The 72,089-nt window shown below is 26.2% G+C and overlaps 4 protein-coding genes and 2 long non-coding RNA genes across 11 annotated transcripts in view; 3 read left to right on the forward strand and 3 right to left on the reverse strand.

The window, feature by feature from the left end:
* Positions 1-8,344: 8,344 nt before the first annotated feature.
* Positions 8,345-11,070, reverse strand: LOC146872686 (putative glutamate receptor). Its single transcript, XM_085660211.1, has 8 exons — positions 10,878-11,070; positions 10,329-10,816; positions 9,923-10,252; positions 9,673-9,838; positions 9,383-9,591; positions 9,193-9,282; positions 8,784-8,944; positions 8,345-8,669 (listed from the first exon to the last, which is right to left on the reverse strand). The coding sequence occupies exons 1-8, from the start codon at positions 11,041-11,043 to the stop codon at positions 8,345-8,347; spliced, it is 1,935 nt and encodes a 644-aa protein (XP_085516337.1). The 5' UTR covers positions 11,044-11,070.
* A 13,438-nt stretch (positions 11,071-24,508) lies between these two features.
* On the forward strand, positions 24,509-26,226 carry LOC118449140 (large ribosomal subunit protein eL6-like). Its single transcript, XM_035883355.2, has 4 exons — positions 24,509-24,610; positions 24,868-25,062; positions 25,128-25,401; positions 25,813-26,226. The coding sequence occupies exons 2-4, from the start codon at positions 24,868-24,870 to the stop codon at positions 26,157-26,159; spliced, it is 816 nt and encodes a 271-aa protein (XP_035739248.1). The 5' UTR covers positions 24,509-24,610; the 3' UTR covers positions 26,160-26,226.
* Positions 26,227-27,167: 941 nt separating this feature from the next.
* On the reverse strand, positions 27,168-29,002 carry LOC118449078 (uncharacterized). Of its 3 annotated transcripts, none has more exons than XR_014982714.1 (6): positions 28,852-29,002; positions 28,573-28,713; positions 28,395-28,497; positions 28,236-28,293; positions 27,798-27,969; positions 27,181-27,612 (listed from the first exon to the last, which is right to left on the reverse strand). It is a non-coding gene; the product is annotated as an uncharacterized LOC118449078 (long non-coding RNA). The 3 variants fall into 3 exon arrangements; XR_004840311.2 differs by lacking the exon at positions 27,798-27,969 and adding an exon at positions 28,014-28,155; XR_004840309.2 differs by lacking the exon at positions 27,798-27,969 and having other exon boundaries at positions 27,168-27,612; positions 28,014-28,293; positions 28,852-29,001.
* Positions 29,003-29,117: 115 nt separating this feature from the next.
* Positions 29,118-31,887, forward strand: LOC118449079 (uncharacterized). 4 transcript variants are annotated; one of them, XR_004840312.2, is made up of 7 exons: positions 29,118-29,364; positions 29,551-29,687; positions 29,832-29,969; positions 30,125-30,275; positions 30,349-30,659; positions 31,562-31,658; positions 31,762-31,887. It is a non-coding gene; the product is annotated as an uncharacterized LOC118449079 (long non-coding RNA). The 4 variants fall into 4 exon arrangements; XR_014982716.1 differs by having other exon boundaries at positions 29,171-29,364; positions 31,562-31,859; XR_014982715.1 differs by lacking the exons at positions 31,562-31,658; positions 31,762-31,887 and having other exon boundaries at positions 29,176-29,364; positions 30,349-31,109.
* Positions 31,888-48,077: 16,190 nt separating this feature from the next.
* Positions 48,078-51,675, reverse strand: LOC118449121 (cytochrome P450 3A41-like). Its single transcript, XM_085660368.1, has 4 exons — positions 51,647-51,675; positions 51,348-51,535; positions 50,960-51,234; positions 48,078-48,188 (listed from the first exon to the last, which is right to left on the reverse strand). The coding sequence occupies exons 1-4, from the start codon at positions 51,673-51,675 to the stop codon at positions 48,078-48,080; spliced, it is 603 nt and encodes a 200-aa protein (XP_085516494.1).
* Positions 51,676-63,068: 11,393 nt separating this feature from the next.
* LOC118449120 (cytochrome P450 4C1-like) overlaps positions 63,069-72,089 on the forward strand; it is a gene marked incomplete at its 5' end in the record, with an annotated part of 10,324 nt that continues 1,303 nt past the window's right edge. Inside the window, 6 exons of the mRNA XM_085660369.1 lie at positions 63,069-63,125; positions 63,268-63,340; positions 63,424-63,530; positions 69,793-69,865; positions 69,963-70,124; positions 70,238-70,512. Coding sequence (XP_085516495.1) covers positions 63,069-63,125; positions 63,268-63,340; positions 63,424-63,530; positions 69,793-69,865; positions 69,963-70,124; positions 70,238-70,512 — 747 coding nt within the window. The remainder of the gene's footprint in view (positions 63,126-63,267; positions 63,341-63,423; positions 63,531-69,792; positions 69,866-69,962; positions 70,125-70,237; positions 70,513-72,089) is intronic.

Genomic DNA, 72,089 nt, shown 5'->3' on the forward strand with positions numbered 1-72,089 from the left:
AAAATTGTTAAAAATTTATTCGTTTGAATTTAATTTAAGAAAGCGACATTACCGGTCCACCTAATATACATATATCAATACTATTGTTATTCACACAAAAAATATTAATATTTTAATATTTTTATATCACACACAATAATATTTTTATACTACATACACATATTAGTCAATAATAATTTCAATTCTATTAAATCATAAAGTACTGAACAATTAAAGCGATATCAGTATATAATGAAATATAAATTAATCATTATATATGATTACAAATTATAAAAGTAATTAGGATTAATGATTTAACTTAATAATAATTAATCGATTATTGATTACAATTAATATATCATTCAATAATCCATTACAGAAATAATCAAAAATTTATTGTCCCATGGTTAAAAGATTTATTTCATCTACAGACACTATATATGCTAGACACGTAGTATATCAATGTGTTATTACATATATATATATATATATATATATATATATATATATATATAATAGTATTCACGCGTGATCATGCATTATGATTCATATTATAAGATATTTGACACCCAGATATAATCAAATTAACTTGCTCTAAATAAAAAAGTATGTATAATACATTGAAAAAAAAGAGAGAATATAGTTCGATTATATTACTGAATCACGACTAATAAATAAAAAATGGCGAATGTTTTTTTTTGACTATGAAATACATAATATATTATACTTCATACAAGTACGAAAAATTAAAACAATTCGAAAGAATTAAATTATATGTATTTGCATTTGATAAATAATGAAAATGTATTAAACATATGTCTACGCGTATAATATGACAAAATACTATTTAAATTTAAAACTGTATTAAATAATGCAAAAGCTTATGTGTACGCATGTTTCTAATACATTAGAAAGTTATAATCAAAAATTTCGTTGAAAGCAAATATTGACGTTGTTGTCAATATTTTATGCATGTACATTTACCATTCGTATTATTTTGTGCAATGATGTACTATCGATATATTCAAAAATAAGCTTTTCTATAATCAGAATACAAGTATTTAAAATGATACCAATTTGAATGAAAATAAGAAGCTACAACTACGCTGATTAGGATAACCGGTTGGTGCTTGGTCATATTATTAGATTTCTTTTTAAATGATAAATTTAAAAGACGATTTATCATACCATTCTCGAAAATTTTCTGCAATCTCGAACGAGATAATATTTTAACATACAATAAATAAACATTTACATTATTAGATTCTTGTGTTTTTATATAGAAAATTGATGACATCGGTAAATGGATTATGCTGAGATAAAATTATAGCCATATTTTTTACATGTCCTGTCTCAACACAGATCACATTGGACGGTATTTTATGATCTACTGACATTTTCATGTCGTCGAATGCATAGATTGCTAGATTTCGATTTTTATAAATCTGTAATTTAATAACAGATTTTAATAATTAAACTATATAATAAATTTAAGAAAACTAAGCGGCTAAACTTCAAAAATTAATTCCTCATTTGTAGAGAAGAAAAAATATATTCTATCAGCATGGTTTCGTAGATGCTTAATTTCTGAATTATAGGATTAATCTTACCATTAATGCAATCAAATAATGTTTACTTTATTTGTTGAAATGAAATCTGAGAAACTAGTTAAACACTTTTTGTTGCACTGAATGCTTTTATCACTTGCAAATACTTACAATCATAACTATGTACATTTTGGAAATTATATATAATACATAACTATGTACTAATTGAGGTCTATTTTCTAGCAGAAAGTGAATATTTCGAATGTCCTTATAAATCATATGTAAGAAAATGTGAAAAGGAATCATAATTCCAGTAAATTAACATAATTGGATTACATTAAGGTCATACTTAAAGACCTTATACTAAAAAATTAGATATTTCCGAATATTGATGCATACGTGCGAACCTTCAACAATTCACAGTACTTTCTCTTAAGAGCCATCTATCATTATCGAGGATATCTGTCCTTGGAAAATCGTTGGATACCCGCTAAGAAAACAAATAAAAAAAGCTTCTTTAGTCAAGCACGTAATCTGCAATAATGTATCAAACCGTACAATAAATAAACAGTGAAAGTAGACTCCTAAACAAAACGAGCCATGGATTCGCTGGCGCCTACTCATTTAAATACAACATTCATGAGTTCATATGATCACTGAGACAAAGGACCATACATGAGATTATTTAAACATTTCGAATGAACTGTCCTAACACACTTGTACTATCTTTCGCGGATAGTTCGAGAGAAATCAAAAGTTAGTTGACAATAAGCATTTGCACTCACCAGTAAGGCAACCGAGTCTTTCCAACATCACTATTCTTCATTCCGAAATAGCTATTTCCGGAATAGCATAAATAACTACATCTTAAGAAACAAGCATATCACAACTGTACCTTATTTCTTCGAAATACATTGTTATAATTTCAATTCGCAGAGTATTCTTTAATGTGCGTCTATCTCACTAAATCTGCGGAATCATCCAAATATATCTTGTTTTCCCCTTAATTTGCAAGAACGCGGCAAGTAATATTTTGCTGATGATTTTCAATAATTTCCGAACCTTTTGCCGCCGTCCTTATTCAATATGACCAATAGGTTTTCGACTCTGACAACTAGGAAAAGACGGAGACAGATCTTCTATGCGAATCGACTATCATCGTTGGCGGTGCGCGAAACGCAAACAAACCTGCTTTCGTAGTAGCAAATTAACTACGCAGCACCGAAATCAAGATGATAGAACTACATTTTTCTCCTCTACATTTAAGGAATCCACTTCTGAAGTTGTTTCAAGTAATTTCGTTACACCTTGTATATCTAAATGATATTTAATTTTTTTTTATATTACTTCATCGTACATTCATATATCCTGCCATTATAGTTAAGAGCAATTTATCCTCTTCTAGCATCTATATATATATGAGACGTTTATTTTGAAAGTGCCCTAAGTCCATTTATCTTCAAATCAAGATATTTAAGGGTTTGCGTTTCAATGATTTTAAAAATATACGTATAGGATACTAATGAGTCATACTACTTAAGTGTATCTAAGGGTGTTAAATTTATAGTTCCTATTAAAATAGTGGCAATTATTAAGTGAATAATGTGCGTTTTCTTATCAAGAATGGAGTTAAGCCACTTTCAAAATTAACAATCAGATCCATTATAAAATTTGAAGGTGCCCAAGTCCATTCAACATAATTTAAGATGCTTCAAATTGAAAAGAACAATACTCAATTTATTTTACATATCTTTAAAACATTTCGAAAACATAATTTATGCGATTCAAAACATTTTTTAACTACATAACGTACAAAATTACAAACATAAATTTATAACAATACAATTTACTACTCATCTAGATTTTGTGTGTGTGAAAGGAATTTGAAGAAATCATAATGTTCCGGTGGTATATATCGTAATAGGACAATTATGTCCTTGAATTTTGCTGTTGTAATTTGTCTAATATTTTTATATAGTGGTGTCACAATATTTTCGAACTTTCTTGGTCTACCCCGACGTGATAATAAATTCAGGACTTCATTTTCATTCAATGATGTCTTATAGAAAATTTTATACGGTTTATTTCTGACAAAACGCATTCAACATATTTTTAATCAGTTTATTGATTCTCCATCAGAATTCTTTACCCTTTTAAAAATTGCGTCTGCTAATAATTTTGTTAATACAAAATCTTCTTGTCTCATTTCATTTACAATAAAGTTATTACCTTTCCGACACTTTTTAATAATCTTGTAATAATCTTGAGGAACGAACAGTTAATTATTTTTTTTAATGACATTTCTACCACGCCAAAATCTCTATCATTTGGTAAAAACGAATGTCCTGATATTAAAAATTTGTGATCTATAATTTCCACATTATTTTCCAAAATTTGGATAATTTTTAACCACATTAAAGCTACTTTAATGTTTCTATTTTGCCCGGCGCACATGTCACTGTAAGCTATAATGTGTCTTTCTATAATGTGTTCTTTTTTCTTTTTAAGACGAATATTGTTCTATAATTCTGTTTCTTTTTCGATTTTTTTTTAAATCATTAGTTACTATTTCTTCTTCACTATCTGAACTAAATGGTCTTGTTCTGTTCTTCTCCATGGGTAAAATAATTTCTAAAATTTAATATTAAATATAAAATTAATAATAATAAAAATTATTAATTAATTATTATTTTATAATTTTTATTTAAGTATAAATGGAGTTAGGCCACTTTCAAACTACACGGTTCAATTATTGAACTAACTCTGAAAACTTATATGTCAAGAATTATCGTATTTGCTCAGAATATAAGCAATTCGAAATGCTTTACTGATAAATAACATAAAGTTGTACATGTAATTATGGCAACCGGAAAAAATTGACAAATGGAGTTAGACCACTTTCAAAATAAACGGCTCATATATACACGTGGATTGGAAAGTTTAGTGCTACTTAGTTATGTGTGTGTTCGTGTATGAGACAAATTGACCGACAGTCGAACAAAGCATGATCCGTTCTTTGTGAGGTACGATTATTTATGGAAGGAAGAGAAGGGGCTGAGATATGAGATAGAAGTGCAGCATGAGTGAAGTAAACAACGAAATAAAAAACAGAATAAAGAACAATAAGTATTACCGAATGCGTATCAAGATAGGAAGCGTGAAATCAAGAACATTCAATCTGACACTGGTAATAGAAAAACTTCAAAGAGCAATTTCAGCACGTTTAAATATAATTCTGCAATTATACCAGACCAAGTCTTTTTTTCTGGATTCCATCTTCCATACTCTTTAACTTTCGAAACAATGTTGAAATTAAAATTAAGAGTGACACAAAATTCTCTTAATATCCTACCGTATATACCATTTAATTTGCTATTCTTATTCATAGTTGTGAATGGTAAATCCTAAAGAAGAAAAAGCAAAAAGAAAGAAAAAGATAAAGACAAATCTTTTTAAACAGAAAATAGAAAAAATATTCAGAGAAAAATATTTTACTTTAACTATAACAGCTCTCATGATCAATCCCTTTAAATTATATTTTCTATAAGAAAATCTGGAATCATTTTATTGATTCCTTTCTTTAAACTCTACGTAGCGATACCATTATTATCGATACGACTTGTATTGATCGAATACCACTCTCGTAAAATATTTCCCGTACCGCAACGGATCAACATTTCAGAATTGAATTTTAAATGAAATATATTATTTGGTGGAATGTGACAATAATCGGAATCATGTTCTTTTAACATGAATATTATTACCCAGCTGGCTGAAGACATATCAAAAGTACTTGTTACTAAAGGGAGTTCCTTAGTAGTGTTGTAATCAAAGATAATCACGATATAATATTATTCGCCTTACGCAGTAGATTAATTCGTGCAATTGTGTATGGCGTAAACTCGATATTGCAATACCTTCTTTGAACCTACCTTGTACGTCATCGCTGTCATTTCCATCTCTGATGAAAAAAAGAAATTAATGTATTAGAAATGAGGAAAAGAAAATAAATAGTACTTATTATTTTTTCCGATTCGGGATATAAGAAAATTGCAGATTTTTGATCATATAATTTGTGAATGTCTATGGTAAAAGGAATATATTTATCGCTAATAGAAAAAAATTCGTACGATCTTGTAACTTTCAGAAGAAAAAGAATGAGAAAAAGAACAAATATTTTTAATGGCATAACGAACGTCTTTTTTTCGTGTGTCGATCGATTGATTATAGTGTTATTTTTCAAATTGAACGAATCGGCATCTATTTTCTAAAGAAAATGAGAAAATTTCTATGCGACTACAAAAGCAGCTTGCAGAATACTAAATTCCTAAACTAATGAGAAAATTATTGTCACTTCGATTATTACGCTTGTTATTCACATATAAAAGTTATACGTTTATATTTTTCCACATACGATAGTTAAGTGTTAAAGAAAATTTTTAAATTAATTTCCATTGAAATAATTTAATAGATATACTGATCGATATAATCTAAGTAAGCACTTAATGAAATGAATTTCGACCATCACACGTTTAATCAAGTTTGTATAAGTGATGTTTTATACCTTATAACTGTTTAATTATCGAAGCTATTTATAGTAATGGAATATTCTTATAGAAGGTCACTTAGTTTTATTGTTGTGTTAACATAAATCAGCGATTCTTAAACTTTATCAGTTAGAAAACTTTATCAATTCATTTTATATAATGTACATTTTATTAGATCCCTAACCGTTAACTTTAAACTTTTTTGCAAGAAATAAGATTAAAAAAAATGTTCATCTATACAAATTTATTTTCCACTGAGCCATATTGTGGTTACACCAAATAATACAGAATGCTTAACTATAATACGATATTTCCCGATTTTATTTGTATCTTATCCTACCTCAACATCTCAAAAATTTTGATATCTAAGACCAATTTAATTTAACGTTATTAAATAAGACGAATTAGCTCCAGCTGACTCGTCTAAATAAAAGAATTTTTGCGCACCTATACTATTAAAAATGATAGAAAATTACAATGTTCATCTGCGGAAAGTAGTAGAACGGAAATCCATATAAAGTTTTGTATCAGCATTATATAAATTATGCATCTATTATAATTTGTGTAATTTGTTAAAAACGGCATTGAAAAACAAATGTTTGTATTAGGATTGACGAATAAGCCAGACCAAACAGGGTTATCAGGTACAAAATATTTGGATTTCGATAAGGAAGTAAATTATTATTTTTATGGAATTATCCGAAAGAAATCTAATACTAGTTGTAGTTGTCAATCGATTAATTACCCATACACAAATCAACTGGAAGCACAGAAAAAACCATACGAGGCCTTCATAAGAATCGAAGAGGCAACCATAACATTCGATATGGACAGTGGAAGAATTGTAGTATTATATGGTAAATTTTACGTTTAAACAATTGATATTGCTTCATATCATACGCTTTTCAAATGGTGAAAACGTTCGTCTTTCGATATTATTGAGCTTCACAACTGATAAGTATATAATCTCTTGTAATCCGCTGACTTTGAAAATTCTTATCTGAACATTTTAAGTAAAAGAAACATGTTCGGACGAGTATAAATGCTAAGTCATTCACATTTGTGCACATAATTTTTGAGAAAATCTTCAAAATGAATCATTCGAAAATTACAGAGAAAAAAATAACTATTTACAGGATAGCGCATTGTTCAACAATGGTTAAATAAGATTACAGCGGAAGTTTATGACAAAGATATAGAAAAAACTTATCCCACGTTAAAGAATTTAAATAGGTAAAACGAAGATACAGAAAAATAACTAAATATATATTTATAAATAAAGTTATGTTACAAACAAAGAAAACTTTTTAAAATATATTTGTATTATCGTAATTTCAAAACTGATATTACTTTTTAAACGATCCTCATATATATGTATGTATATATAAGTATTATATAACATATTATATATGTTATATATTATTATATATGTAAAGAAAGTATACTTTCTTCAGGTAGATTTGCCGCGCTTCTCATGTCCCACCCTTCCATTGTCTTTTGTTATCTACAAATTGAGCCGTTAAGATTTAGAAGAGAAACGGGCAGTAAGAAATAGAACTTAGACGAGAGAAGTAGCACGAGAGTTAAAAAAAAATTTTATAAAAGATAATACATTAAATAAAATTTAAGTAGTGTGAATAATAAAGGTGAATTGTCGTTTCTTTGTTCACAGGTAAGACAGCAAATAGTAAATAGCAAATAATTATTAATCAACAAATAAAGACTTATTCCTTTGTTCACAGAGAAACATATTTTCGTTTATCACCTCACACAATAGATCCGAGATATTATATATATATAATGTTTATAATACAATTTTATTTTATGATATATAGATACATATATGAATATATTGTATATAATAATGTATATACCTTACGATTGATTGGTATGATTGGAAAATTTGACATGTTGTTCCTATCAAATTGATTCGTTTCAAACATAATAATATGATTATTGAAGAAGAAAAGAAAGATTAATTCAGATATATCGCTGAATCATTATTCTTAAAACATCGTAAATAAAACTTTCTTTTTTGAATACGAAATACATACGAAATCATACTTTGTACAAATAGGCAAAATCGAAACAGTTCAAAAGAGTTAAAACATGTGTATTTATAACATATATTTATATACATTTGATAAATAAAGAAAAAATTTTATTTCAATTTAAAACTTTAGTAAATAATGCAAAAGATAAAATATGTGTACGCGTGTTTTTATTCCATTAGAAAATAATAATAGTTGAGAAAGAACATTGGCATTTTCATTAATAATTTTCGCGTGCACATTTACGATTTGCGTAATATTTTCCAATATTTCTTAACCTTTTCTTCCTTTTTGCATAAAATCCTGGCGATTTAATTGATGGAATATGATGTACCATTGACATTTTCCTCCTTTTACCAGCAGAAATAAGCTTTTCTACTATCAAAATACAAGTACTCAAAATGATACCAATGAGAATGAAAATAAGAAGTGACATGACGCTGATTAGAGGAACAGGTTGATGCTTAATTATATTATTGAACTTCTTTTTAAATGTTTTCTCTCTTAAACGACTCATCATACCATTGTAAATGTATTTCTGTAATCTAGAATGAGCTATTGTTTTAGTGTATGATAAATAAAAATCAACTATTAAAAAAAGCAACTATTAAAAAAAGCAACTGTTACAAAAATCAATTATTAGATTTTTGGATTCTTACTTAAAATTGATGAGATCGGTGAAAGGATTGTGCTTAGATAAAATCATTGCAATATTGTTTACATGTCCTGTAGCAATATGAACCACATTGCATGGTATTTTCAGATTTGCTACAGCACCTTGATCAACCGTGTAGAAAGCCAGTTTCCGATTTTTACAAATCTATAAATAAATAACGTATATCTATAATAAAATTAATATAATTTATAGTAGAATAGAAAATAAGTGACAAATCTTTAGGAATAGTTCTTCATATAAAAGTCATATTACGTAAGAATCAAGCAATTCTATACGAATTATTCATGAAATTAAATATGAAGAATTCATTCTCGAAGTTTTGGCGCGTAATTTCACTACATCCTGTATATATAAATATTATTGATTTTTTATTTTATAATATTTCATCATACTCTTTTATATCCTTCCTGTTCAGTAAGAGGCAACTCTTTGTCTTCTAACATCAGCTTCATCAATTTCTTTGCGAGCGGATCTTCCGAATTCTACAAATAAATATTTTTCTTCATCTTTCCACCCTATACTTATTGTTTTACACACACACACAAACGTAAATATGCATGTAGCATAACGTATTATACTCACTGCAAACTTATCATAATAAGCCGTACCACGAACAACGGCAAGTTTGTAAGTACCGTCTTGAACCAAGCTCTCTAATGAATGAAAGGGTAAGACGCGAATAGTGGTTGTTAAAAAGCTTATCAAAGCCGCTGAATAGGCGGCTAATAAGACAGTAACCAAAAGAAATATAGAAAAATATGCTATTCTTAACGAAGATCTTCCAGGAAAATCTATAGCAAAGTTATACTTTGTGTAAATACAACTATCAAAAAATAGAAATGAAATGCAAATCAAGAAATATTGAATCAAACCTGCCAGTCCCTGTTGACACAATATACCCCAAATCTCCAGAAAATTATCAATGAATAAATATCCTATTTTACGATCAGTTCCATTACATATTTTAAGAAAAATCAATAAGATCGATGCAACAATTAATACACCAAGTATAGCAATCCAAACAGAATTAGTGAAAGTCTATAAAAATAACAATTACAAAATTCATAAAAGTTAAAGCACGAAGAAATAAAAAATAACAAATTTGATTGCGAATTATCTTACTAAAAAGTGAGATGACCATTTAATCCCAAATTTATCTGGTTCTTGAATAACGAGAAAGTTTTTGATATTCAAAAATGGAAGTGTGTAGTCAACAACATTCAATCTGTCAGTGGTAACAGAAAAACCTGAAAGAGAAATATCAGCACGTCCAGAATATAATTCTGCGATTGCTCCAGACCAAGTCTTTTTTTCTGGATTCCATCTTCCAAACTCTTGTAATTCCGAGACAACGTCGAAACTAAAATTAAGAATGGTACAAAGTTCTCTTAATAGTTCACCAAACGTACCGCCTAATTCGCCATCCTTTTTTACAGTTATAAATGATGAATCCTAAAAAGAAAAACAATAAAAAGATCATTCTTTTTAAATATATAATAGAAAAGATATTCAGCCCAAAAAAATTTACCTTAATTAAAACAGCTCTCAAAATCAAACCCTTTAAATTAAATCTTCTTTCATAAAGAGAATCTGGAACCATATTAGTGATTCCTTTCTCTAAACTCCACGTAGCAACATCATCAATCTCGGTTCGATTCTTATCGATCGAATACCATTCCCGTAAAATATTTTCCGTACCACAACGGACTAACATTTCTGAGTCGAATTTTAAATGAAATATATTACCTGGTGGATTGTGACAATAGTCAGAGCCATGTTCTTTGTAAATGAATATCACTAGCCATACAGCTAAAGACATTTCAAAAGTACTTGTTGCTAAGGAGAACTCATTAATCGCGTTATAATTAGAGATCACCGCTATATAATGCGGTCGTACAATTTGTTTTAAATAATTCGATGATTCGTGCAATTGTGAAAAATGCAAGTTTGTGCTCACAATACCTTCACGAGAAAATGCACGTCTCCATTTGAACACCATCGATTTCATTTCCATTTCTGGAAAATAAGAAAATTAATATCGTAAAAATGATGAGAAGGAAATGAGAAATATCTTTACCTTTTATCGATTCAGAGTATAAGAAAATTGCAGATTTCGATGCATATAATTTGCAAATGTCTAAAATAAAAGCAGTTTGTTTGTCGCCAATAGAAAAATCTTGCGATTTTGCGATTTTTGGAAGAAAAAGAATGACGAGTATGTTTAATCGAACAATGAACATCATTTCAATATCGATAGGACTATTTTTCAAATTAAACGGATCAACTATTACGTTCTATAAAAATTCATAGGAAAATATTTACACGTTACAAAATGTACAGTGCATAAAAAGTAGAATGTGGATTCCTAAACTATTGAAAAAATTATTGTCGCTAATTTTAGTCGATTATTTGGTTATTCTGAGTGTCGTACAGATCGAAGTACTCGCGACGTATGTTTGCACTGTGCATATTCGCAATAATTTTATCTTTACTAGCATATTATCGATTAATAAACGTTCGTTTCATTTTCCTTCTTTATTACCTTTTTTTTCTTTGGTGTCTGAATATACAGGGTGTCCGTGCAGAAATAATCGTGTAAATATCTCGCGACTAGTTTCAGTTACCAGAAAGTTTAATAATAGAAATTTTACAGGGTTTAGAATTATCTACAAAGTGTGTGTAATCATATTTTTATCCATGATCTTTTCGAGTTACGAAGATCAACTTAGTTTATATATATGTGTATATTATAATATTATATATATGTATGTAAATATATAATATATATATATTATTTTATATATATTTATATATGTTTATATATATATATATATATATATATTTATATATATAATATATATTTTTATTATTATATTAATATATTAATATATAATTATATTATAATATATATTTATATATATAATATATATATATTATTATATATATAATATATATATATATTATTTTATATATAATTATATATATATATATTTTCGTACATTTTTATAGTAATTAATTTTGTAATTCTTTTACAATAGAAATCATATATAATAAAAAATTACATGTATACTTCGAGATAATCGGCATCTTATCGAACAAATCTGTTATTTAGAAATCAACATATTTTGATATGTTGAAGATCATAACATGTAAGTGGCTTCTATACAGCTTCTAAGTATTATATAATCTATCGACTAATTTTTTAAATTGTGATCCGAGAGGCAACTTTTTTAATAAGATGCAGAATATCTCGTAAACTATACATAGTATTTTTTATTTGATATGATTTTAATTGCAAATAACCACTACTATATAAATATGTAAAAGACTTATAAATATCTATTTAAAAAAAAGACTATGTTGATCTTCATGAATTGAAAAGGTTATGAGTAAAAAAAGATCTTTATATGCATTTTGTAGCTAACTCAGAACCATATAAACTTTTCTTATTAAACTTTCTTGTAAGTTCAATTAGTCACGAGATATTTGTTTAGACATCTGTGAACTAACACCCTGTATATTGTCCATATTTATGTATCCATCTATATAGACACGTTTCACGACTATTGTACATACGATTGTAAAATATTAATAAAAATTATAAAAATTTCACTTCCATTGAAATAATTTAATGGATGTTCTAATCGATATAAACGAGGAAGAACTTGATAAAATAATGTGGTGCGACCATCGCACGCAAAGTCTTATTTATTAACAAATATATTATATATGAGAATTTTATTTCCATTTAAATATTTTAATGGGCATTCCAATCAATATAGACGAGTAAGGACATGATAAAATATGTAGTCTGATCATCACATGAAAAGCCTTATTTCAACAAATATATACGATAATCATCTAGAAAGTAATAAAGTTGATCATATATACTTTCTATATAAGTAAGATTTTGACCAATCGAGTTGCTCGATTCGGCCGTCAGAATAGTAGCTCTAGCAATAAATGTAACATTCGAAAAATTCATCATATTGGAATACTATTATGCTTCTCATGGACAATTAATCAGATTATGAGGTCATCTGAGGTCACAATATAGATAAAATAGATCCATATATCAAATCGGTTAAATCATTGATATTATTTAAGTGAATAACGAATTAAAATTTTGTTTCATTAAAAAAATCGTAAAATGAACTATACATACGATTATACATTTATAATTACAGGTACATTAGGTATTATACATTTATAATTTATGTTGAATACATAGATCTGTATTCATTCAAAGATAACATAAGAAAAATGTATTTTACAGTAATTGATAAATTAACTCTTAAAATTCACAAAATGTTTTTTATATATTCCAAATAACTCACCTTTATATGCTATACCGCAGCAAATAATGCCGTGTGATGTTATACTATCGTAACAAAACTACATTTTTGGCACCTTGCAGACTACTATGTTACGATTACTGTTACAATTACGGAAAATGTATATTACCAAAATATAATCGTTTATGTATAAATACGTATAGATATACAAAAACCTTATACTTTTCGATAAGAAATAAGGTAAAGAAATATTGTCATGTAGACTAACTATTTACTTTCCGCTGGTCCACATTTCCCCGGTGGGTTCATTGAATTTGTCACTGCTATATACATTCATATCAGAAGAAAAAAATCATTGATCAAGCAACTTAGTGAGCTAGATTAACACATATAATATTAAGATGTGGTTAGAATGTTTAATTACAAACTTTTTCCTTCTTTTTTACAATATTACAATTGATTCATCTTTCTTTGATAATTCGAAACGAAGTACAAAGATATGAAATAAATAATGGACAGTCACCTGTAGCGAAATATTTTTACAAACCTGTGAACATAATGATAACTTTGCTACAATCGAGGAAGATCAATTAAAACGGATTGAATCCTCATGTACACATTTTTCTGTGGCATACTAAGTAGGAACTACAAATAGGTTTATAGATATTTATTTAATTTTTATTTACAATGTACACATCTTTTCTGTTGATATATTAAATGTATATTAAATATGATATATATTTAAATGCAATATATATTAAAAATGATAATATATCAAATAATATATTGAAAACAGATCTGGTAGATTAACTGGTTCTAGTAGACGTGCAATGTATACAGGCAATCTGCTAAATGACACTTATAATGTTAACCATATTATTTATTTACTTGAAAAGACAAAACGTATTATGATTCACACAAAAGTGACATAGTAAATTATGAGAATATCATTGTCGCTAATAGTGACAAAGTTGTTTTTTTAATAAACTATATTTATTAAATCCAATAAGACAATAAAACTTAAATATGTACCAACAGGAACACATCCTAGACAAACTCAAAGCTAATCAGTATACGCTTTGGGCCAATCGATAACAATGCTTAACTGGTAATGCCCTGTAGTGCATTCAATTGTGCAATCATTGAGAATTCTGCTGATTGTATTGTTTTTCTGCATCTGTATAGTGGTTCAATTATAGAAGGTATCTCTATATCAAGATGTTCAATAAGATGACATTATAAAATCAGTACTAATATTTGCAATTTAAAATGTAATTCAATTTTACAAAATTACAGACCAGAGATTGCATTTTCCAAAAAAGAATTGCATGAAATCCAAAGCGATGACTTGAATCTGCATAAATTCTACTCGAGATATTTTCATAGTTTCTTTTGATTGTAGCATTATGTTAATTCACTCAACCAGTCATATGATCATATCCAATAGAACATTAAGGAATTTAAAAAATGTGGAAAAAATGTTTCACACTAAGATACTATAAAAACTTTGATACTGTATATTTTAACAAGAAATTTAAGTTTAACAGCGAAAACAATATAATTAATAATATTCATAATTATAGCATTACTGAAAGTACTGCACAGAGTGTTACCGGTTGAGTTTTATTATCGATAAATATATCGATCGATATATAAAATCATTTGGCTTTCGTATATATACCCTTAGTGTGCTTCAAGAAAAATTATGCAGAGGTCACAGTATATCAACAATGATAAAAGATTTTTTCGTAAATTTCATTCTTATAGTTGCATAATAATAAACTTGTTAGTAACTTACAATGATCAATGATATTATATATGATATAATATATTCTTATATAAATAACTTTTTAAAAAATTATATATATATATATATATATTTATTATAATACAAAAATAAATATATGTACATGTATATATAAAATCCTAAACTTGATCAGTTAAGGGATCTAGAAGTTTGAAAAAATCAATTTTTTATTAACTTTGAAGTTTTACGAACAATCATAAGTCATATCCGGTACTAAAATTCGACAAATTGACGGAGTTATAGATGTTTTTAAGTAGAACAATCGAACAGCTGTGAGCAGTCGTCGCGCAATTCGTGCTATACATACTGTGCGCATACCTGTTTTATTGTGCCCTTTTGTATGTGTAAAGACGAAATAAAGAAAGCTATTTGGACGACATTCTATCAAAAAACCTCGACCGAGGAAAAGCTACAACATGAAAATTATCCTCCCGGAGAAAACTTATGGTGTTCTTCGCAAAAATTGAAAGCGATCAGCAGTTTGCATGAATATGAGCACGAAAACCTTTTACTTCCAATTGTTCAAGATGCCATTTGACCAATTTATAAGGATCTCAATTCGGATGAATTATTGGAGGGGTGTAAAGAAGACTTCACTTAAAATAAGAAACAGGACTCAATTCCGTTATTTGGTCGATGGTTTTTAAAACCAGCTCGAGTGGTGCAAAGATCGTCGAAATTTTGAAGTATGTTGTTCTCAGTACATCAACGATGACTATAAAAGCATCTTGTCGATGATGAACTTGATACATCTGCAAATCGGGCATCGCTGCTACGAATTGTACGTGAATGTCGATCAGCAGCATTGCCATACCGCAGAAATCCGAGCAAAGAAAATACGAAAGACGCTTGCTAAACTCGCAAATTATCCCAGAAAGAATTTCAAAATGCTCATTCTGCTGCTAAAGAAACTTTCTGTGGGCCAGAAATCGCTAATTAAATGTGAGCAAAAAAACCACTTTATCGTCCAAATAACCAGATACTTATTTTCTTTTGCATTTTTCTCGAAACTATGTTTTTTGACCTAACTAGAAATAAATCTTGGAAACTAAACAGACTGATTAACTTGAAATTTGAACACAATACTCTTAGATACATTATCTACAAAGTAGAGTATGATTTTTGCGATGCGTTAATTAGTTTTTTAATATTAATTTTTTTGTTGTTAAATTTCTGCGCAAAAACAGTATTTCGTTTTCCACCGCCCATTTCACAAGATAAAAAAATTCCGTATACTACTTTATAACCACAATATTCACGAATAAGAAAATAATTTTTTTTTCGCTGTTACAGAAATCTACTTCCGGTTAGCGACGCGCGTCTGGAGAAGGACTTCTGCAGCATCACCTAGGAACGCCGCCATTTTTTAATATTTTTAAATAATGTGTATATGACAGATTGTTTAGGCTATAAAATACCATGTGCCAAAAATAAAAAAATATTCGTTTGATACTTTTAAGTTAGTAGATTTAAAAAAAAAAAACCATTTTTCGAGCGCTCTGGATGGTAAATAATTTTGTTAATTTATAACATAATTTAAAATAAGAGAAGTAATCAATGTCATGTAATCAAATATCATAAGTGATTTAATAATTTTTAATCATGTAATAATTACACTTTTCATTACGATTAAATCAATAATTTATTTATAAGAAAAATATTATCAATATTTTATGGAAAATACATATGTATTATTCAGATAGTTATAAAACAATAGTTCTAACAAATTACTTATTTACTTTGATATGCGCGTGTAGTAGTATAACTATTATTTCAAACATTTCATCGAGTAATTTATATACATTCAATACATTTATTTATTATAGCTTTATATGAGCACTTAATATCTTGACAGAAACTAAATATGGCAATCAAGTGTTACATAAAATGAAAACTTTTTCTTATCTTAATGATACATATTGAAACTATTGTTATTCACGCAAGAAATTGTAAGATTTTTATATTACATATATTACTTAATAACTTCAATTTTTTTTAATCATAAAGCGATATGAAGAAATATATAAACTTAATCATTAATAAAATAAAAAATTAATCATTGCATAATTTAGAAATTACTGATCCATGATCGCGAATTATAAAAGTAATTATGATTAATGATTTATTTTAATAATAATTAATTGATTAATGGTTACAATTACTATAATTACATTTAATAATTGATTATAAAAATCATTAAAAATTGACTGTCCTAACTCTGTTACATTATATATTATATATAATATATTATATTATAGTATATGCGTGATCATACATCGTGATTGCTATCATAGCAAATTTGACATGCAGATGCGATCAAATTAACTTTCTTCAGATGAAAAAACATGTTAATTGAAGAACTCGAGAAAACATCATTCTATTATACCGTTGAATCAGGACTAATACATAAAAAAATTTTTCTCTGTCTATGAAATACATAGGTATATCATACTTCATATTAAAAATCGAAATAGTTCAAACGAATTAAGATATGCGTCCATGCATTCGATAAATAAGGAAAATGTTTTATACACACTTCCCCACGTGTAATATAATAACATGATTAATTGACATAATGAAATGATTAATTTACAAGTTATGATATATATCTTAGAATTAGTATACTCAAATTGCGTAACCGTGCTTGCTGAATTTTTTCTATATATCTTTAGTATATCATAATTCCAGTTCAAATAGTTGGAGTACATTAAGATATACTAAGCCTTGAAAGTTATAATACTCAGAGATTTAGCATTTCAAGATTCATGATGATAAAACCTATTTTTTCTTCTCTATATATATGAGGAATCAATATCTGAATACTTGCCGCATGCTTTCGTTACATCTTGTATATATGAACGTTATTTAATTTTGTATTTTATACTACTTCATAAATCTCTCCAATACTCTTAAATACTTCCAATACAAAAGCAACTTTTGTTCTTGTAGCATCAACTTCATCACTTTTTTGCAAGCAGATCTTCCGAATTCTGCAAATAAATATCTTTATTCGTCTTCATATTCTGTTTATTTTATACACACAAACACACGCAGGTACACGTGCACACACACATACACATATACCACACTCACTGCAAATTTATCATAATAAGCAAATTGGTAAGTCTTCAACGAAGCTCTCCAATAAATGAAAGAGTAAAATGGATCATAGACATTATAAAGATTATCAAAGCTGCTGAATAAACTGCCAATATAACGATAACCAAAAAATAGAGAAGTATATTATTTATAAGGAAAATTTATCAGGAGAATTTACAGCAAAGAAATACTTTTTGTAAATATAACTGTTAAGAAAACGAAATCAAGAAATCAGAAAACATTTAATTAAACCTGTGATTCTTTATTGATGGAATATATTGATAATATATTCCAAATCTCCAGTAAGTTATCGGATAATAAATTTCCTATTCTATGATTAGTTCCATTTTTTGTTTTGGGAAATCAGTAAGATCAATGCAGCTATTACTACTCCAAACAGAATGAGTAAAAGTCTACAACAATAACAATTTTTTAGTTAATGAAGATTAACGCATAAAGAAGGATAATATTACAAATTCAAGTTATCGTACTAGAAAGTAAGATGACCATTTAATCGCAAATTTTTTGTGGTTCTCGTAAGAAGAAGCAATTTTTGGAAATCAAAAGAACAAGTGTAAAATCAACGGCATTCAATCTGACATTTGTAATAGAAAACTATGAAAAAAAATGTCGCCACGTCCAATATATAATTCTGTAATTTCTCCAGACCAAATCTTTTTTCTGGATTCTATCTTCCATACTGTTCTACTTCCAAGACAATGTCGAAATTAAAATTGAGAGTGACACAAAATTCTCTTAATATTCTATCGTATATCTAATACGCCATCTTTATTTATAATTGTGAATGGAGAATCCTAGAGAAGAAAAAGCATAAAGAAAGAAAAAAAGATAAATCTTTTTAAACAGAAAATAGAAAAAATATCTAGAGAAAAATATTTTACTTTAACTATAACAACTCTTATAACTTTCAAATCATATCTTCTTCTATAAATAAAATCTGAAACCATTTTAATGATTCCTTTCTCTAAACTCCACGTAGCGGTATTATTGATCTCGATACGACTTGTATCGATCGAATACCACTCTCGTAAAATATTTTCCATACCGCAACGGACCAACATTTCAGAATTGAATTTTAGATGAAATATAATATTTGGTGGATTGTAACAACAATCAGAACCATGTTCTTTTAACATAAATATCATTAGCCAACTGGCTGAAGACATATCCAAAGGACTAGTTACTAAAGAGAATTCCTTAGTAGTGTTGTAATTAAAGATAATCACGATGTAATACCATTCGCCTTACGCAGTAGAATGATTCACGCAATTGTGTATAGCGTAAACTCGAAGTTGCAATACCTTCTTTGAACCTACCTTGAACATCATCGCTGTCATTTCCATTTCTAATGAAAAAAAATTAATATAGCAGAAATAAAGAAAATAAGATCAGGGATATATTTACCTTTCATCGATTCAGATAAAAATAAAGGTAGATAGAAATTCATATGATCTTATAATCTTCGAAAGAAAAAGAAAAAGAAAAAGATAAAGAAAGAATATCTTTGGTGACCCAAAAAAGTCATTTTTTCGCTTGTCGATTAATTATTATGCTATTTTTTAAATTGATTACTATTTCTAGAAAATGGGAGTATTTCTATCCATTATGAAAGATGATCAAATAAGATTAAATTTCTAAAGTATTAAGAGAACTACGGTCATTTCTATTATTATGATTGTCGTGCAGATCAGATATCATGCAACATGTATGTACATATTCGTATAATAAAAATGATTTTATCTGTGGCATTAATTTATTATCGATAGATTAATAAACGTTTTTTCTCATTTTTTGTTGCTTTCTATATATATATTATGTATTTATATATATATATATATATATATATATATATATATATATATATATATTTACGTATTTTTATGTATTTACATATACACGTTACATATTATTGTACATATGACAGTAATATATTAAAAGAAATGATTCAAATTTATTTTTATTGAAATAATTTAGTAGACATCCCGATCGATATAATCGAAGCAAGCACTTAACAAAATGAATTGCGACTATCACCCGTTTAAACAAATATATATAAGTGTTATTTAATAATTTAACTATCGAAGCTATGTAAAGTAATAAAATGTTCTTATAATGTGTGAAGAAAAAATCTTCATGTATAAAAGCTGTTTATTTTATACTGCACCATATTGTGGTTACAAAATAGATATGGTTACAAAATACATGTGATTGCAAAATAATACAAAATACTTAACTGTAATACACTGTTCCCAATCTTTTTTGAATAATATCCCACCTCAACATATCAAAAACTTTAATCCCCTCTCAAGTAATCTAATAGAAAATAAAAATCATATAAAATGTATTGCATAAAAGAAGGGTCTGTTCTTAAAAAACATATATCTATACGATAGGTAAACAGTATGAGCGGTAGGATGTGCGTTGTTTCTTTTAATTATTCAGTTTCAGCATTAGGCACCGAACACAATGATCCTGTATAATGGATTGTAAGACATCAAAGAGAAAATATAGAAAATAAACATTTCCCCGATCTATTCTTACGTTTACCTGACTTACATAACTACATAGCGACGAAGATATCACAGAAATGATAAAGTAATTTAAGTACCCTTACAAGTTAAAAAATATATTACATAGATATACGATGTCCATTCGAAAATGTGAAACAAGGAAACGGACAAAGAATTTTATACAGTACACCTACGAGGATTAAGCTCAAAGAAAATAATTGCAAAGATACTATTGCAAGATATATTCAACAAAACGTTCGATCCGTCTATTATAAATTGTATGAGATGTCTACAAAATCTCCAGCTGACAGAATTTTACGTATCTAAGCATCATTAGAAATTGTAAAAAATTACCGTTTCTGTCTACAGAAACAAGCAGAAAAGAAATCAATACATAATTTCGTAGCAGCATATAAATATTATATGCTGCTATATTATATAAATATCTATTGCAATTGTAAAGATTACTTTAAACACACAGAAAGGTCTTTATATATGTATAAAACTATTATATATTTCGAGTTTACCTATAATTTAATAACGGGAAATGGAGAACTTCTTAAACGACATTTCAGGAGTTACAATATTCCTCAATGATATAAAAATTACAAGCGCTTAACGTTAAATTACATTTAGAGGATCTAAATCATGTATTAACTAAGTCAAGTCAAGTGAATATACTAATTAATAAGAAAAAATCGGAATTTTTACAAGTTTAAGAAAATACTGCAGGTATATCAATCAATAAAAATGACATTCATAACACAAAACCAAAAATGGGCGCGATTGATAAAATGTCGTTATCGCAAAATAACACAGAATTAAGAGGGTTTATCGATTTTGTAAATTACTACGACAGATTTATCGAAAAAATCTTAAATTTATTATTATTTCCATTGTATTACTTATTGATCGTGTTCCATTTAAATGGTCTAATAAGTATGAAGAAGCATTTTAAATAAAGAAACAGTTAAAAAGCGATAAAATTTTAGTTCATTTTGATGAACTAAACGATTTCTATAATACGCGTCAGAAACTCTGACAAAAATTCAACAATGGTATTCACAAATCGATAAATAATTTTTACAATAGAAAAATTTCATCAATACGGAAATTATTTTACATTACACCTCGACTACCAATCATTAGTACAAATTTTTTGATCATCGAAGAGATTATCAGCATACAGTATTATGAGGATGCATGTTGTAAATATATATATGCATCTATATAGTGTACTTAAATTGTTATATAGTTCATTAAGCTATCACTCAATACTTAACTTTCTTTTTTCGTTTTGTATTTTATATTTAAACTTTAGTTGCTGCTCTCCTTTCTCGTCTGAAATGGTTAGTTCTTATTCGGTTCTTGTTTTGTACATGCGTCTGTAATACTTGATAACATTTATTGTTTTATTTATTTCATATTAATTAGTATAGTCTTCATTTTAGACCAACAGATTATAGGGTTAACACGTTTTTGTTATTCTAAAATATTGTGCTAAAACGTTTTTTATCGCGTCTTTTATTGCTCTTGTTCGAATTTATTATTAAAAATTTTTTCAATAATATCGCATTGTTTGAACGTTCTTTTTTATCATGGAAATAAAGAAATTGTTTAATCTTACAAGATTAAGTATGGTGTGTCATTCTTTTTTGAAGCATAAGAGTTGACAAGATAGTTGAGTCTGATGAAACTACATCTAAAAAAGAATCGATGCAGTGGAAAAAAGAATAGTCGAGAATCACCGTGATCCTATTTAGTATGATCATATACAATTGTTACATATAAATATTGTAAATTATTCCTGACGCCAAAAACAATACAGAGAGAGCTGCGTACACTGTATGGTGAAACAATTGAAAATACGAAACAACATTGCTGACAGGAATTTTATGAATTTCGCATAAAAGACAAAGAGTCCATTGCAAAGTAGATTGAAAATTTTTAAACGATCTCCAAAAAATTGTGTGATGAAGATGAAAAACTACATGATCGCGATCATGTCGAAACTATTAAATACTTTACCGCCAAGATTTTCCACGTTCTCAATGACATGGGAGTGTTAAGGAATATTACCGTAGAAAATGCAAGTGGAGGAAAGAGATCTTAAGATGAATCAAGGTTCGTAAATTAGAAAAATATTCAACAAATTTTGTATGAAAGAAGCGAATTAGGAGAATGTATTTGTCGAATCTTCCTGAAAAAAATTCTGCACGATCCGGATCAAAAATGATTCCGACACGATTCTTCTCATGTAACATCCCTCCCAACACCTGGTGATTGTAATTGATACCACTGATCCTGAACCAATATGACCCAAAAAGTGAAGTATTTAAAAAATTGAATCATTTGTATTGTCGTAATTTCAAAACGGATATTATTTTTTAAACGCCTCTTATATAAATATAATGTATGTATATAAGCAATACATTTTTGTTAATCTTTATGCGAAAAAATGTGCTCATCTTAAAAAATCTATAATCATTTCGTATTAATACGAAGATATTTCGTATTAATACGAAGATATTTCGTATTATACGAAGAACAGTTGAAAAGAGTTAAAATACATATGTATAAGTACGTGCGTTCGATAAATAAAAAAAATATGTTATACATATGTCTCCATATATAATATGAGGAAAAAGTTCTATTTCAATATAAAACTATATTAAATTATGCAAAAGCTTAGATACGCATGTTTCTATTCCATTAGAAAATTATAATCTAAATATGAAAGTTCATTCAGAACGAACATTACAATTACCGTTAATACTTTATACAAGCAAATTTACGATTCACATAATCTATTGCAATATTTTTATATATTTATTACTTATATTATTTATACTTTTATTACTTATACTTTTCTTCCTTTTTACATAAAATTCTGACGATTTAATTGACGGAATATGATGTACCATCGATATCTTTTCCTTTCTCGAGCAAAAATATATTTTTCTATGACCAGAATACAAATACTCTAAATAATACTAATTAGGACAAAGATAAGAAACGATATTACGCTGATTGAGGAACTATTTGATTCTTGATCATATCATTGGATTTCTTTTTATATATTATCTCTTTTAAACAATTCATCATACCATTATCGAACAATTTTTTTAACCTAGAATGAACTAGTACTTTATCATACATATAAATGAAAATTTACATCATTTGTGTTTTCACTGAAAATTGATGATATCAGTGTATAGATACATGTCTATATGTCCTGGACGTTTTGCTGTTCGTTGAACGTGCATTGCAGCGGATATATATTTTTAATATAGCAATGCATTGGAGCGATGCTACATTCTTGAGTGCACGATGCGTTACTGCAAATGAATAGTACAGGAAGGAGCATTGCGCCTACATAACGTTTTTTCGATCTTCATCGTCATCGGGAATGAATATGAATCTTCAAAATATTTAAATTATATCGAAATATACCGAAAATTAAAATATATTGAAATATTTTTCATTAAAATTATTCGAAAATTTTCAAGGTATAGCCATCTCTTATTTTTTTTATAGGAAACTCCTATTTTTTTATTTTTATCGCGATAATCTTCTCTTGTAACATTCCAAATTTCGCGGTTTTTTAATTTCTTCAATCAGAAAAATTCATAATTATATATAAATCATATATATATATATATATATATATATATATATATATATATATATTAACTTTTTTTAAATTTGAAGTTTAAGACTATTAAACTTATAAAGTATAGAAATTCGTAAAAATATTTTCTTGACTTCAGCTGAAATACATTGATTATTATTCAGTTTGTTATTGTGTACACAATACATTGTTATAGTTCATTTACATTTTATATAAAATCTAAATTTGAAAATAATCATGTTTTTCTATCAAGTATGATGCTTTTTCCGCTCTTTTTTACAAAGATATTTAAGAATTCTCGATATATTATAGATATCGATATTTAAATTTTTCATTCATTGAAGGCCCGATAGATGGAGTAATGCTGGATCTCAACTTTTCGAGGTATGCTAAGAATGTGATTCATATGTGAATCAAAAATTATTCAAGAAGTTCTATAATTCTAACGTAAGTGTTTCAATTATTAACTGAAAAAATTCTACCTTTTATAACTTTTTTTTATAATTTGGAATATATTTTTTTGTTCCAAAGCAATTTTGTAAAAATACCTTTCCGGAATGTTAATCTTATGTTTTATCTTACGCTATTTATTTAACTTTATAATCCAATATGGATAAACTTAACCTAAGATTAGACTTTGATAATAGATTTTATAAACTATGATTATAGTAACCTGCTTATAAAAATTTTCGATGTTTTCACAGATGTCGGATACAAAAATAAAATCACTTGAAAATACTGCGCCAGCAGTTACAATTTCAACCGAAAAGAAAGCCAAGAAGAAATCTAAGAAACCAAGAAATTATGATCTAGGAAATGGTGTTTATAGATTTAGCCGTTCACGCATGTACCACAAAAAAGCCATTTATAAGTTTCTAGATAAAAAAACACCTAAAATCGTAAGTAATATAATAAGATCTATTTATAAAACATTGAAAAAAATGTATGAACATTTTTTTTATAGGTAAAACTTAAAAAACCATTGACGAGCGAAAAAGAAATAGGCGGTGATAAGAATGGAGAAAAACGAATTGTTCTATTAAAGAAAAGAAGGGCTAATTATCCTACAGCAGATCCTATTACAAAGAAGCATGCTAAAAAATGCTTCCGTGAACATCATCGATATTTAAGATCTACTTTAGTTCCAGGAACTATTTGCATTTTGTTAGCTGGGTCTCACAAAGGGAAACGTGTTGTTTTCTTGAAACAGCTGAAAACTGGATTACTGTTAGTTACAGGTTGGTTTTAATATATTTTTGCTAATTCTATCCATGAAAACATATATAAGTAGTTATATATGCAGAGTATCGATTCATAAATGTCTGAGTCAATTTCGGATATATATCAAAATATAAAAAATAAAATATAAAAATAAAAATTTGTGCATGCAAACAATTATTTTATCCGTGATCTTCCTGAGTTATGAAGATCAACATAGTTACTTTAAATAATATTCTTTTTTATACTTATACAGTAGTGATCATTTGAAATCAAAATCATATTTAGTATATATAAATATGTGTTTACACACACATATACACACACACACATATATAGGAATAAAAAGAAATGTAATTACTCGTCGATTAATATTATCTATCAATTTTATTATTCCTGCAAGATTTAATAAATATAAACCTTTGTCTTAGGTCCATTTCTGATCAATGGTTGTCCACTGCGTAGAATAAATCAGAATTATGTCATAGCAACTTCTACACGCATTGATCTTTCTGGACTCAAATTGCCAGAACACATAAATGATGAATATTTCAAAAGAAAACGTGAAAAACGATTAAAAAAGGAGGAGGGCGATATTTTCAGTAAAAAGATGGATGAGTACAAACCAAGCAATCAAAGAAAATTGGATCAGAAAACTTTAGACAAATTTATAATAGAAAAAATTAAAACAAATCCAGACAAGAAACTATTATTCACCTATCTGTCAGCTATGTTTGGTTTGCGAAGCAGTCAATATCCGCATAGATTAAAATTCTAATATACTGTTACAACTAACTTGTATGATTTTATGAGCTAAATAAAGAGAATGATTTTATGAGCTAAATTAAAGAAAATGACTTTATTTTTTGTGTTTTATAATTAACTACTTATTTAATCATTTAGCTATAAAATGATATACATACAAGATATATGCATACCATACTTTATCGAATAAAAAAAAAGAAAAACAAACAAAAAACTCTTTTATTTTATTCTTATGCAATATATTCAATAAATAAATAAATTAATCCTCAGAGAAATTAAGAATAAAAAGATATAAAGAAATAAAAAAAGGATGTTGAATGTTAACTAATCTTTGATTAGAAAAATTGATTAGATCTAAAATTTTATCTATTAATGAATAAAATGACATTTCTTTTTTCAATAATTATAATGTTTGAATGTCAATATTTTTTTTTTTAGATATTGGGATCATACGTTAGAAAAATTAATCTATTTTATTTTATTTTATTTTATTTTATTTTATTTTATACAAAAATATAATAATCATTAATATATATGTACATTTATAATTTTCTTATTTAATATTTTTACAATTTTAACATCACAACATTTTTTAACATCATTCGAAAAGTACTTAGGGAATATATCATTATTTAATTCATCAGAAATAATATATTGCATAATGTTATCTATAGTTCTGTATGTTCATTTAATAAGAATGAGATATTGTTCTGATAAAAATTCATATAGCCATTGTAATTTCTCGGTTCCTTGGTGTACATTTTAATACTATTATTTGATATTAAATATTTTTCAAAGATATTCTGTTGATCATAATTAACAAATTCGATCTTATATTAATAAAATATATAAATAAAAACCATAATTTATATTAATAAAAACGATAATTTATGTTAATATATTGATAATGTATGATACATGAATCATTTGACAATTGAGATAAAATATAGAAATATAAAATATAAATTATTAACATAAATTAAAGTTAATTATTATAAACAAAAATATTTTTTATGCAAATATCAATATATTACTTAGCAACTGATATAAGTTTCTTCCATAATTTCTTTTACAAATAAAAGATTCTTCTACAATTTTTGGTAGTTATATTTTTTCTGGCACAATTCTTATAAATTAATTCTTATAAATTCTATGATTATATCTGGTAATATTGACTTCATATATGCTGTTCTATATTCTTCATCGAAAAAATAAGTATTACATTAATAAATTGAACAATTATAATTAGTTAAAACTTTGATTGACTTCTACCAAAAATATGATGCTCTTTTCATCCCCTATCGGTATATTACCATGCTCAAAAAATACTGATATTTTTGTCTCAATTTTATACATTGTGGTATTAGATCCTTCTAAACCTGTTAAAATTTTTTTATTGGCGAAAGATATCATTTAATTCTCCATCCAAATTGAAATCGGTGATATGTATTTTTCCGAATATTTCTCTATAGAACAAATAAAACATAAATATAACAATATTTAGCATAACAATATAAGCATAAAAATATTTTGAATAGAAAAATAAAAACGTATAATATTTCAATGAAAAATGTATAATACACAATTTGGATAAATTTAATATTTATAGGAAAGTTAAGAATTATCGGAAAAGAAAAAAAATAATACTAACAATAAAATATCTTCATCATTTAAAAGAAGAAAATTCAATTGTTCAGGAGTTAGAGCAGCGAAGTCCAAATTCCATATTTTACACACACACACACACACAAAATAAAAGGAGTTATATATAAAGAATGTGGACAAACAAATATAAAACTTGATATTGTTTGTGTAATCATTACCTACAATTAAAATTTAACAATTATAAATATTAATTAATATTTACCATTGCTTCCATCTTAGTGTTTACGTTAAATTCATTGTGTAAAACAGGCAAAATATTATCTTATTGAATATCACTAAAATCTTAAATTACAAAAATTATATTACATAATCCAAAGTCTTTTGAAATAGTATCAACTTCATATCTATAAAATATAAATTTCTTTTTAATTGTATCTTCCTTATAAACTTTTAATATATTGTTATAAGTATTAAAGAACTCAACTATTAGATATTATTCCTTTTGTAATATAGTATTTTCTTGTCTATTTGAAGAACTTGAGCTAAAACAAATAAATATTAATTAATCATTAATTAAAAGAAATAATAATTTTTTCAAAATATATACAATTTGCTCATATAATCAATAAAATATATAACTTACTTTGTTATCTGATGGTCTAATATAAGAGTATTTTTGCTGTTTTGTACAAAAGTTGTGACAATAAATCCAGGCTAAATTATCTACTTGTTTCATTATTTTCTTCCTTGAATTGGTAAATATATGATTAACATATTTCATATGAGAAATAAACATTAATAATATATTTAATTTTATTTACCATAATTCATATAAGTTAATTCCATTTTCAGTCGATGATTTACACATTTGTTTGAATATTCAATCACTGATTGTATATACTCAACTTCGTGCACATTTTCCCTTTTGTTGCAGGGAAAGAATTTATGTAAATAGAACATCTCTAATTTAAATTAAAAAATTAGAATATTACACATTATATGCATAAAAAATTGGTAAAAGTAATGTTAAATTTTGTTACTATTTGTTAGGTTATATGATGTTATAAGTTTAAATTCAAGATATATATACATATACATACTTTGAAATTAAGAAAATACTTCGCTTTTTAAAATATATCGTGCAGAAATTTTAAAGATTAAAGAAAAGAGAAAAAACATTTTTCATTTTCACGAAGTACATCACATATTTATCTGACATATTAGATGCCATTTTTAATTTTATACGAAATTCAAAAGAGTTGTATATTGTCCATTTATTATAATTATTATGATATAATTATTCAATTATGCTAATTTCTATTATTTACAAATTTATTTATTAATAAATCAATTTCTAGATTATTTATTTTAAACCATATTGTTACATATAAAAATGTACACTTGAATGTATATAGACATGTACATTTAAATATAAACAACGATGTATTCGGTAACTACAAATGTATTAACAAGTTTTATTGATAAAATAATAAAAATGAATGAAGATCTTATACAACGAATCAAAAACACTTTAATATCAGTGAGTGAATTTTATGAGTGAAATTTGATTAAGAGATTCTATAAAATGACACTGTATTTCAAAAAATGACACTGTAAGTTATGATAATATAATGCTTAAAACATTTTTGTTAACATAAATGTGATATTTAAAGACTGTTGATCTATTTATTCATACAACTGAAGTAAAAATAATTACTTGTAGCAGTAGAAATTTGTTAACATTATAATTACCATATAAATTGATACTTCATTTTATGGTTATGTTTTACTTTGTATAGTGTATACTAAAATAAAATTTGTAAAAACGCAATTGTAATTAAATGATTTACGTGAGATAAATAATGACAATGAATATTTACCAAGAGATCTTAATTAACAAATATGTACAGTATTACATGGAACTTATATCCTCCAGGTATACTTATACAAAATTTTATATATGCAATATATACATATATATTTTTTACTTGCATTTTTATATATAATATCTTATTTGTATATCATATTTTATATATAATATCTTATTTTAATAGTATTTTATTTTCTAACATTAATATAGATGGAAAAAAATGTATTACATATCAACTTCAAAATATAAGGAATTGGAAATATTATTCCAAATATTAAAGTAAAAAAATATAAAACCAATTATAAGTGCCAAAAACAAGATGGATACTTCTATTACATTTAACAAATGGTAAGATATTAGCACTGTTAGAATCATTTTACTCTTAATATACTTTTGTAAGTATGATTTTATTACAGAGATATATTATAGTTTTAAATAATTTATTTTAGTTTTAAATAATTACATTAATTTATAAAAGGATTAATAATATTATTATTTGATAGGACTACCTGAATATAAAGTAATGATTACTGGACTTATGATATACAGATGAGGTATTATTTTATTAAAAGAAAGTAAATTTAGAGAAATTGACGGAGAAATAAAAAATTTATCCGTCATCAATGCATTAGAAAATGTTCTAACTTGAACTTTGTAAGTTTTTAAAATAATCAATGAGAATATATTATTTATGTTTATAATATTTTTAAGTATTTGAATATTCCAGAAACTGTTCAGAAAATACAGACTTCTATACAATAAAGGTTAGAAGATAATGAAAGACCACTTGCTACAAATGATTTCTTTGAAGATGATTTTGAAATCAATTTGGAAGAAATTACACAAATTGAGCAATGAAATCAAGAGATAAATAATATATGCTATAAATATACTAAATAGATTAGAATAAATAGACTAACTAGAATAACTTGTCTAGTACAAAAAATATTAAATAACAAAATTTTATTTATCCAAAAGATCCATCAAAACAGAATGACAAACATAAAAAGAATAATATTACTGAAACTTTCGATACAGGTAATAAGTTGTTAGAAATAATAAATGAAAATCAATTTATCGCGTTTATCTCATGTACAATTATCAATAACAAAAAAAAAGAATTTCGAGTATTATTTAAAGAAGATAATGATCAGAATATGAGAGATGATATAATAGTAGTGAAAGCTCTGTTAGCAGTTGAAAAGAGAATATTAAAATACAAAGTGACATGTTTTTTCAATGGATGATTTTAAATTTGATGATGTTGATGTTCCAGAAGCTTTAGAAAAGAAGATTCAGTAAAAAATAATAAAAAATTTTATATGAAATGAAATTTTCAACTAAGTAACTCATTCTTGCGAAACATTAATTCCATAAAAGGCAAAAATTTCTTCGAAATATTAAACTTAAAACATATAGCATTAATATAAATGAAACATTATCTAATGCACAAGTTAATCGTTAAAAAAAAATTGGAGATAAAAGATCTATAGTACGATTTAATATTTTCAGCAAATATTAATATATAATAACATAGACAGAATTGTCTATAAAATATAATATTTGTATTTTAGGCATTAATGTAACCATCATTTATTAATTCATCAAAAATACGTTGTATTTCAAAGAAAGTATGATCCAAGAAACATAAAATTAAGAAAATAATGTAAAAAGAATTTCTGACTTTATAGAAGCAAAAAAGTTACAAGAATAAATAGCAGTGAAAATTTTAACTTTATTTGTCATGTAATTGAAAAAATGGTAAAAGAAATAATTTAAAACGTTTTAATAGTACAAGAATAATTTACTACATTTGAAAAATTATTTAGAAAAAATTCTTATTAGCAATTAAAAGTAACAATCTCTGATAAAATAGCAGTATTATATATTTTAGAAGAAAGTTTAAATATATTTATTAATATGTTTCTACTTTTTGTTAGATTATAGAAAGATTTTTTGGATTTAACGTTAAGGAATTTTCCCAAAAAAAGGAAACATGCAGAAACTAATGGTGATATAGAACATAAATTAAGAATGGTAATATTTTAAGATACGTTAATCATAATATTTTATCACTCATACATAATTGTATTATTTATTACACATATGCTGTTATGTATTTTTTCTATGTATATTTTAGTGATATTTTAGATTTGCCATAATGCAGAAAAATTTGAACAATTGGATGTTTTATTAGAATTGAAATTGAAACTAAATCACAAAGTAAAAGTTGTAAACATTACGCCGTTAAGTAATTAATATAAAGGAAATAATTGATAAATTGATGAAGACATTAAAGATTTATAAAATTCTACTTCATATAATTTTACATAAAGATTCGTTTGTATTATCATTATTATATCATGTTATTTGTATTACTAGTACTATGATCTTTACATTTTTTCTTATTGCAAATCAATCACAACTAAGTTGATTTAACAAATGATAACATTCTAATTATATTACAATCAATAATTTTATATTTAAAATTTTAATAATTTGTTTTTTTTTTAATGAATAAATAAATTATTCAGAATAATATTTATTATTGTTTTAAATTTTGTCTATGTAAAGAAGTCGAGATGCTCCAATTTGAAACTCAAAAGAAAATAAGTTGAAGGGAGAAAAGTGAATTCTGAAAAGAAATTCTGAAGTTTTTTTTTTTAATCTTCTATAATGATATTACACTTCCATATCACCATATCTTGATTATGTAAAAGCAATGGGTAAGAGCAATTACACCTTGCTTTTCAGTATCGTAGAATTTAAATCTAACTTGAGTGACGAAAACGAATAGTAAAATTATTTCTTTTTGTTTTCTTGTATTTTATTATAAATCTAAAAAATTAAATTAAAAATTATACTTCCAATATTAATCTATTTTTTTTTTATATACACATTGTTTGCCATAAATATATTTAATATTATTTATTATTATATTTTGAAAGCTTTTTTATTATTATAAAAATGCTTGTACTTAACGCAAATCGAGTTCAAACGATATTATTGAGCTACTTAAAATCTACTTTTTATTTAACTTTGTTAAAGTTCTATTCTTATTATAATTTTAAAAACGCTACCAAAATATACCTTTTAATAGAAATCTAACATTAAAAGTATGACAATAAATCCTTCTTTTATTTTTTACCTACAAAATCGGTTTAGTACCCAATCTATTAATGAAGAAAGAAAAAGAAAGAGTAAGAGTTTGAAAAAAGTTTAATAGTTCGATGATAAAGAAAATTAAAAACTTTCCTCTGTTTGAAAATTTATTTTATATTATATTAATTAATTATTTTAATTAATATATGTTCAGTTCCTCATGAGATATTTCAATTTTTGAGATATAGAGGAGATAGAAATATAGAGGAGATTTCAAAATCATTTTTTTTGTAAGTGAGATTTTTTGTTTATCGTTGTGTGATATTTTTACAAATAATGGAAATATTTCGAGTGTACAAAGTTTTTGCTACACCCTGCATATTAATTATCGTCATCAATAGCAGATCCAAATATGCTCTACGACATAAAACCATATTTACCATCCTTATTCGATGGGACGGAAAATTGAGGATATCCATTGCCATCCCCTCTTTTGATTCTCCCCTTTTTGACCTTTTGAGATCAGAGAAAAGTTCATATTCATTTATTATCGTAAAATATTATAAATTATATTATAAATTTGTAAATTTCTAAGGATTTATTATCATGTATGTATTGCTATTAGATCTTACACAATCTCTTTTTTCTTTTCTCTTATCTCTTTCCTATCTCTTTCCTTTTTCTTTCTCACTTTTCTCCTACACCCTCTTTCTTTATTTTTACTTCTAGATTGTTAAAAGGATTTTAATGATGCGGCTGAACTGTACCCTGATTGGTTTAAGGATGTTACCTGAAATATACTATGACTGGTTATCGCAACGGCTAAGTCTAGAAAAATTTATAATTATATGGTGGTTAGACGCCATATTGATTTTTTTCGAGAGGATTATTAGCGGATAAATGGACGAATTGTGAGTCGTGCATGTCCAAAGATTACCATGAATCGTTATCAATAAATCGTGAGCAATCGTGGAGAGTGTCACGACCAAACAATCTCGTCTCTCGTTTCCTCTTCTCTTTCTCTCTTTCACTACTCCATTTTCCTTAGAACGGTGAGCCCAAATCAACCAGATATCTGTAGGCGGGACCAGTCCCTTCGGATTTCTTTACCCCTTGGGAGGGGTAAAGCGTAATCGTTCTGACAGGTATAAGTATTGTACCGTTGTCGTTGCGTACACGGTATCTTACCGCAAACAGTACAGACCTACGTTGCATTCACATATCCTTTTGTTTTTTTAACTTAAAAATAAATCAATTTTAAGGCCCATAGATTTTACACTCTTTGATTTTATAAAACATTATAAAACATAAAACTATCATAAAAAATACTGTTCGTTTAGTAACTTTGATTACATTAATCTTAGAAAAATAATTAACCGTAATTTATTTAACCTAACTTATTTATGTATATAGTTCAAATACTTTGGACGATAATATTGCACGTAACATTGTAATATAACTGTCAACAATAACAATAAAGGATGCGATGATAAATTATAGGAACTACAGTTCAATCTAGTTAGATTCTTAAATAATTTAATTAATAAAGAAATTATTGATAATTCTTATTGCTATTATATTTACTCACATTAGAAACTTATCGATATTATGACGTTCGATATTTTCATTTCTATTTGCGCAGTTTATTTATCGTTATGTTTCGTCTATTGCTGTATACAGGACATTTCCATGATCATTTTGTTTTTCATCGTATTCACAGGATGCAATGGTTGCTATGTTGATCCTGACCAGCGAAGTAGTCAAATTATAATGATTAATCCTCGTTTTGTTTACCCAAAAAATAATTTCTTTGGACATATTTTTTCGAAAAAAAAACTAGGATTTGCTTCCTGGTTCACGAAATTTTTATAAGTAAACTTTAACTTTAGTTAGATCTTGGATTATGATTAACTTTTTAGTCCATTTCCTTATGTTAAACTTGTATCTCTTTATAAAGACTCTAGATATCCAAATGTGTTCGTTAGGTATTATTTCAATGGCTTGCTTGACTAATTCATCTGTTATTTAATTTCTTGAGATTCTTTTATGCGATGAGTTTAATTTGTTTGTTATTTTTCATGCTACACGTTCATGTACCGTTTTTTGATTATTAACGTGATCTACAGAAATAAATATGTGATAAATATCTGAAATATATGAAATAAATATCTACGGAAATATATTCAGAAAATTTAGACATTTTCATTAAAATTATCTAAAAATTTTGCGATGTTTTTTAATTTCTTATATTAGAAGTTGAATATCAAAAGTTAAATATCAAAAGTGACGCATAAACATGAAATTCGTGTATTCCACAATACAAATAATAAACACAGGCAATTGCTTCGACAGAGTGCCGTATGCAGTGTCGCATGCTCTTGTGCATTGCTACATTCAAAATATATTTTGATGTACCTTTGTCATTGCATGCAAGGTACGCTTTTTCAACTTTTAGTGACCTTCCAAAAATTTCTTTTATCAAAATTATTTGAAAAATTTCAACAAATAGCTATCCAGACTGCTTCCTTTTTATTTTTATCGTAAATTGTGATGCCGTATCGAATAGCATTTAAGTCGAATAACATTAAGATATGAAAAATATCAATACCCATTTGATATTTTTATGAAAATTTAAATGCGAGCAATTTTTTGTCTTTTTTTTCTTTTCTGCCTCTTAAAATTTTATTTGTTATTCTACAGAATCACTTTTCGTTTGTTTATCAATACACCGGCAAAGATATCAAATGGATATCGATACATTCATGAATTTTCAAACGGATATTGATTCGATATAAATACTTTAGATTTGATATCGATTCAAGAAATATCAGTATCGAAAATTGATACCAAGTACCTAAAATTTCAATATGTATCAATATTTCCCATTGAGTATTGAATTATACTCTTTGATATTGAATGATGAAATGTCATCATTAGTATCGGTATCGATCCGATTACTAGTATTAGGTTGGCCTTGAAGTTTGTTTCTAATTTATCATGAAAATTAATGTTTAATATTTTTATTTGGATACAATTTAATAGGAAATTATTTAAAATAATACATGAATTAAAGCGAATATTTTATATTTTAAAACGAATCAATTTGTGCATTAAAATAAATATTTAGCATTAAATATACATATATATATATATATATATATATATATATATATATATATGCTAAATGTTTATTTATTAAATATTTAATTATTAAATAATATATATATATTTAACTATATTAATTAAATTATTAAATATAATTATTAATTATTATTATTATATATATATATATTTAATAATAATTATTAAATATATATATTTAACATTTAACATTTTAATTAACATTAACAGTTAATTATTAAATATATATATATATTTAACATTTAACATTTTTGATTTAACAAAAATATTTCATTTTGTTCTATTGAAATTTGTATTATATCATTGTTTCCTAAAGAAGCGTTTGCATTGCAATTATACAAATATATTTCAATGCTAACAATTCAGGAATCTTACTCAATATTTCTAGTGATATTTAAATCGATTATTCTCATCAGGTTTATTTCTCAATTTTTGTTTCATTTATGTCTATATTTGTATGTTCCGAGAGAACAAAGTCTAAAGAATGAAAAAATATTACGTTTTCAATATCAAACTGAAATGATGGTGACAGTATAGAATTCAATGTTAACGTACATTTATTCACAAGCAGAGACAAATTATCACTGGCATTGTATTTTAAATTCACATATGATTGAAAAGATTCTTTTTCTTTTTTTTTATTATAAATCGGTAATCATTCTTTCTATTTTTTGAGACGAAATCTCACCTTAGCGTTAGAGATATTTTTTTTCTTACATTCTTTGCTACTCGATGTATCTTACAGTTCATTTCTCGTTTTATTTTGTTTAAGAAATGTTACAAGCAAATTGGGAAACATTCACACTTCTTCAATTGTTGATAAAGTGTACAATTTTAAACGATTTTAACAATTAGTCCAAAACACATCGACAATTCTTTAAACGGTCTAAGATATTCGATAAAATTGAAATAATTAATTAATATTTCCTAATTTTAGGATCATTTAAATTATGTATCTATACTGCCTTCTTTTGATAAAGCATCATTTAAAGGAAGATTAGTAAATGTAAAAATTCTACGAAAATATATATTTCTACAAAAATTAGCTAATTACTATTATTCCATCGATTGATAAACTTTTATTAAATTTTAAGTTTTCTTTCCTTTATCTTTTTGTTATTCCATCTGTTCTTTTACATTCTTTTTAATTTTCCTCTTCGTTTTTTATTTCTTCTCTATACGAAAGTAATTAAATAAAATTCATGACCATCTATCGATAAATTATAAATGTTACTCTTATTTATCGGCGACATTAGCTATCTATTCCTGCTGCTCCATCTGTAAGTGAACATAATAGATACACCGAGCAACGAAAGTGAAGGAAAAAAACGTCCGTATTTCATTGAAGCTTATTTCCTTTTTTTTTATTTCTTACGCATCTCTTACAATTTAATATTTGTCTTTTTTCTTTCAATCACGTGAGATGTAAAATCAAACAAAGTAACGCGATAATGTAAAAAATAAATACGAAAGAGAAATAATATTTATATTTATTTACTTATTCATTTTTCCTTTCTTTTTATTCATTTTTATTAGCAGAATTTTTTATTAACCGAATGTTCGATAAGACGAAAAGTATAACCAAGAGTATTTTTCTGTCTCCTTTTTATATATATGAATTACATAGTTACGAAGAATATTATAATAATATGTAAAAGGAAATAAACTATCGTAATCCTGTATCTTCATAGATATAAATTAACGGATATACTGTTTTAGAATATTATAGTAATATGTAAAATATTAAAATATTAAAATAAAAAAGCGTGAAAATATAGTAGATATAAGGAAAACTATAAGTATAATAAAAATCAATAACCGTTCAGTATTCAATTGTTACTCCATCTTCCCTACACATATTATTTTATATTATTTTTATTTGAATTATTATATTATTATTATTATCATTATTTTTATCATTTTCATTATTATTACTATTATTGCTATAATTACCACTGTCATATGATGGAATCTTGAGCAGGCGCAAGTGTCTATCCCCATTTTTTAGAGTGCTCTTTTCTATCCCAATTTTCTCCTCCACAGACATTTTCTACCCACATTACCCAAAAAGCCCACGGAAGGTACATTTCGTTACTCCATCTTTATTATATCTAAAAGACTTAGATAGTGCACTTACACTCGTAATATGTCTGACACTAATTTCATCGAAAAGTCATTACTTGTAAATTTACAAATCGTTTAGAAGGCTTCAAAATAGAAAACAATTTATTTGTTTTAAAAGAATTTACCATTGGTGATTTAAAAGAAAATTTAATGGAAAATTATATTTTTCTACCACCATTCGTTGAATTGAAATTATCACAAAAGAACAGAATAAGAGTGTGGTACGTAAACTAATCTTTTATTTTATTCCATTATAAATTTGTTTTTTATATAAATAATTAAATAATAAATAATATAATAATTATATTTTAATGATGTTTAACAGATAACCATCATGCTTTAGAATAGAAAGATGGATATATACACTATAAATTAAGATACGATATTTTCGAGCAACATTTGATACCTTTATCTGATATTATAAAAATTTATATGAAGGGTACTGAAAAAATTCAGTGGTTGTACGAATTTCTGTCAGAGCGACCTAATATACTCTTTATTAATAAATGAATAAATATAATAAACGTAGAATATCAAATGCAATACCTCATTTCAAATGAACTAGACAATAACAATTATTCGAAATGTTTCTTCCACAAAAGCAAAAAATATTGTGCTCTAAAAATCGTGCAAATATTAAAAAAAAAAACTAATAGCTTATCAAGGAACACATACAACGGAATAATATCTATTTCACAAAAATTAATTAATTATATAAAAATATATTTATAAAAGAAAGCATGATATAAGACAAATGTTTTAAAGTACAAATCGAACAACATAGAGGAAAAATTTCATATAGTAACAAGATATCTCAGAGCACGCATATCAGTAAATAAGAGTAACTGTTGTAAATTATAAAATTATTTAATCACTTATGATAATAATTCCCATTAGCTGACTAACCTCAGACAAAATACAAACAATCTTTGTGTACTGCCTAAGCTCCTTTACTAATATTAGTAAGATTATTATATATATTTATGTTAATATGAATAAAAATATCCTGTATTAATAATTGTAATTGGATAGAAGATTAAGATAAAATAAAATATTTTAATATTTCTAATACATGATCTCAATAATAGTTTTTTTCCTATCTAATTTAATTATCATATAAATCACTATATGCAATTGCGCAATTTAAAAAAAAATAAAAGAATATGAACAGAGATATTATTGTTAATAATCCATTTCATACATTTATTCTATAAAAAGTTATTTATACATTCATATATACACATACATATGTGTAGATAAATTTCGTAAATGCCATAAAAAATTCTTCATTTGAGTTGTAATACTCATGAAGCTGAGCTCATATTTCTTTTTACTAAGAATATAACGGATAAATTTTTTGTTTTACCACAAGTATTATATAATTTTCCTTTCCTCTTTTTATTTAAAACATGTATGATTATTTTCTTATTATTGTAATAAACAAACATTCATTATTTATTTATTTATTTATATATATATATATATATATAAATATATATATATAATATATATATATATATAAATATATATATATATGTATCGTTATATATATATCGATTATTTTGTAGAAGTATTATGAATACATCTTAAAAAATAGCGAAATAGATTTTGCAAATGATTTCACAAAAAATACTTGTGTATTTTTAATTCTTACAATTAGTGAAGTATTAAATTATATATCTAACATTAACAATGACAAAAAATACAAACAATTAGTACCGACTGGCAAACACACTTTTTTGAATAACTGCGCATCGAACTCACTTTCTTGGTACATTAAAATCATTCATAAAAAAATCATTTCATAATTTCATAAAAGTTTAAAGTTGGAAGTTTTCCAAGTGGTTGTATTGTAATTTGAACTCTTAATTTTCGCTTCGATGCTGAGGATAGTCCAGTATTATCTAATTTCTTATACTTTTTATTCAGTTTTTCATTTTCTTCACAAATATTATATTCACAATCTGTCGCCTTAGACGAACATACGTGGAATACTGAATTTTGTTACTTTGGACGGAAATTATACGATACAGAGAAACCAAAGTACTGACGGGATCCTTTTATTATACTCAAGCAAAAGGGAGTAGCGCAAAAGAATTCAAGGTATCAGAATAATACCTAAACCGTTTATGATGAAATAGACACATCTAGCATGTATCCACACACAAAACATATCTATCATAAATCGTTTAGAAATTTTCTAATCGTACATAATAACGAGGAATAAGAAATTCTGCGCATTCACGGTCATAAAAGTTCGAGATTGTCGTGTAAAAATGGCAAACTATAAACAAATTCAAACTCTCGACAAACTAAAAAACGAATTTGATGATTTGAACGTCAAATTAAATAAAAATGATATTTCAATAATAACTATAATTATACAATCCAAATAATTTCTATATGAGGAAGCAAAGTTGTTAATAGATTTTGGAGATAAAGTATATTTTGTTAAAATTGAAACAATATTACCTGTTGTGACAAATAAAATAATATAATTGATGTGTATAGTAGTAGAAACAATTATATTATTGATAAAAAACACGGTATTTGCAAATAACAAAGAACATACCTTTCATATGTTTCGAATACATTTCCGAAGGAAGAAAACGGTATCTAAGGTACAAACTTTTTTAAAGGTTATAAGGCGCGATAATATGTTTCTAACAACATAGAATATTGTATCGAAAATAAACTCGAACAATAAATATAAACGTATATTAGAAGTAGCATTAGTTAAAAATAACAACGGGTTAAAATATATTTACACGTTAAATTCCAACGAAAAAGAAATAAGTTTTCCTTTAGCTCTCCAATAGAAAGTTTAAAACAAGTAGATTTACTTGATAGGCCAAGACCTAATGGATTGTTTGTCGAGGAGAGCGAAATCTCACTTAGTTTAATAAATAAAAGAAATATAATAAACTTAAAAACTAATAAAGAAAAATTCTATAAACGAGAATACTAATAATGAGGACAGATACATGATGCGTATATTAAATCTTTCGACAAATAGAGAAAAGAAAATAACGAGGAATAAACAGACATACACCTAGAAAAATATTAAAATCGTTGTTCAAAATGTACATCAAAAATTCTCTTAAAACCAATTTGTAAGATAAGAGAACTCGAATTCGTTAAGTTCCAGAACAAAACATAGGAAACATAAATTCTCCGACGTACAGTTCTTAATCTTTTTATACAGTGAAAGAAGATTATAAAAGTAAAAACACCAATAAAATAATAGAAACACGATAAATATAACTTAATACACATAACTATTAATAGCGATCATGCACTTGAGATTTCAAAGAATCCTTCGGATAACCTAAATTGTTTGTTAAACGTTCAAAGAATTATATGTATAAATATAATTACCTTTTTCTTACTAAAAGTATTTTACGGAAATGATTGTCGTTATATGTTGCATTCTACATAAATCATTACAATATATAATGTATGGATACTATTATTAAAATTAAATAAATTAGTCAACATGATATTCATATTTCTTAAAGAAACTCCACATGTGGGATTTCAGTATTTCGAACATCGAAAGAAAGAATGAGAAAGAACACCAAGTATTCGTTATTAAATAATAGTTAAATTTCCACATGTGATAGCTACGATGCAACAACAGACATCTACGAAAAGAGAAACCATTCGATACGATATGCGTCAATCGTCAGTTGAAAGTCATATGATGCGAAAGAATGAGGGAGGGAGAAAAAGAGAGGGAGAGAGAGAGAGAGAGAGAAAGAGATTATGGTGTCAACAATAAATGATTTGGTAATAACTTGGAATCAAGTAAACCAATAATTCAGAAGAAATGAAAATCATTTTAAAAGCAACAAAATCTCGCTCCTTATACTCCGAAATAAATATTGTATCTCAACGAAATGTATCTTACATAAAAGATAAATAAAAATTTATTTTATGTATATTCGCATGATATTAAAGATAAATTTTTTTCAAGAAAATCTGAAGGATATAAAATTTTGTTTAATAAAATCTCGATTTGTTCAATTGGCACATATGTGTGTCAGAAAAAAAGAGAGAGAGAGAAAGAGGAATGAGAAAAACTCAGTTTAGCAACAAGAAACTATTCGATAGTAGTTCCAGATCGATTAGGAACGTCGTGAGAAAACGTGGTAGGAGAACTCAATTGTGTTTACAATCTTTGCAGAAGAAGGATGAGCTGTCATATATGGAATTGAGGAAGGGTGACTTATTGACAACAAAAGGGAGGAGAATATGAAATACCTTAGATTTTTTCAAACAATAAATACTAATTATAAATAAAAATTCTAAAGACGATAATAAACTACGCATATATAAAAAAACTATTCTTTAATATCTAGGAATTAAGACTGTTCATGATCTCTAATTTTATAATGACTTACACGAACAAAGTAAGTCCAAGCGTAATTTTGACCGATTTTGATAAACAATGTCTTATTTTAAAAGATAAAGATTTAAGCGAGGAAATAACTTTTTGAATTTTGGAAAAAGCTTTATTAACCCAACTGTAATATTACTGTTATATCCCACGTGGTACGGGCCTCAAAAAAAAATATATAAGTTATTGAACTTACCTGAGGTGCTCCTACTCTTGTGAAATTTGTGTCCTTTTTGACCGTTACTTGCTATGTGCAGTTCTTGGCACGGGACGGACACCAATACGAGCTTCCATTCCAACGATCTCCTTCGTAATGTAGATCGGTGTTAAGCGATATGGAATTGCTTGGATGAGCTTCACTTGAGGATCGGACGGCGATAGTCGATTCGGATAGTAAGCCTTCTTCTCGACCGTGATGGGTCGGTATGAATATTGTTGAAATATAATAAATTATTATTAAAATTTTTTTTACTTTTAATTTTATGAAAATTATGTAATAAGCTAGGATAATAAATGTATAAATATTATAGAAGAAATTAAATGATAAATCATTCAATTTAAAAGATTTGGCAGTATTTAAGATTTAGAGGAACCTGTATAGTAATTGATAGTCCACGATAAGATATACTTAATTTTAAATTTATTAATATATGTTTTTAATATTTAATTAAGTTAGCTAGAATATAATTTATAAAATTTAATAAAGTAAAATAATTCAAATCAAAATATAGTTTAATTGGGTTACAGTTAGTTTAATTATTGGATTAAAAAATTTAATTTTTTTATGAAAATGCATTTAAAAGTAAATTTAATAAATTAATTAAATTGAATAATGAATTAAATATGTACAAATTGCCCGTCACTTTCAATAAAATGGAATAAGTCGAAACAAAGTTTGACTTTAATATGAGGCAGGTAAGGTATGGCCTTGTGTTGGTCAGTAGTTACCGTTGGAACAATTCCCAAATCTTTGTGATAACGAATCGAATCGTAAAGCGACGCAAGTAGGTGTAAATGGTACTTTCTACCACCGCGTCATGTTCTCGGCATAAATAAAGCTAGGATTCAAAAATAAGATATATTAACTCGTGCGATTCGTACGCATTACCTAGTAAAAGAATAACTTAAGGTTAAGGATTCACGTCTTATGGAAAGATATCTTTTATTAGTTTAGAACTTGTCGACTGCGCGGCAGAAAGTTCTTGAGACTCGCGATAATAATTAATGTAACTTGAAAATAATTTAGAAAAGTTCTCGCGAGGTTTTGTTGGAAACGCAGCTGGGATTATTTAAGACACACTGACTTTAACTTAACAATATTAATTTATTAATACCTTATAATAAATGTCGGAAATAATTTTCAAAAAAATAACCGAGAATAACCGTCGAAAAAAATATATATATTGAGCAACGAGTGGCATCATATGTAACGTTAGCGTAGTGATAGCGTAGCGTTGTCGGTGGTGGGGATAAAGCTACCTGCGGGAGGTCTGCCATGAGGATAAGGCGTTGCCTCGACCTACCGACAATATGGACGTTTAGTACGTTACATATGGCATATGTTATGGCTTCCATCCAGTGCGTCACGTATCATGGGCTCCGTCCGGTGCGCTACAGATTATGTATTGTAAAAATATTTGATTGTAGATATTTGTAATTAGAAATCACTGGATTCGATACAAAATTTTTTATTATGTATATATATATATATATATATATATATATATATATATATATATACATTAAAATTAAAATTATATATTATATTATATAAATATATTATTAAAATTAAAGTAGAATTATGGTTACAAATTCTATTATCGATGCATTGCTTGTGACTGTTGCATTTTTTGAATTTGCAAGAAGTACTAGCAGAGTTAATTTGTTATTGTTTGAATAAACAAGTTCCATATATTCATGATTATTCAATCAAAAAAGGTAAGAATGATATAATTACTATAACCAAATAAAAATTTGCAATTCATTGATGTATAAAACTGATTTTATAAAAATTTCATCATTGAAATAAAAAGATTTATGAGGCTGAAGGTAATGTTGAATTAAAAATAAGAAAAAATATATATTAAAAAATAGGAAAAATTTTGGTTAAAAAGAAAATATGAGTCTTGTAATAATGAGTCTTGTAAAAAAACGTTTATCTCTTCTTACCAATTTAATCGCTTTTCTGCCGTTGATAAAGGAGCCAAAGTATCGATCTTGAAGTTTCATATCTTTCAGCAATTTTTTGTAAAAAGTTCAAAACTATTGAGAAAAGTTACATTGAAAGAACAATTAGTATTAATTATAAAATAACAAGTATTTAATTTATTCTCGAGTGATATTTATGATAATATCAAAACAACTGTAACTATTTACATAACTATATTAGACACAATGCAATATTATTTTCTTTAAAAAATTATTTAATAGATTCGATACACATACTGATTTACATTAAAAAGATTTTGAATCAATAGTGAACATGTTAATTATAAGCATGGCCTATCTGATTTTACATATTCTATAAATAGCAATGTCTATTTTCATTTTCCAAATGTATAAAAGCGATTTGTAATTATTTTCAATTGTCTGGATATGATTTATAAATTTTGACAATTTAGTAATAAGTATTTTTTATAAAAATGTTATCTTTTTAATAAATAAAGCATTTTTAATAAAATAAATAGTTTATCTAGTTTAAACAAACTGTTAAATCTTTAAACATGTAAATACAGTATGTTGAATTCGATGATTGTTTTTATATATGCTTCAATGAAGATGACGAGAAAGAGTTTTTATAAACAATAGGCAAATAATAATTCTATTTAACTTTTACATAATGCAACCTATCAGTGTTCGTGTCTATTTCATTACTTTGACTGTTTCATTCTTGCTGAGTATTTCTTGTAGAAACTAGAAAAATAATACAAAGAGAATCTTATTTAGGAACTTATAAATATAGATAACTATTACATAAATAACTATTACATAAATTTTGAAAATTTTATGATGAGAATTATTTTCTTATAAACAAAATAAATAAATTCTAAATAATAATTTTAATATAAAAAAGTTTCTTTAAATTTTATTTTAAGATTTATTTTAGTTTTTGTCAAATATAATGTTTGTATACATTAAAAATGAATTTGAAACATTAATAAAACAATATCAAATGTAACAATTTAAAAAATTTGATTTTATATCAAGTTCAGAAAATATGTATGTAATTTGACTGTAATATAAATAGAGAATATAAAAGTCATAAAATTCAGCAAGTTATGTCAAAGTTAGTTAACTTTGCAAACTATTTTTATAAAATATTATTTAATTTCATATGAATTGTTAATACATTATTTTATTGTTATTGTTGATAATATCTTATGATGATATACAAAATATCTTTTCTTCAAAAATATTTATTACAATTGTAACTACATATTCAATTTGTGCTTGTTTTTCATTGTCTAGAAATATTAAATATTATCATTCCATGGTCTTTGAGAATTATATAAGTGACTCAATAGAATTTTCCATTATGACTCTTTCTTATTGTTAGAAACTATCTTTGTCTATTTAAAATTTCAGTTAACTACATTCTTAGTCTTTATGTGTTCTCGATTCCATCTGGGTTATATGCTTTGATATACTACCATAATTAAAAAAAAATATTAATTCCAATTCTGTTATCACATGTCGCATATGCCAATTCCATGATGTAGGTTACACTTATGGCATTATTGTATTTTACAAATAAATCCTAATATTTCAATAACAATGTTTGCAATTGTGCAAGTTGTAATCCTGAAAATGAAAGTATATCAAAAAATTATTTAACAAAAATATTTTGATATCTCTATATGTGCTGTTCTAATTCTTTCAATTATTAGATTTTCATTCTTAAAATCTGTTATTATTTATCGAGATGCTAATTAAATCTAACAATAACATCTTTTTCTATTTCGGTAATGGATATAAACAAATATATGATAAATTTAAAATCATAAGATGCATTTCAATTAGAATCAAAGAAATCGATAATAAAATTGCTGCATATTAAAAAATGCAGAAAACTCAGTTGAAATAATCTTAACAGAAAAATGTTTTGAATGATTATTATCAAAATTTCTAAAAATTAAATCTTGCCATTAGTATTTATATTATACCAATGGTGGCCGTAACAAATTTGCCAGTATAATTTATTCTCAAGTTGTAATAAAATCTGTCTTTAAAAAATTATTTAAGGCAAATAATTTATACATTCTCCCCTATCTATAAGCTCTATCAATAATTCTATCGTACTCTAGTTGTTAATTACTCCTTATTAATACGTACTTTTTTCACATTTTCAACATTAATGATATGATTGTCGAAAGTAGCTTCAGAATTTTATTTTTTTCCATTAATTAATATTTTTTGATTTGGATTCTAATTTTTGTTTAACTCTCTACATTATTTCATTAAGAATAAATTCCAAAAAATTGCTTCAAAATATTATAATTACATAACTTTATACGTCGAATATTGTTACGCAAATGGTCCTTTTTCTATTTTTTTTTTTAATTCTTTTTTTCTTTGATACTCTTTTTTTCTTTACTTGGTCTATATCTATCATTTTCTTCTTTCTTCGTGCACATTTCTTTTCTTTTTCTATAGTTACAAATCAGTTTAACAATTCAATTGCAAATCATAATATAATAATTTTTTTAGCCCTTTGATTAATAGTTATGGATATTTTATGTACCAAAGTTATTCGTTTTTTCTTTTCACATATATTTTATTAAAACTATACTATACGATAGCAACAATTATAATAGAAAAATTTTTAATGATTCAAATTTATTTCCCATATGACAACGATCGCATTAACGACAATTAACGTTTCGCCATCTCGAATCCTCCTATCGAACTTTGTCTCTTTCTAATTCTTTTTTTCTCTGCTTCTATATTATCATAAGAAACTCGTTATCACATATGTAATTTTGTCTATTTACTATTTTCTTTATCTTTTTTGACAGTTAGGATTTCATTACGAAAACTCAGTAATTTATGCATTTCATTTATGGAATACATTATATGTTACTTTTGTATTGATTTTATTTAAGCAAATTTCGTTTTTCTCATTTTAAAGGTGTAGATATGTTTTGTATACGAAAAATACATATTTTTTGGTTAATAATGAAATAAAAGTATGTTTATCATATATTTAATCTACGTGAATATGAAATATGTTGTTTTTCATTTTCTTTTATATTTTATTAAATTAATATTATATCGACTTTTACATTCCTTCAATAAAATTCAAAGATTATTTATTAATTATTTAACTTATTCTTTTATTTGACGGAAGATTGCGACTCACACATAGAATTTCTAAAAAAAAATCTATGATGCTTTGATCTCTTTTTGATCTCTGTTTCCATTTCGACATTTTGGATTATAACATACGTCGTTATGCCTTATCTAACTTTAAATGAAAGGTGTATTAAACGCAGACAATTCATTCAATGTCGAGGTGACAATAAGAAATAAAGTCGGATAATGCAATTAAACAATTTTAAAAAGCTACAGTAAATAGACTTGGTAACATTCGATGTTTGGAATATAAGTGTTTATTCCAAATGCTTTGTATATGCACAAGAATTTATTATATATGCTGAATAAATTTAATCTTTCTATTACCATGACTAAGTTCAAGTTCGTGCTACATAAGTTACTTGCAATTTTTCTATGAAACTTCTATAATTTCGAAGATGGTGAATGACAAATATTTCATTCCATTCAGGAATACCAACGTCGACTTTCTTCGAATATTTCAAAGAAATATAAGATTATAAGATTAAATCTATCGTCATATGGTCTCACATTTGTGAAATTTATTATATACGATATCGTATCAAATTTGTTGTCATGACATTTAAAATATTAACGTCCCTGTTATAAGATAATAATGATAATAATGATTCTTTTTATTTTCTTAATAATAATCATATCATAAATTAAAAAAATAAAAAACAAAAAAAATGAAAGAAATAGTAAAATGCTTTCTGTAAACATGGTAGACAGTCACTCAATCATATTGACTTAATTTATTATAATATATGTAAATTTAAAAGAAAATAACAATAATTATTTTATACTAAGCTCCCTTCTTGTTATAACTAAAAGTTTCTGTAATTGTGTAATTGTATAATGTCTGCAAGCGTCCAACGATAATATATCCTAAAGAAATATGTAATTTTACAATAGAAATTCTTGGCGAACAATTTCAATTCAATATTAGTAAATAATTCTTTCTAATTGATTTACTTTAATGATCGTTGAAATATTATTACTTTCTTTAGTAAAAGTTATAAAATAGTTATTATCATAGAAAATTTTACCGGCTGCAAATACGTAACTTCCCTCGATAATTTTAACTTGCACAACCTAGTACAAAATAGAAAAATGTTTTAATATTTAATTTTTAATGTTATTGAATAAATCATCTAATCAATAATCATTTCTATTATTACTTTGTATTAATGTGCACGTTATAAATTTATTTTCTAAAATTATTAATAAAGAATGTATTGCATATGAATATCTTCAACAGAAAGAATAAATCTACATTATTTGATATAGATATAAAAGAAATGTAACTTATCGACATTTGTTATATACTTTTATTTGATAATATAAAACTTGAATTAAAATCTTTGAAATATATCTGTCAAATATATACACTTATCGATATACATATATACAATATTTTAATGTAATCTAATGAGAAGTCTACGAGAATTTATTAATTACCAAATTTGGTTTCTCCATTCTTCTTATACATTGAAGAATTATCTTATACTTCAATTCGTTAATACGGTCAGTAAAAAAAGGAACTTTAATTAACTACGACACACAATAAATATTTAAAATATCCACATACAAATGGCAATTGCGCTACACTTCTTTATTAACATTCGTAGTTTTTGATTCTCGATATTATCATAAACCAAGAATCATGCAGGATTATACGTAGTGGCTTCTGGCCTTTAGTATATTAAATTTGTTAATAAATTTGTATCAAAAGTTACGACCAATCGTGTTATAAATAAGCATCGAAGACAAAAGAGAAGGAGATTATTATTGAGTTCCGAAAGTAAGAGTAATGTAAAGAATTAAAATATCGAAACTGTTTCTGATGGAACAATTTGGGAGGAAATAGACGAAGGTTCTAAACCTGGAAAGGTACCAGTTCATAATATTTTTAAGGAAGTATCTGATCCGGCAGGATATATTAAACGACATATCATAAAAAGAAAAGTAAAGAGTGCATTTTCTTTGATCATTAATTACCGTATAATGGAACATATAAGAATGTGTACAGAAAAAGTATTTAAGAAGATTTAAAGTATTGGGAATTAAATGAGGACTAAATACAATAAAATAAGATGCATTCATTATTCTGGTATATGCTTGAAGCGCACATGAACCAACAAATTTAGATTTCATATTAATAGAATAAAGAATGGAATCCCGCATTTTTTTCAAAAACCATGATCAGGAATACATTTACTGGGATTATGAAGTTTATACGATTTGATAAGAGAAGCGAAAGAAGCCAGTGTTTACAAACTAATAAATTTGCTATATCTAAAATATAAGACCGATTTATTGAGAATAATCAAAATTCTTATAAACCAGGTGCATACATTATTATTGATGAGCAGTTGTTTCCATTTAAGACTAGGTGTAGATTTACACAGTACATGCAAATCAAACCAGATAAGTTAAGAATAAAATTCTGATTAGCATCTAACAACAGCAAGTATGTAATAAATGGATTTCTCTATTTGAGAAAGGATGAGAGAAGAGAATATTGAATTCCACTTGGAGAGTTCGTTGTTCTCAAGCTAATGAAACCATTCACAAGGTGCGGAAGGAACGAAATAATAGATAGTTTTTTAATAAGTATTTCACTGGCCACAAAATTATTTGCAAAAAGGACTACTATTGTTGGAACCAACCATGGAAATAAATGAAAATTCCCTAAATTTGGCAAACAACGGAAAAATAATATGACATATTATTTTTCAAGCAAACTATGAAAATCAAACTATATTTCTCTTATGTAAACTAATCTTTCTTATAGTTTCATTACAAAATTATTTTTTATATAAATAATTACATAATAAATAATGTAATAATTATATTTATAGATAGTTAACAAATAACCATCATAATTTGGAATGGAAAGATGAATTTGTTCATTATAATTTACAATATAATATTATTGAGAAACATTTGATACCTTTAAATGGTATTATAAAAATGTACACAACAAATACTGAAAAAATTCATTGATTGTACGAATTTCTGTCAGAGTGACATAACATATTCTTAATAAATAAACGAATAAATATAATAAACATAGAAGATCAAATTTTCAACGAATTAAACAATAATGATTTCCCAAAATGTTTCTTGTATAAAACCGAAAAAGATTTTGTGCCTTAAAAATCATGCAAATATTAAAAAAAAAACTAAAGACTTATCAAGAAACACATACAACGGAATAATTTCATTTGTAGCATACCTTCATTTGACCTAAAAAAGTGAAAACAATTGTAAATACATGTTGTTGTGTAACTTTTTGGAATTTGATTTCAATAATCTGGAAAAATATAGAATTACCAATGTAATTTCTAGCTCCAATGCCGAATCGTAAAAAATTGTAAGAATGAACATTGCAGGATAGAAACCCATCTGAATCGAATTTCAATGATTTGTTCCAATATTTCTGATTCCAATGAATTTTGTAGGTCCAAAATATGACAGAACTTCTTTTTGGTATCGCCCAATTTTCTTCCACTTTATATATTAATATTTATTCATAAATAAATATTGATATTAATTAATATTAATACTATCAATGATAAAAAAATACAATATTATCATTTCATATATAGAGATAGCATTTATACCCTTCGTTGCTTTAGGACCGATGATTGGGCCTATTGGAAAAAGCCGTAACATTTTCTTGATCACTTGGTTCAAAATATTCATATTTTTAATATCATCATGTATTATTGGAACATATTTCGGATCGCTCGAGCCGTAAATTTGATTCAGTTCCTCGTATATTTCTTTCTTTGTAATCAAAGATGCATAACTGATGATAAGAAGTTAATATGAAAATAATTTTCTTTATATAAATAATGGTGATAATTAAATAATATGTACGTATTTGAATATTAGGGAATGTAGCAAAGATTAAAAGTACAAAGCTAATGATAGTAGCTGAAGTATCATTTCTCTGAAAAGAAGTAGACACTTTTCTCTAATTTTATATAACAAATAAAATTTTATATATATATATTTATATATATATATATATATATATATATATATATAAATAATTTGATATTAATAAAAAATGTAGAATATATGTAAATACTTCACTTTGAACAGAGAACAAACCATTGCCCATAGTAGGTTTAAAATGTTCATATTCCTGTCTCTTTTCAATAACATCTGTACTATGTTATGTACTCTCTACAATGATATTCTATTAAATTATATTACTATGTAATATAATCTTAAGAGAAAGGAAATTGAACGAAATAAAATAAAATAAAACCAATATAAATTTATCACAAATAATTGAAATAAATCTAATAAAACTTACTTCGATTTTTTTTTGTTCGTCGACCATTATAAGTAATTTTATACCTAACCATACACGCCATAATGATTGATAATTCATACTAATCTTCAGAAATTGGTTAGTTATATCTAGAAGAAAGATTATAAATAAAAACCAGATAATATGCCTAAATATAGAAAATATTAGTTACAAATTTATCTTTGGTCTCGCCAATAAACAGATGAGCGTTTCCGATAATTGAATATGCTTTTGGACCTGGGAATCCTTTGATTGTATTATTACATGCGTAATTCATTAAAAAAATATTGTACTATAGAATAGTATAATTCAATTAGTATTATTATAATAACAATCAATGATGCAACAAATATCATGATGAATTGAATCAATTGAAAATTATAGACGTAATTCAATTTTTTTAAAAATACTTTTATAATTGTAATAATAATTCTTAAAATTTACGGATACTATATTGGCAAAGCACAACAACTTCTATTATTCTTGTCTCTTACCAGAAAATGAGGGAGGAAGAAAACGAGGGTTATTTAAAGTATACGAAGTACGGACTTTGTAGATGTAGTCAGAGCTTACGTCAGATAATTCTTATTTATTTTTCCTAATAAAGTGTTTTACAAAAGCAACAAAAAATTTATCCTGATAGTATTTCTTTACAAAAAATGCAAAAAAAAAATCTAATAACATACCATTATGATATAAACTATTTTTTTCGTTCATGTTTTACATTAATATAAAAATTGTTTAAGAACATGTGGAGTATAATTTCACTGATGGGTTCAACGCATTGAAATAAGAAAAAAAGTTCATGTGAACATATGCCTGATATGATTTTATTTCTTAAATATAGGTGTTATTATATCAGATTATAATTATCTGCAGTCATTTAAAAGTAGTTCACAATATATTAATAGATAATATCGAAATATTCCAGCAACATATTATAAATGTTGCCAACAAATTCGCCCTATACCAGGCATTGAATTAGTTAAGAACCCTGGAAGGCCTTTTAGTCTCTTTACAATAGTGCTATTTTTTCCATTTTAAGTCGAAAGTTACTGAAGAAATGCGATTTAAAAATTTCTGATTGAAAACAACTTTTATTTTATTAAATGTTAAAAATATTCAATTGACTGCTCTACATAAAATAATAAAGTTTGTACTCAGTGTTAGATCGAACATTTTGCAGCACAGGAGATGTAATTTGACGGTATTCTTCTACTTCGAAAGCCGATTGGGTGACATACATTCTGGATTTTAAATATTCGCATAGAAAAAATTCAAGAACATGAACGATTGAAAAAATACTGTTTTAAAAATTGTCGCATTCGAGTAGCTTCATCCAGTAATGAAAAAACATTACTTTCAGCATATTCAGATCATTTTTAATAATTATTTTCTTTCATTCAATGTAAGAATATATATATATATATATATATATATATATATATAAAACAGTAAGTAAGATGAGTTTTATCATACATTGAAAAAGATACTTAAAAAAAATTTTCAGCTTAATATTCGTACCAGATTCCTCCGATAGTTTCCTTTCCACAATAGATAATTGGAAAATAATCAAAGTAGATTTTTTGAACCATTACAGATACCAATCTTCTCTGCTGAAATGATCGTGAACGTTATATTTTTCATAATATATGGTTTCATCATTCCATAGTTCAGTCTTACATATTTAAATTCGATAAGATCGTACTGTATTCAATCTTCTTCTTTAGTTTGATCAATTGAATTTCGGATCATTACTTAACACTGATTTTTCCTGCAAATGATTATATTTGAGGATTCTTTTGACCAAGTTCAAAATCAAATTTTCTTCCCCGACCATCTATCTCACATCTCTCCATATTATGTATATGGTCATAGTCATTTATCTGATTACTAATACAACTGTCACTGATTACGGTGTATTTCAAGAAGAAGAAAAATACGATTATGACTGAACTTTAAACAAAAGAGATTAATTTGATATAAATGCTGAAACTCATGAATCCAAGATAAAGATGAAACAGCCAAAAGAATTTCATAATGATTGCCAAATTCGATGATAAATATTTTCTCGGTGTTTAATGTACTAATCGTCGGCAAATCTCACAACGTTGACTTACGTGATTAGAGATCAGTGATTGACCACCAAACTCGTTAATAACATTTTGTTATCATATTATTAAACATGATAATCAATTAGCTAATGAGTAAGCTTATATTTTAACATTACAATAAATCAATTCACTCATTCCTTGCAATCGTTTAATTTATCACCATATAAAAATCTCGAAGGTGATGTCTGCGCTTCCTACTATAGTTATTATCTATATCAATCCGTTGAATCTTCGATCATCTTTTTGTATGTGGATTCTTTGTTCCTTTAAATTACAAATATGGTGAAATAAACACCAGAAACTTTGAGAGTATTAAAATTAATTTTAATCTACAAAGAGCCATTATGTATTCGGATCACTTCATCAGCACAATTTGGAAACTGTAACTGATGGATCCCTAAGATCATTATCTTGTTTTACAGATACTCACATATGCACTGCTCAACGATACATTTACTTGTCGGAGCATCTGTCGCTAAAAGTGAACCATTCAATAGACAAATATCCATTTGAGAAAATTAGAAATCCAAATTAGAAAATTGATACAAGAACATGGTCTTCATCTCAAACTTATTCTTCTCTCATCAACAATCGTTCTACCATAATAAAACAAAACATTTTCCCCTTTCAATTAGCAGATCTAAATAATTTCCTTCTAACGAAATTTATCCATAATATGACCAAAAAGTATGATTGCTGGAACAAAAATCCATGACCATTAACAAACAAGCATTCTTACCACGTTTCCACGAAACCTTCAACTGCAATTTTCCTTAAGTACCATTTGTAATAAACTGCTTTTCTCCTCTTCTACGATTGTTATAAGGCTAGCAAATTCGATAAATAAATTTACTCTGTCTTCATCTGTATGTTCTTCAATATCCTTTCAAATGATTCCGATGATCTCTTGGATAGTTCTCTTGCTTTTCTCAATCTTTGCATACATAATGAATCTTTCGGTAGAGAATATAATGAATCTTTCGACGAGAAACCATCGACTAATTGATGAATACATATTATCGAATGATATCCTTGAACCTTAAGATATTTTTCTTTTCTATTTTCATACAAATAATAATCGTTCTTATTCAATGAAAATCTAGTAGTCATGGAGGATTGAACAGTTTGTTGAGACATGATCTTATCGTGGCGACATTCTTATTGAGGATCTAATAATTATCAGCGAGAACAGAATCGAAATGAAAATACATACTCTTGGTACATACCAATTAAAAGCCAGTCCAATTTATTGCACAATGGAATATTCCTTTGTTGCGTTCATTTCCTTAGCATAGTAATAATCCAGTGCATAATGATACATTTCTGGATCGACGTCATCATCTTTTATTCTTAAATGAAGTAACAGATTGCTGAGCATCAATGGTTAGCCAATTCTGAAACGTTATACATTATATTAGTCATACATTGACATAATTTGAAAATAAAGAAAAAATACACTTTTGATGCAAATATTTCACTTAATAATTATAATAATAATAAAGTCATTATCATCTCATATTTTCTTACCAGGAATGAAAGAAAAAACTTGCGGTTTACAAAAATAATAACAGAATTATTTATTTAATGAAATATTTATTAAATTCTATTTTGCTTCCTGATAAACTGTATACCAATGCTATAATATTATCAATTAACAGAATACTTCTTTTAAAACATTTTGTCAATTCTCTGATTGACGATTGTAGCTCAGATCCGTTATTATTCTTTCTAGAAATCTTCTGTCTTTCCCACATTTTAACAATATGGTCTTCCAGACTTTATTTTGATCCTCTTTCTATGATAAATATAGTATATTCCCTTGTAAGACACTGCTTCATACCAAGTAAAAACGTTTTATTAAATGTCGGTCTGAAATAAAATGTATTTTGGATATAATAATAGCTAATAAAAATAATTGCTAAGAGTAAGTAGTACTATTAATAAAACCAATTAATTACAACGAATAATATTACGGAAAGGTTCCAGTATCTGCTTCTTCAAGTTATTATGCTTTACTTTAAAAATAATTTGATCCGCTTTATTTCTTGATGCGTTAAAATCTTTCAATTAAACTCATACTTAGAGATTAGTTTTTAATTTCTACAAACGAATATCATTTAATAAACTTTCAACGTGCTAATTTTGGTTTCAAGACCGAAAATTTATTGAAAGATTCATTAAATGAATGGCATAAATATTGCATAATATGACATATAAGAAGCAATTAGTACCTTAACTAAAGACTTTGTAAGAATACGCCGTTCGACAAATATAAAAAGAAATACTAACCTTAAAAATCTATTTTACCTTTTTCAAGAACGTGCATGATTGCGGCGATAAGTATGGATGATAAAATATCAACTACAAGTGAAAGTGGCTGTTCCCATCATGCACCATTATCCAATAATTGTATAAGCTTGCATTGGACATAACATATCAATGGGTTTCGTTTGAGTAGAGTAGGCAATATTAGTTAGAAATGTGTCCTTATATTTTTCAGTCTCTCATATGTAGATCTTTTTTACATTGTCGTAGGGGTCTCGCAGTGATCCGAATTAGATACGATGTTGATACACATTTGTTTCAAAATTGCATAAAGAATAATAAATATAATTGCTATATAATAACTAGTATATAAATATACGATAAAAAATAAGATTTTGTGGAATATTTTGTCAAAAATAATTGGTGAAGACTTATATATTATATTATTTTAATATACATTATAACATGAATTCATTTTCGCACTACTTATGAGAGTTATCTTTTCACTAGGTTTCCCTTTCACGGTTATTCCACTATATGCTATTTCAACTGTTACTTCTACTGCTATTACTACTATTACTACTACTGATTATATAATAATGAAAATATTTCGTACATTTTATATTATAATAGTAAAAGCACTGATAACACGTTGTTATTTCAAAATACTTGATTGAACGTCGTAAGCATGTTAATCGCTAATAAAATATACGCCGAATTACGAATCGGAAGATAACAAACTTTACGGGAATAAACAATTTCGGACGGAGAACACACATAGTAAATATAAATATATTCTTTTATTTTTTCTTCCTCTTATTATTATATTTTTATATTATATATTATTATTATAATAATAGTAGTAGTAATAGTAATGATACAAAGACAGAGAAATCCATAAAAAAATAACGCTGAGAGATAAACCCTGTAGATAATGTGGAAACGAACTCGTACTTTGATCTTTTATCTATCACTAATTATTATTATTTTTGGTAAATCAATTAACAAATGTATATATTTTATATGCATGTCATCAAACAAAATACTAATGCTATTACGTCCTACTCAACATAGATCACATGTTACTCACATCAACTATCAGAGGGGGGAAATAAATATAAGATATTGGATAGGAACGTCCTATTAAAGTATCAAATAAAACAAAAATCAAAGAATAAATTTATATTATCTTTTATATCTCTGGTTACTTTCCAAGCGATGATTAGACCTGGAGAAAATAGACGTAACGTTATCTTTTCAACAGTTTCATACTTTTAATATCATCATATGTTATCAGAACATATTTCGGATCGTTCGAGCCGTAGATTTGATTCAGTTCCTCATATTCTTTGTCCTTCCTGATCGAAGATATGAAAAGAAGTTAATATGAAAATTATTTTCATTATATGAATAATCACAAATAATTAAGAAAGTGTAATATGTATATATGTTCTTGAATATAAAAATTTTATTGTATCTAAATAATAAATGTGACTTACAGCTATAGCTATCGTATTGATGTCGCCCCGAATATCTTGCTCCGAATATTTTTCTTCTTCGTGCATTGATTCGAACAAAAAGTTTAAAAATCCTCGGCTTTTTTTTATTGGAAAATAAATAAGGATCCTTTATTAGTACAAAAAAAGATGAGAATTAAAATTGTATTATATGCATTATAGTTATCCTTACCTGAATTTTCCTCTGTCAATTCCCAAAAAATTTTCATTCTCAATGTAGATTCCTTTTTTTCTTTGATTACTTTTAGGAACAAAAAATAATATACATATATATATAATACATATAATATATATAATATATATATATTATATATACATAATATTAAGATTTTTCAGTGTTAAATAGAAATAAAAAAATTCAAAAAATACTTTTCTTAAATATGCTTCGCTTGTAATGTTGTCAAGGTACGATAAACACGTCTGAAATTTCTTCCCCACAGTAATGTAATAAAAAATTATATACGGATGTAATCATAATTTAAGGATCCTTTCGGCAGCTATATCCATCCCATTGAATAGGAAAGTAAAAGTACTTTGAAAAAATGTACATGTGTATGACAGAAAGCTATAATGAACGAGTAAAAGAGAGAAAAGCACGATTACATAATATATAAAACACTAGACATGAGTGCGAGAAAGTTGTTTTACTTCGACAATATCGACCATCGAGTGTCGAGCGAATGAATAGATGAAAGTTTGTGTGGTACATTGCGATATAAATAAATTGAGAATTGTTCACCGTTAAACTGTACAGCATTGAATGTGTAATTAAAAAATAATTTTAAAGGTACGTTGCATTTCTCCTACCATAACCAGTGATGACGGGCAATTTGCACAGAGGATATTTTCTTAATTCTACATGTAATTATTATATATAGTTTTTCATATATATTGTTATTATTTCCAAAATCAGTGTTATAACTATGTATATAAAAAATATATTTATGAATGAAAATAGGAAATAATTGCTTTTTTCATAATGAACGTTTTAATTATTATTTATTACGCCAAAATTAGAAATTAAAGTAAAAATATATATTCAAATATCAAGCTAACAGAAAAGATGATTTTCATAACATATTTGTAGAATTTATGACATATTCTCTATTTTAATGAAGAATTAATTAACAATCGGTTTATAAAACGATGTTCAGTTATAGCATTTTTTGTGAAAGTAAGAGGAGGCGACAAGGAGGAGATAATTCATTTTTGGATCCCCTACTATTTCCTTCTCGCCTAATCGAATAAGAATTTTCTTACGTAAGCACTGATCACGTGAGTATAGTCCGTACTGCGTATAAATATCCCTCGTTGTCATCTTCCGTTCTCACTTTCCATTACGACACGAGGATAGTAAGAGTTGTACTATGTAAGCGGAGTGTTTGTAAATCACAAAAATTATTGTTACAATCATTAAACTACTTTTATTTTAATTAAATTATTTCTATAGCTTTCAATAGCTGCAAATCATTATAAAATTCACTGCAATATTAACTATTATTACAATAATACTAGTTGAATTATTCTATAATATATTACAATATATTTTAAATAAATTACACCAATATAATACGATCAAGAGTATACCGGTTCCGAAACCATACCCAATAATTGGAAATGCTCATTTGTTTCTTGGCGATAACGAAGGTATATTTGTAATTGATATATTTTATATTTAAACGCTTTACCCAGTTTTCATTTATAAATTTTTTTTTTAGATATAACAGCTCAACTTTCAAACTTATAGATATAATATTCCAATATTTCATAAATATTGAAATTATGAATCATTGTGGCGTATATGGCTAGGAACGAAATTACTTGTAATCGTACATAATCCGGAATATAACAAAGTAAGACCTAACCAAATTTTGTTTAATTACGATTCTTAACCTAGATTACTTTTTTTCTTTGATTGTCTTTCCAAACAAAAAATGATATATACTAATAAAGACAATATAATACTTAAATTTTAAATTGTTAAAAAGAAATAAGATGGATTAACGAAATATTTCTTTTAAATATACATTTCTTGTAACGTTATTCAGGTAGGATGAACATGTTTGAAATTTCCATAGCAGTATTACAAAAAATTATATTCGGATGTAACCATGTTTTGAATATCCTTCGCGCAGCTATATCCATCAAACTGAGGAAGGAAACGAAACACGAATTATAAATGAAAAATAAAGTATTTGATATAGTATAAAATTCAGTAATATTATCAATGAATAGATTCATCTAGTTTGCAATTCTCATCGGTCTGCGATTTAGTGGAGTTTGATGCAGACAATCTTTGAATAACCAATGTAACAAAAATATTATAAATTCATAGAAATGAATATAAATTTTATAAACGTTTAGAAATTTCGAAATATTACCATATATTATGTCCAATGTACAACGAAAGGCGTAATGGCAAACGTCTATTTCTTCTCCAACTAAAGTTTCCAATTTTTCCATTAAAGCGACAAAATGATTAACGAATACATCCATATGGAACATTAGATATTTTTTAAGAAAGACTTCATTTAATATTTTTCTATGATAATTCTACAATTTTGCTGCAAATCGTAAGGAAAGCAAGTCTTAATTTATATTTTTTACTTATTTTTCTCTTTAAAAAGAAAATGAGAGGAAGAGCGAGAGAAGATTTGCTACACTTTTTTATAATGCATTAATTTGTATATATCTGTCCAGAAGAAAAAATATTTTATCTTTTAATTTTGCATAAGTTAATATTCGAATGAGTATATATATGTATCTATATATAATTCGTAATATAAATAATTACACAATATTAACCCTTTCGCTTCGACGGGCGTATATATACGCCTTCGAAGAATGACCATTCATGTACGAAGAGCGTATATATATGCTCTGAAAAAATGGACGCTCGGGTACAAAGAGCGTACATATACGTTCATACCATATATACTTTGATTTCATATTTTACATGAGATACTTTTGTTAATCGAGTATCTGTCAACGCTGCATGCCTTAAAAACAATTAACTATCATGAAATAAAACACTAACGACAAAACGATATTGTGTTTCGTTTTAACGATATACAGTTTCAGTCTTCTTTAGAACATTGCCAGCGATGAATATATACCAGTAAATATTCAATTTTTTCCTTTGTGATAATATGTTGAGTTTTAAAATATTTAATTTTTTAGACCCATTATCAAAACATGGGGAAAAGAAAATTTAAGAGAATATTTTTCGCGAGTAAGAGCAGACACGATTTATGTTCGGCTTTAAATACTTTAGTGATTTCGTTGTATTAAAAATATTATATGAACATTATAATAAAATATTAAAAAAAAATAAATTTTGATTATACATTTTTATATTTTAGAAAGTAAGATGATATTACTGAATATAATAAATGTCATTGTAAAATTTAAAGAACAAGAAACGACTTCTAATTATTTCGTAGCATTCCGTACTTCAGTGTCAACTACTCAGTAATGCGGTTCGTTCACAGCGATCACATTGTGACGCAAGCGCTCCGGAGCGAAAAGGTTAAACAATGTAAAATATGTATACTTTACCTAAAGCAGAAAACAATCCACTGCCGATAATCGATTTCATATATTTATACTCCTCGCTCTTCTCATTAATATTTGGATTATTTAATACCTTCTAGAAAAGTAAAGAAAAAAATATAAATTTACTACGAATGATTAAAATATAATTAATAGGTCTTACTTTGTTATATTCCGGATTATGTACGATTACAAGTAATTTCGTTCCTAGCCATATACGCCACAATGATTCATAATTTCAATATTTATGAAATATTGGAATATTATATCTATAAGTTTGAAAGTTGAGCTGTTATATCTAAAAAAAAAATTTATAAATGAAAACTGGGTAAAGCGTTTAAATATAAAATATATCAATTACAAATATACCTTCGTTATCGCCAAGAAACAAATGAGCATTTCCAATTATTGGGTATGGTTTCGGAACCGGTATACTCTTGATCGTATTATATTGGTGTAATTTATTTAAAATATATTGTAATATATTATAGAATAATTCAACTAGTATTATTGTAATAATAGTTAATATTGCAGTGAATTTTATAATGATTTGCAGCTATTGAAAGCTATAGAAATAATTTAATTAAAATAAAAGTAGTTTAATGATTGTAACAATAATTTTTGTGATTTACAAACACTCCGCTTACATAGTACAACTCTTACTATCCTCGTGTCGTAATGGAAAGTGAGAACGGAAGATGACAACGAGGGATATTTATACGCAGTACGGACTATACTCACGTGATCAGTGCTTACGTAAGAAAATTCTTATTCGATTAGGCGAGAAGGAAATAGTAGGGGATCCAAAAATGAATTATCTCCTCCTTGTCGCCTCCTCTTACTTTCACAAAAAATGCTATAACTGAACATCGTTTTATAAACCGATTGTTAATTAATTCTTCATTAAAATAGAGAATATGTCATAAATTCTACAAATATGTTATGAAAATCATCTTTTCTGTTAGCTTGATATTTGAATATATATTTTTACTTTAATTTCTAATTTTGGCGTAATAAATAATAATTAAAACGTTCATTATGAAAAAAGCAATTATTTCCTATTTTCATTCATAAATATATTTTTTATATACATAGTTATAACACTGATTTTGGAAATAATAACAATATATATGAAAAACTATATATAATAATTACATGTAGAATTAAGAAAATATCCTCTGTGCAAATTGCCCGTCATCACTGGTTATGGTAGGAGAAATGCAACGTACCTTTAAAATTATTTTTTAATTACACATTCAATGCTGTACAGTTTAACGGTGAACAATTCTCAATTTATTTATATCGCAATGTACCACACAAACTTTCATCTATTCATTCGCTCGACACTCGATGGTCGATATTGTCGAAGTAAAACAACTTTCTCGCACTCATGTCTAGTGTTTTATATATTATGTAATCGTGCTTTTCTCTCTTTTACTCGTTCATTATAGCTTTCTGTCATACACATGTACATTTTTTCAAAGTACTTTTACTTTCCTATTCAATGGGATGGATATAGCTGCCGAAAGGATCCTTAAATTATGATTACATCCGTATATAATTTTTTATTACATTACTGTGGGGAAGAAATTTCAGACGTGTTTATCGTACCTTGACAACATTACAAGCGAAGCATATTTAAGAAAAGTATTTTTTGAATTTTTTTATTTCTATTTAACACTGAAAAATCTTAATATTATGTATATATAATATATATATATTATATATATTATATGTATTATATATATATGTATATTATTTTTTGTTCCTAAAAGTAATCAAAGAAAAAAAGGAATCTACATTGAGAATGAAAATTTTTTGGGAATTGACAGAGGAAAATTCAGGTAAGGATAACTATAATGCATATAATACAATTTTAATTCTCATCTTTTTTTGTACTAATAAAGGATCCTTATTTATTTTCCAATAAAAAAAAGCCGAGGATTTTTAAACTTTTTGTTCGAATCAATGCACGAAGAAGAAAAATATTCGGAGCAAGATATTCGGGGCGACATCAATACGATAGCTATAGCTGTAAGTCACATTTATTATTTAGATACAATAAAATTTTTATATTCAAGAACATATATACATATTACACTTTCTTAATTATTTGTGATTATTCATATAATGAAAATAATTTTCATATTAACTTCTTTTCATATCTTCGATCAGGAAGGACAAAGAATATGAGGAACTGAATCAAATCTACGGCTCGAACGATCCGAAATATGTTCTGATAACATATGATGATATTAAAAGTATGAAACTGTTGAAAAGATAACGTTACGTCTATTTTCTCCAGGTCTAATCATCGCTTGGAAAGTAACCAGAGATATAAAAGATAATATAAATTTATTCTTTGATTTTTGTTTTATTTGATACTTTAATAGGACGTTCCTATCCAATATCTTATATTTATTTCCCCCTCTGATAGTTGATGTGAGTAACATGTGATCTATGTTGAGTAGGACGTAATAGCATTAGTATTTTGTTTGATGACATGCATATAAAATATATACATTTGTTAATTGATTTACCAAAAATAATAATAATTAGTGATAGATAAAAGATCAAAGTACGAGTTCGTTTCCACATTATCTACAGGGTTTATCTCTCAGCGTTATTTTTTTATGGATTTCTCTGTCTTTGTATCATTACTATTACTACTACTATTATTATAATAATAATATATAATATAAAAATATAATAATAAGAGGAAGAAAAAATAAAAGAATATATTTATATTTACTATGTGTGTTCTCCGTCCGAAATTGTTTATTCCCGTAAAGTTTGTTATCTTCCGATTCGTAATTCGGCGTATATTTTATTAGCGATTAACATGCTTACGACGTTCAATCAAGTATTTTGAAATAACAACGTGTTATCAGTGCTTTTACTATTATAATATAAAATGTACGAAATATTTTCATTATTATATAATCAGTAGTAGTAATAGTAGTAATAGCAGTAGAAGTAACAGTTGAAATAGCATATAGTGGAATAACCGTGAAAGGGAAACCTAGTGAAAAGATAACTCTCATAAGTAGTGCGAAAATGAATTCATGTTATAATGTATATTAAAATAATATAATATATAAGTCTTCACCAATTATTTTTGACAAAATATTCCACAAAATCTTATTTTTTATCGTATATTTATATACTAGTTATTATATAGCAATTATATTTATTATTCTTTATGCAATTTTGAAACAAATGTGTATCAACATCGTATCTAATTCGGATCACTGCGAGACCCCTACGACAATGTAAAAAAGATCTACATATGAGAGACTGAAAAATATAAGGACACATTTCTAACTAATATTGCCTACTCTACTCAAACGAAACCCATTGATATGTTATGTCCAATGCAAGCTTATACAATTATTGGATAATGGTGCATGATGGGAACAGCCACTTTCACTTGTAGTTGATATTTTATCATCCATACTTATCGCCGCAATCATGCACGTTCTTGAAAAAGGTAAAATAGATTTTTAAGGTTAGTATTTCTTTTTATATTTGTCGAACGGCGTATTCTTACAAAGTCTTTAGTTAAGGTACTAATTGCTTCTTATATGTCATATTATGCAATATTTATGCCATTCATTTAATGAATCTTTCAATAAATTTTCGGTCTTGAAACCAAAATTAGCACGTTGAAAGTTTATTAAATGATATTCGTTTGTAGAAATTAAAAACTAATCTCTAAGTATGAGTTTAATTGAAAGATTTTAACGCATCAAGAAATAAAGCGGATCAAATTATTTTTAAAGTAAAGCATAATAACTTGAAGAAGCTGATACTGGAACCTTTCCGTAATATTATTCGTTGTAATTAATTGGTTTTATTAATAGTACTACTTACTCTTAGCAATTATTTTTATTAGCTATTATTATATCCAAAATACATTTTATTTCAGACCGACATTTAATAAAACGTTTTTACTTGGTATGAAGCAGTGTCTTACAAGGGAATATACTATATTTATCATAGAAAGAGGATCAAAATAAAGTCTGGAAGACCATATTGTTAAAATGTGGGAAAGACAGAAGATTTCTAGAAAGAATAATAACGGATCTGAGCTACAATCGTCAATCAGAGAATTGACAAAATGTTTTAAAAGAAGTATTCTGTTAATTGATAATATTATAGCATTGGTATACAGTTTATCAGGAAGCAAAATAGAATTTAATAAATATTTCATTAAATAAATAATTCTGTTATTATTTTTGTAAACCGCAAGTTTTTTCTTTCATTCCTGGTAAGAAAATATGAGATGATAATGACTTTATTATTATTATAATTATTAAGTGAAATATTTGCATCAAAAGTGTATTTTTTCTTTATTTTCAAATTATGTCAATGTATGACTAATATAATGTATAACGTTTCAGAATTGGCTAACCATTGATGCTCAGCAATCTGTTACTTCATTTAAGAATAAAAGATGATGACGTCGATCCAGAAATGTATCATTATGCACTGGATTATTACTATGCTAAGGAAATGAACGCAACAAAGGAATATTCCATTGTGCAATAAATTGGACTGGCTTTTAATTGGTATGTACCAAGAGTATGTATTTTCATTTCGATTCTGTTCTCGCTGATAATTATTAGATCCTCAATAAGAATGTCGCCACGATAAGATCATGTCTCAACAAACTGTTCAATCCTCCATGACTACTAGATTTTCATTGAATAAGAACGATTATTATTTGTATGAAAATAGAAAAGAAAAATATCTTAAGGTTCAAGGATATCATTCGATAATATGTATTCATCAATTAGTCGATGGTTTCTCGTCGAAAGATTCATTATATTCTCTACCGAAAGATTCATTATGTATGCAAAGATTGAGAAAAGCAAGAGAACTATCCAAGAGATCATCGGAATCATTTGAAAGGATATTGAAGAACATACAGATGAAGACAGAGTAAATTTATTTATCGAATTTGCTAGCCTTATAACAATCGTAGAAGAGGAGAAAAGCAGTTTATTACAAATGGTACTTAAGGAAAATTGCAGTTGAAGGTTTCGTGGAAACGTGGTAAGAATGCTTGTTTGTTAATGGTCATGGATTTTTGTTCCAGCAATCATACTTTTTGGTCATATTATGGATAAATTTCGTTAGAAGGAAATTATTTAGATCTGCTAATTGAAAGGGGAAAATGTTTTGTTTTATTATGGTAGAACGATTGTTGATGAGAGAAGAATAAGTTTGAGATGAAGACCATGTTCTTGTATCAATTTTCTAATTTGGATTTCTAATTTTCTCAAATGGATATTTGTCTATTGAATGGTTCACTTTTAGCGACAGATGCTCCGACAAGTAAATGTATCGTTGAGCAGTGCATATGTGAGTATCTGTAAAACAAGATAATGATCTTAGGGATCCATCAGTTACAGTTTCCAAATTGTGCTGATGAAGTGATCCGAATACATAATGGCTCTTTGTAGATTAAAATTAATTTTAATACTCTCAAAGTTTCTGGTGTTTATTTCACCATATTTGTAATTTAAAGGAACAAAGAATCCACATACAAAAAGATGATCGAAGATTCAACGGATTGATATAGATAATAACTATAGTAGGAAGCGCAGACATCACCTTCGAGATTTTTATATGGTGATAAATTAAACGATTGCAAGGAATGAGTGAATTGATTTATTGTAATGTTAAAATATAAGCTTACTCATTAGCTAATTGATTATCATGTTTAATAATATGATAACAAAATGTTATTAACGAGTTTGGTGGTCAATCACTGATCTCTAATCACGTAAGTCAACGTTGTGAGATTTGCCGACGATTAGTACATTAAACACCGAGAAAATATTTATCATCGAATTTGGCAATCATTATGAAATTCTTTTGGCTGTTTCATCTTTATCTTGGATTCATGAGTTTCAGCATTTATATCAAATTAATCTCTTTTGTTTAAAGTTCAGTCATAATCGTATTTTTCTTCTTCTTGAAATACACCGTAATCAGTGACAGTTGTATTAGTAATCAGATAAATGACTATGACCATATACATAATATGGAGAGATGTGAGATAGATGGTCGGGGAAGAAAATTTGATTTTGAACTTGGTCAAAAGAATCCTCAAATATAATCATTTGCAGGAAAAATCAGTGTTAAGTAATGATCCGAAATTCAATTGATCAAACTAAAGAAGAAGATTGAATACAGTACGATCTTATCGAATTTAAATATGTAAGACTGAACTATGGAATGATGAAACCATATATTATGAAAAATATAACGTTCACGATCATTTCAGCAGAGAAGATTGGTATCTGTAATGGTTCAAAAAATCTACTTTGATTATTTTCCAATTATCTATTGTGGAAAGGAAACTATCGGAGGAATCTGGTACGAATATTAAGCTGAAAATTTTTTTTAAGTATCTTTTTCAATGTATGATAAAACTCATCTTACTTACTGTTTTATATATATATATATATATATATATATATATATATATATATATATTCTTACATTGAATGAAAGAAAATAATTATTAAAAATGATCTGAATATGCTGAAAGTAATGTTTTTTCATTACTGGATGAAGCTACTCGAATGCGACAATTTTTAAAACAGTATTTTTTCAATCGTTCATGTTCTTGAATTTTTTCTATGCGAATATTTAAAATCCAGAATGTATGTCACCCAATCGGCTTTCGAAGTAGAAGAATACCGTCAAATTACATCTCCTGTGCTGCAAAATGTTCGATCTAACACTGAGTACAAACTTTATTATTTTATGTAGAGCAGTCAATTGAATATTTTTAACATTTAATAAAATAAAAGTTGTTTTCAATCAGAAATTTTTAAATCGCATTTCTTCAGTAACTTTCGACTTAAAATGGAAAAAATAGCACTATTGTAAAGAGACTAAAAGGCCTTCCAGGGTTCTTAACTAATTCAATGCCTGGTATAGGGCGAATTTGTTGGCAACATTTATAATATGTTGCTGGAATATTTCGATATTATCTATTAATATATTGTGAACTACTTTTAAATGACTGCAGATAATTATAATCTGATATAATAACACCTATATTTAAGAAATAAAATCATATCAGGCATATGTTCACATGAACTTTTTTTCTTATTTCAATGCGTTGAACCCATCAGTGAAATTATACTCCACATGTTCTTAAACAATTTTTATATTAATGTAAAACATGAACGAAAAAAATAGTTTATATCATAATGGTATGTTATTAGATTTTTTTTGCATTTTTTGTAAAGAAATACTATCAGGATAAATTTTTTGTTGCTTTTGTAAAACACTTTATTAGGAAAAATAAATAAGAATTATCTGACGTAAGCTCTGACTACATCTACAAAGTCCGTACTTCGTATACTTTAAATAACCCTCGTTTTCTTCCTCCCTCATTTTCTGGTAAGAGACAAGAATAATAGAAGTTGTTGTGCTTTGCCAATATAGTATCCGTAAATTTTAAGAATTATTATTACAATTATAAAAGTATTTTTAAAAAAATTGAATTACGTCTATAATTTTCAATTGATTCAATTCATCATGATATTTGTTGCATCATTGATTGTTATTATAATAATACTAATTGAATTATACTATTCTATAGTACAATATTTTTTTAATGAATTACGCATGTAATAATACAATCAAAGGATTCCCAGGTCCAAAAGCATATTCAATTATCGGAAACGCTCATCTGTTTATTGGCGAGACCAAAGATAAATTTGTAACTAATATTTTCTATATTTAGGCATATTATCTGGTTTTTATTTATAATCTTTCTTCTAGATATAACTAACCAATTTCTGAAGATTAGTATGAATTATCAATCATTATGGCGTGTATGGTTAGGTATAAAATTACTTATAATGGTCGACGAACAAAAAAAAATCGAAGTAAGTTTTATTAGATTTATTTCAATTATTTGTGATAAATTTATATTGGTTTTATTTTATTTTATTTCGTTCAATTTCCTTTCTCTTAAGATTATATTACATAGTAATATAATTTAATAGAATATCATTGTAGAGAGTACATAACATAGTACAGATGTTATTGAAAAGAGACAGGAATATGAACATTTTAAACCTACTATGGGCAATGGTTTGTTCTCTGTTCAAAGTGAAGTATTTACATATATTCTACATTTTTTATTAATATCAAATTATTTATATATATATATATATATATATATATATATATATATATATAAATATATATATATAAAATTTTATTTGTTATATAAAATTAGAGAAAAGTGTCTACTTCTTTTCAGAGAAATGATACTTCAGCTACTATCATTAGCTTTGTACTTTTAATCTTTGCTACATTCCCTAATATTCAAATACGTACATATTATTTAATTATCACCATTATTTATATAAAGAAAATTATTTTCATATTAACTTCTTATCATCAGTTATGCATCTTTGATTACAAAGAAAGAAATATACGAGGAACTGAATCAAATTTACGGCTCGAGCGATCCGAAATATGTTCCAATAATACATGATGATATTAAAAATATGAATATTTTGAACCAAGTGATCAAGAAAATGTTACGGCTTTTTCCAATAGGCCCAATCATCGGTCCTAAAGCAACGAAGGGTATAAATGCTATCTCTATATATGAAATGATAATATTGTATTTTTTTATCATTGATAGTATTAATATTAATTAATATCAATATTTATTTATGAATAAATATTAATATATAAAGTGGAAGAAAATTGGGCGATACCAAAAAGAAGTTCTGTCATATTTTGGACCTACAAAATTCATTGGAATCAGAAATATTGGAACAAATCATTGAAATTCGATTCAGATGGGTTTCTATCCTGCAATGTTCATTCTTACAATTTTTTACGATTCGGCATTGGAGCTAGAAATTACATTGGTAATTCTATATTTTTCCAGATTATTGAAATCAAATTCCAAAAAGTTACACAACAACATGTATTTACAATTGTTTTCACTTTTTTAGGTCAAATGAAGGTATGCTACAAATGAAATTATTCCGTTGTATGTGTTTCTTGATAAGTCTTTAGTTTTTTTTAATATTTGCATGATTTTTAAGGCACAAAATCTTTTTCGGTTTTATACAAGAAACATTTTGGGAAATCATTATTGTTTAATTCGTTGAAAATTTGATCTTCTATGTTTATTATATTTATTCGTTTATTTATTAAGAATATGTTATGTCACTCTGACAGAAATTCGTACAATCAATGAATTTTTTCAGTATTTGTTGTGTACATTTTTATAATACCATTTAAAGGTATCAAATGTTTCTCAATAATATTATATTGTAAATTATAATGAACAAATTCATCTTTCCATTCCAAATTATGATGGTTATTTGTTAACTATCTATAAATATAATTATTACATTATTTATTATGTAATTATTTATATAAAAAATAATTTTGTAATGAAACTATAAGAAAGATTAGTTTACATAAGAGAAATATAGTTTGATTTTCATAGTTTGCTTGAAAAATAATATGTCATATTATTTTTCCGTTGTTTGCCAAATTTAGGGAATTTTCATTTATTTCCATGGTTGGTTCCAACAATAGTAGTCCTTTTTGCAAATAATTTTGTGGCCAGTGAAATACTTATTAAAAAACTATCTATTATTTCGTTCCTTCCGCACCTTGTGAATGGTTTCATTAGCTTGAGAACAACGAACTCTCCAAGTGGAATTCAATATTCTCTTCTCTCATCCTTTCTCAAATAGAGAAATCCATTTATTACATACTTGCTGTTGTTAGATGCTAATCAGAATTTTATTCTTAACTTATCTGGTTTGATTTGCATGTACTGTGTAAATCTACACCTAGTCTTAAATGGAAACAACTGCTCATCAATAATAATGTATGCACCTGGTTTATAAGAATTTTGATTATTCTCAATAAATCGGTCTTATATTTTAGATATAGCAAATTTATTAGTTTGTAAACACTGGCTTCTTTCGCTTCTCTTATCAAATCGTATAAACTTCATAATCCCAGTAAATGTATTCCTGATCATGGTTTTTGAAAAAAATGCGGGATTCCATTCTTTATTCTATTAATATGAAATCTAAATTTGTTGGTTCATGTGCGCTTCAAGCATATACCAGAATAATGAATGCATCTTATTTTATTGTATTTAGTCCTCATTTAATTCCCAATACTTTAAATCTTCTTAAATACTTTTTCTGTACACATTCTTATATGTTCCATTATACGGTAATTAATGATCAAAGAAAATGCACTCTTTACTTTTCTTTTTATGATATGTCGTTTAATATATCCTGCCGGATCAGATACTTCCTTAAAAATATTATGAACTGGTACCTTTCCAGGTTTAGAACCTTCGTCTATTTCCTCCCAAATTGTTCCATCAGAAACAGTTTCGATATTTTAATTCTTTACATTACTCTTACTTTCGGAACTCAATAATAATCTCCTTCTCTTTTGTCTTCGATGCTTATTTATAACACGATTGGTCGTAACTTTTGATACAAATTTATTAACAAATTTAATATACTAAAGGCCAGAAGCCACTACGTATAATCCTGCATGATT

Source organism: Vespa mandarinia, chromosome 11 (genome assembly GCF_050613455.1).
Source record: "Vespa mandarinia isolate Hongniang chromosome 11, ASM5061345v1, whole genome shotgun sequence".
NCBI classification, from domain to species: domain Eukaryota; kingdom Metazoa; phylum Arthropoda; class Insecta; order Hymenoptera; family Vespidae; genus Vespa; species Vespa mandarinia.

What these genes read in the sequence shown, in the direction of transcription:
- LOC118449121 (XM_085660368.1), bottom strand. Translation starts at nt 51,675, where the DNA reads ATGATACTTCAGCTACTATCATTAGCTTT. An exon ending in CGGTCCTAAAGCAACGAAGG is followed by an intron (nt 51,235 to 51,347) that starts GTATAAATGCTA and finishes TAATATATAAAG; the next exon opens with TGGAAGAAAATTGGGCGATA. An exon ending in CTTTTTTAGGTCAAATGAAG is followed by an intron (nt 48,189 to 50,959) that starts GTATGCTACAAA and finishes AAATATTCGAAG; the next exon opens with AAAGTCGACGTTGGTATTCC.
- LOC118449140 (XM_035883355.2), top strand. Translation starts at nt 24,868, where the DNA reads ATGTCGGATACAAAAATAAAATCACTTGAAAATACTGCGCCAGCAGTT. An exon ending in ATAAAAAAACACCTAAAATC is followed by an intron (nt 25,063 to 25,127) that starts GTAAGTAATATA and finishes TTTTTTTTATAG; the next exon opens with GTAAAACTTAAAAAACCATT. An exon ending in TGGATTACTGTTAGTTACAG is followed by an intron (nt 25,402 to 25,812) that starts GTTGGTTTTAAT and finishes CCTTTGTCTTAG; the next exon opens with GTCCATTTCTGATCAATGGT.
- LOC146872686 (XM_085660211.1), bottom strand. Translation starts at nt 11,043, where the DNA reads ATGATGTTCATTGTTCGATTAAACATACTCGTCATTCTTTTTCTTCCA. An exon ending in ATACTCTGAATCGATAAAAG is followed by an intron (nt 10,817 to 10,877) that starts GTAAAGATATTT and finishes CTTATTTTCCAG; the next exon opens with AAATGGAAATGAAATCGATG. An exon ending in AACAGGAAGGATATAAAAGA is followed by an intron (nt 8,945 to 9,192) that starts GTATGATGAAAT and finishes ATTTATTTATAG; the next exon opens with ATTTGTAAAAATCGGAAACT.